At 41.7% G+C, this 70,842-nt stretch overlaps 4 protein-coding genes across 19 annotated transcripts; 2 read left to right on the top strand and 2 right to left on the bottom strand.

The window, feature by feature from the left end:
• Positions 1-4,196: 4,196 nt before the first annotated feature.
• Positions 4,197-13,150, top strand: LOC309587635 (cytochrome P450 2K1-like; the record flags this gene model as incomplete). The annotated part of the gene is made up of 9 exons (XM_082305948.1): positions 4,197-4,382; positions 6,210-6,372; positions 7,500-7,649; positions 7,942-8,102; positions 9,005-9,178; positions 9,788-9,929; positions 10,638-10,822; positions 11,025-11,166; positions 12,963-13,150. 9 exons carry the CDS (start codon positions 4,197-4,199, stop codon positions 13,148-13,150), a joined length of 1,491 nt encoding a protein of 496 aa, XP_082162074.1.
• A 10,721-nt stretch (positions 13,151-23,871) lies between these two features.
• Positions 23,872-31,294, bottom strand: GLYATL3 (glycine-N-acyltransferase like 3; the record flags this gene model as incomplete). The annotated part of the gene is made up of 6 exons (XM_082305997.1): positions 23,872-24,298; positions 25,195-25,321; positions 27,170-27,311; positions 28,552-28,659; positions 29,085-29,170; positions 31,276-31,294. 6 exons carry the CDS (start codon positions 31,292-31,294, stop codon positions 23,872-23,874), a joined length of 909 nt encoding a protein of 302 aa, XP_082162123.1.
• A 1,677-nt stretch (positions 31,295-32,971) lies between these two features.
• Positions 32,972-45,930, bottom strand: CENPQ (centromere protein Q). Of its 15 annotated transcripts, none has more exons than XM_082306432.1 (12): positions 45,461-45,643; positions 44,780-44,935; positions 43,993-44,050; positions 43,167-43,281; positions 42,834-42,902; positions 41,464-41,593; positions 41,071-41,190; positions 40,736-40,813; positions 38,254-40,275; positions 35,690-37,879; positions 34,369-34,414; positions 32,972-34,120 (listed from the first exon to the last, which is right to left on the bottom strand). In XM_082306432.1, the coding sequence occupies exons 1-9, from the start codon at positions 45,512-45,514 to the stop codon at positions 40,147-40,149; spliced, it is 909 nt and encodes a 302-aa protein (XP_082162558.1). In that variant the 5' UTR covers positions 45,515-45,643; the 3' UTR covers positions 32,972-34,120; positions 34,369-34,414; positions 35,690-37,879; positions 38,254-40,146. The 15 variants fall into 15 exon arrangements, with proteins under 15 accessions (XP_082162558.1, XP_082162561.1, XP_082162562.1 ...); XM_082306435.1 differs by having other exon boundaries at positions 32,972-34,076; XM_082306436.1 differs by having other exon boundaries at positions 37,380-37,879.
• An 85-nt stretch (positions 45,931-46,015) lies between these two features.
• On the top strand, positions 46,016-70,290 carry MMUT (methylmalonyl-CoA mutase). 2 transcript variants are annotated; one of them, XM_082307600.1, is made up of 13 exons: positions 46,016-46,072; positions 47,414-47,822; positions 49,971-50,338; positions 51,111-51,268; positions 52,671-52,842; positions 55,643-55,891; positions 57,201-57,312; positions 58,645-58,760; positions 59,430-59,545; positions 65,707-65,838; positions 68,124-68,271; positions 68,386-68,553; positions 69,863-70,290. In XM_082307600.1, the coding sequence occupies exons 2-13, from the start codon at positions 47,447-47,449 to the stop codon at positions 69,989-69,991; spliced, it is 2,244 nt and encodes a 747-aa protein (XP_082163726.1). In that variant the 5' UTR covers positions 46,016-46,072; positions 47,414-47,446; the 3' UTR covers positions 69,992-70,290. The 2 variants fall into 2 exon arrangements, with proteins under 2 accessions (XP_082163726.1, XP_082163727.1); XM_082307601.1 differs by lacking the exon at positions 46,016-46,072 and adding an exon at positions 46,127-46,324.
• The last annotated feature ends 552 nt before the right edge of the window (positions 70,291-70,842 follow it).

The raw sequence follows: 70,842 nt of genomic DNA, 5'->3' as shown, positions 1-70,842 counted from the left end.
CTGATGTTAGGTTCACCATCTGCGCAAATCTCATCATCACCTTTGCCACTACGTTGCCATCCAGGTCCAAGTCATCTGCATTAGTTGCTATCGCCACCAATAGGAGCAACAGAATGGTCTATCCCTCCATTGTCTTGTAAGAGAGTACAAAAAAAATGGGCCTCAGTCCCTTGGGACAGGGCTTTTGGGTTAGAAGTCCGGGACTATCCACTGGGCGCTGATATGATGGGTTTTTCTGTTTTCATCTAGGGCCTCCCAAGCGTACAGACCTCTAGGTTTTGCTAGGGTCATGGGCACAATGCCAGTGGAAGGTAGTTTCACCATGACAGCCTGGCCTATGTGTGTTCTTAGTGGAAACTGGTCCTTTCTATTACCTGGTAGAGGGTCATTGCCCGTTGGCAGAATGCCCTGATTTTAGGGCTTCCATAACTCCCCCAATGATTATTGATGACTGCTTGTGTTAGCAGTGTGTCCCCACTGGGTCACAAGACATCAACATGTTTTTTTAATCAGACCATTGGTCCACTCAACGATCCCATTGGCCTGGGGATAATATGGCATATGGAACACCCACTTTATGCCTTCCCCTATAGCCCAATCTTGAACCACTGCGGCTGTAAAGCATGATCCGTTATCACTTTGAATGCTCTCAGGGGTGGGTGAAACACTGAACCACTCATGCAATACTTGCACCATTTTGTCCCTGGTGGCATCGCCAACAGCTGTAGCCACCAACAGTCCCAAAACCACTTCTACTCCTACCAGGATGAACTTCTTTCCATGGGACAGTTTCAATGGCCCGACATAGTCAACCTGTCAAGTGCACCAAAGGGCTTTGCCCTGTCTGATGTGCTGGGCCAGGGCTTGCTTCAGGTGGTCAGCTTTAAGTCTTATTCAGCGTTATGGGCAGGCTGTGAGGACTGCTTCACATGTTGCCATAGACACTGGCCACCCCCAAGACCGGCACTCGTAATACAGATCGCTTTCCGAGAGTGGCCTCACTTGATGTGTAGCCACTCAGCTAGCCATTCCTCCTCTTCCTGTACACCATTAACCACTCTGATTCGGGATAACTGGTCAACCTGTTGGTTCCACTTTTAGCAGCTGGTGTTCCACCTTTTGCATGCCCTTTCACCCAGCCCACCCTCAAGGGCTGTGACCTGCACATTTCCAACAGCCTCTGCCAATCTTCAGCCCTCCAGACTCATGCAACCCACCTCCCATCGGTTGGATTCCCATTGGCATATCATCTTGGTGGCACCCTTGTAAGCTGCAAAAGAATTGGTGTAAACTGTGGAGATATTCAAAACCTGTCTGGACATAGTCTAGGGCAACTAGCTCTAGCTCTTTAGTCACAAGAACAAGTTGTCTCAGTCACAAGAAGTCTTCTTAGACTTCATCATAGAACCATAGAATCATAGAATGGTTTGGGTTGGAAGGGACCTTAAAGATCATCTGGTTCCAACCCCCCTTCCATGGGCAGGGACATCTTCCACTAGACCAGGTTGCTCAAAGGCTTCTTTTCTCCAGGCTGAACAACCCCAACTCTCTCAGCCTGTCCTTATAGGAATCATAGAATCATGGAATCATAGAATCATAAAATCACAGAATTGTTAAGGTTGGAAAGGACCTCTGAGATCATCACGTCCAACTTGTTAACCTCACTGTCTGGTCCACCTCTAAACCATGTCCCTAAGCACCACATCCACACATTCTTTGAATACTTCCAGGGACTGTGATTACACCACTTCCCTGGGCAGTCTGTTCCAATGCCTAACCATTCTCTCCATGAAGAAATTTTTCCTAATATCTAATCTAAATCTCCCCTGGCACAACTTGAGCCCATTTCCTCTTCTCCCATGACTTGTTACTTGGGAGAAGAGACTGACCCCCACCTGGCTACAACCTCCTTTCAGGTAGTTGTAGAGAGCAATAAGGTCTCCCCCTCAGTCTCCTCTTCTCCAAACTAAACTACTCCAGCTCCCTCAGCCGCTCCTCGTAAAACTTGTGCTCCAGACCCTTCACCAGCTTCGTTGCCCTTCAAGGAGAAGAAGAGGTGCTCCAGCCCTCTGATCATCTTTGTGGCCCTCCTCTGGACTCACTCCAACAGGTCCATGTCCTTCTTATGTTGGGGGCCCCAGAGCTGAATGCAGTACTCCAGGTAGGGTCTCACAAGACCAGAGTAGAGGGGAAGAATCACCTCCCTTGACCTGCCGGCCATGTTTATTTTGATGCAGCCCAGGGTACAATTGGCCTTCTGGGCTGCAAGCACACATTGCTGGGTCACATTGAGCTTCTCATCAACCAACACCCCCAAATCCTTCTCCTCAGGGCTAGTTTCAATCCATTCTCCACTCAGCCTGTGTTTGTGCTTGGGATTGCCCTGACCCATGTGCAGGACCTTGCACTTGGCCTTGTTGAACTTCATGAGGTTTGCATGGGCCTACCTCTCAAGCCTGTCAAGGTCCCTCTGGATGGCATCCCTACCCACCAGCATGTCAACTGCACCACACAGCTTGGTGTCATCAGCAAACTTTCTGAGGGTGCACTCAATCTCACTTCAGTAATGCTTTTGACAGTATCTACCATAAGATCCTCATAGACAAGATGTTGATGAGCAGACTGTGAGGTGGGTTGGAAATTTGCTGAAAAGCCAGGCCCAGAGGCTAGTGATCAGTGGTGTGAAGTCCAGTTGGAGGCCAGTAACTAGCAGGGTATCCCTGGGATCAATATTGGGTCCAGTCCTGTTTAATGTCTTCATTAATGAACGAGATGATGGGACAGAGCGTACCCTCAGCAAGTTTGCTGATGACACCAGACTGGGAGGGGTGGCTGATACACCAGAGGATTGTGCCACCACCTAGTCGCACCTCAATAGGCTGGAGAAATGGACTGACAGGAACCTCATGAGGTTCAACAAGGAGAAGTGCAAAGTCCTGCACCTGGGGAGGAACAACCTCAAGCACCAGTACCTGCTGGGGGCCACCCATCCGGAAAGCAGCTTGATGGAAAAAGACCTGGGAGTCCTGGCAGACACCAAGTTGAACATGTGGCAACAATGTGCTATTGCAACAAGGAAGGCTGTTGGTATCCTGGACTGCATTAGGAGGAGTGTTGCCAGCAGGTCGAGGGAAGTGATCTTTCCCCTCAATTCAGCACTCGTGAGGCCACACCTGGAGTGCTGTGTCCAGTTCTGGGATCCCCAGTACAAGAGATATGGATATACTGGAGAGAGTTCAGCAAAGGGCCATAAAAATGCTAAGGGACTGGAGCATCACTTATATGAGGAAACACTGAAAGAGCTGGGACTGTTTAGCCTAGAGGAGAGAAGGCTCAGGGGCATCTTATCAGTATGTACAAACACCTGGAGGAAGGGTACAAAGACGACAGAACCAGGCTCTTTTCAGCAGTGTCCAGTGACAGGTCAAGAGGCAACAGGCACAAACTGAAACACAGAAGGTTCCCTCTCAACATCAGGAAACACTTTCTTACTGTGAGAGTGACCGCGCACTGGCCCAGATTGCCCAGGGAGGTTGTGGAGTCTCCCTCCTTGGAGATATTCAAAAGTTGTCTGGACTTAGTCTAGGGCAACTGGCTCTCGGTGGCCCTGATTGAGCAGGGTGGTTGGACCAGATGACCTCCAGATGTCCTTTCCAACCTCAACCATTCTGTGATTTGAAATTCCCAGCGAATTCAATGGAAGCAAAGTTATACCAATTCCCAAGCCCTTTAAAAAAAAAAAAAAATCTCTGTGCACTAATCACTTGGGCATTGGCATTCTGATTTCAGTTCTCAGGGTACCAAGGCTGTGCCTGTACTGACGAAAATACAACTAATCAGTAACCTGAAGAGCATGCAGACTTTACTACTTTTATACCAAACACCAGGTCGATGACCTATGGTTCTCCATGTTCTTGGACTTTCATACGTGGACAGTGAGCTACATGCTCACCCAGTCACACATGCTTGACTAGCAAACAACTACCTGCCTCTGTACCATACTGAGGATTCATTAGCAAGCACGGAGGAAGAAAACACAACCAGTAACCAATCACAAGAAAAGCATACCCTTCACTGGGAAAGAGATTTATAGGCTAGTACAAGCATCTCTCACGGGAAATTTTTGCAGGAGGACAGAGATCCAGAGTCCACATTTTCTCTTTTCTCTTCTGTAGCAAATACTTGGCTGAACAGAGATGGACTGGAACAGCTGCACTTCAATTGGCTTAGTGTTCATCCTGACTTTTCTATCCATTTTGAAAATGAGAGGTATCTGGAATAACCACCAGAGAAAGAATTTCCCCCCAGGACCAAGAGCATTACCTATCATTGGAAATCTGCATTTGTTTGATTTGAAGAGACCCTACAGGACTTACCTACAGGTAATCATTATCTTTTCTATTGGTCCCATAATTGCACATGTCACCAAGCCCCATAGTCCAAGATGTCAGAGAGTTTCTCCTATTGCACCCAACATGTTGCATCCACAAATGACCCTCAGCAGGGGACAGGAGACTGTTATTTGAGCAGAAAACTTTGAATGCAGTGAGATTTGTTCCTTACTGTCATACTTTCTCCATACAACTGCATGCATCTAGGTTTCAGCCTTAAACAACTCTCAAATTAATAACAAGTGCTCACCTTATTTTTGTGGTAACTTTGAGAAAAAGGTAACTGAATAAGGAGTGAATTTGATATGTGGTCTAACTCCTTCCACCTTCCAATGATTGATGTGTCTGGGGTTGCAATTGCAGCTTCCTGCCTTCACTGATTCAGCAACCCTTCTCATCTCCCTTTCCTCCTTTCTTGCCCAAAAGCTGAAGACAACTATATACTTTTAATATCCAGGGCCAACAGTTGCCAGAATATACAGCAAAGATCTAAGCAAATCAAAGTAATAAATCTTTCGGTTTTCTTCTAGTGCTTTCTTTACCTAGTTTATTGTAGGACTTCACTGATTTGGAGTCAGAAGACTTCTATGAACCTGTTCCTTTCTTAGAGTTTTTCTAGTTAGACATTGAAATTACACATCCTGCTTGCTGATGATTTTAAAAGGGGTGTTTGCACCTGCATATCTGTGTGTGTGCTACATCCACAAATCAAAAACCTGCTCAGATGCAGTATCTATCTAGAAAATCACTGTAGCTATCCAATTGCAGCCTAATTGTGTTGGCAAAAGCAAGTTCCATCTCTTTTCAGGCCAACAGAAACAACGTGCTTCTGCTGTAATCCAGTGAATCCATTCTAATAGAGGAGGTTGGTTCTCTGACTTGAGCTTAGCTCAAGGTTTAATATTCACACATACTTAGTGTGTAAATGCAACTGGAGACTATATGCTCATCCTGAGCATCACCATTGCAAGCATTGGGAAGTCCTTACTGGAGAACACCCCTTGAAAAGATAATATTCTGCCACAGCTACAGCAGTCTGGGATAACAGTATCACCATCAAAGAAGCTACTCTTAATTCAGACACATGTCGCTGCTGCTATGTTATTTCATATAGTTGGCTGGAGTTGCTTACTAGTTGCCGAACATTTCGCATGTTGATACTAAATAGTTGCCTTCTGCTTCTCTGTGCAAACACAGCAGAAAATAAGGGCAGTCGGGAGAACTCCCTCCTATTGTCAGGAGAATCAGGAACACTGAGTTATTTGAAAATAAATCTGCCTGTAGAAGCTAAAAAGGTACCAGCTTAGGCCAAACATTGTCTCTGAGATAGATTCATGGTGGAGGTGGTCATATATACAAAGTGAGAATTTACCTAATGCTAGATCCTGGACCAGAAACACACTGAGATTTTTATACAATAATGGTAGCAAAGGTTTGAACAAGTTTAGCCTGTAAACAAAAGAAACACAGTAACATAGAGATCAGTGTGAAAACATGAGTCAAAAATTGAATTTACAGGGGTTCCTGAGGGAAGACAGAGCTGTCAGCACAATCCTTGACTGCCTTGGGGTTTCAGCTGTTAATGCTTCTGCTCAATTTAGCACAATGGGACTCCACTCCTGACTGTGCCTTTTAGTCATTAGCCATCATAATGTCTGGCACATTCACATTATTTAAATCAATTCTCTTTCTCTGTACTTTAACATTTAACATTTTAGTACCTTAGAGGCAGGACAGGAAAATAAGCAGCACTGAAAGGGTGGTGAATTTCTTTGTAAGCTGTAAAAGCTGTAAATCACTGTCATCTTTTTCTGACAGCTGTCAAAGGTATATGGTCCGGTCTTCAGCGTTCAGATGGGCCAAAGGAAAATAGTAGTGATTTCTGGGTATGAGACAGTGAAGGAAGCTCTCATAAATCAGGCAGATGCATTTGCAGGGAGACCTAAAATCCCAGTCTTTGAAGATTTGACCAAAGGAAATGGTAAGTTGGTTTTATTTTTTCTTATCAGCTTGACTTATTCAAAAAGTTTTTTCCTACAGATGAAGCAGAAGCTGGCACATCACTTTGGATCAGAGACCATATCAGGCATTGGAAATAGGGAGCAATTTCATTGACCTCAGTGCATTTATTCAAATTTGAAACTACTGACAGTAACAACAAAACAACCATAAACTCTAACAATAACCACAGCAACAGATAATGGATAGTGTCACATTTTCAGGATCTAGAACAGGGGCATGCATGCCAGGGAAGGCATTTCTAGGTCTCATGATATGGTTCTGGACTTCTGCTGTTTTGGGCTTACCACAGAACCTCCTTTTCCTGAAATGAGTATTATACTGCTGCTTCTCATTTCAAGTGGTGAATAGTGCTTTTAAAATCTGAATGTAACAATAGAATGGAGCACATATAGATTGGGAATTTATTTTAATAAGGGAAATACTGTACACTGAGCTGGGTTTCCAAATGAGAATTTCACACCCAAACTTCATTATAATTTCGCATGAGAGTTTCATATTTACATCTCCAAAGACCCTTGGACAAATTCAGGAATAATTCTGCGAACATTTTAACAGTTGCATCTTTTGATCACATTATTGCACGTAAGCTTTCTTTACACCTTATTTTTTTCCTTGAAAAAAATATAACTAAATTCATTAGTTACATGGAGTAACAATTTCAGTGAAAAAAACGATTGAGGAGGTTTTAAGACGCTACCTAAATTTTAAAGACATTTGTGCCTAATAAGGTTTCTCCTGCCATCACCAGAGACATGAGATCTCAGTTCAATTCCACTTCCAAAGTATGATGATCAGCAGTTTGAACTTGAATTTTCAATGCCCTGTCTTTCAGTGATGTCTCTCAGAGATATATATTTTTCTTAAGATTTGATTTAATACATCTTAAATAGTTTATCTATCTGCCTTTTTTCGTGCAATAAACCTATTGTTGAGTCCTGAAAATACTTAAGGGAAAGTTGTTTTTTTCCTCAGCCAGATGTAATTTAACTTGTTTTAAAAGTGACTGCTACTAAATATCTACATTATTTGTCTACAAATTTGTTATTTAAAATCTTCTGCCACCTTGAAATATTCTCTTTGTGTCAGGGATTGTTTTTGCTCACGGTGAAAACTGGAAGGTGATGCGAAGGTTCACTCTCACAACCTTACGAGACTTTGGAATGGGAAAAAGGGCCATTGAGGACCGCATCGTGGAGGAGTATGGGTATCTGGCAGACACCATTGAGTCGCAAGAAGGTGGGTAGATGATTCATTTTTCAAACCTCTAAGGTCTTGTTCAAGTATCCAGAGGCTTGTCAGTAACCTTCTCAGGTTCAGACCTTTTTAAGAAATGTACTTCAGGCTGAATCAATTTGATGAATTTGGCTCCTCTGTCATTTTTGTGTCTTGGCATAATATTCTAACATTGAATAATAACCAATAATAGCAATCAATCATAACAAATAAATAGCAATAATTAGTATTAAATTTACCTTTACAAATTACATCTCTTGCCACATTGTAATATATTCTTTTGTTCATTGTATAGGAAAACCCTTTGATGCTAGTAAAATAATCAATGCAGCAGTTGCTAACATAATTGTGTCAATATTACTTGGAAAACGATTTGACTACAAGGACTCCAGATTTGTGAGACTTCTACATTTGACCAATGAAAGCATGAGGCTTGCTGGGAAACCTTTGGTTACGGTAATGATAAACATTTTTATGCTGCTGTTCCAGTGGATGCCATAGGAACACAGTAATAATTGTAGTCAGTTGTTTCTATTAAACAGAAAAATCTGAGAGTCTGAGAGATAATAGGCTTACAAGCACTTTCTGGGGCAAAACAAAGCTTGAGAGACAGTCTGAGAATCTTGAAGCCAACAACCAAGCCCCCAATCTCTCAAAAACATACTTAAACTACAGTTTGAAGGGTGCTAAATCTGGACTGAAAAAATCAGACCATGTAGTGCATGAACAGAAAGCTCAGCATTCCCTAAAAATACGGTTCACACATACAAAGTGACCAGGCAAAACAGTACACTCTCAGAACACGGGGCAGGGAGAAGCTATAGAGTACGTGGTCTATGTGTACAAGGAGCCCTGATACAAACTCTGTTTTCCCATGCTTCTAGTACACTGAAATCTCTCAATGGGTAATAAATACTCTCTGATACTTGCATGTAATGCTGCCGCACACCAGATTCACTTCTGTTCCTTTAGGCTTTGAAACAGAAAAAAAAAAGTTAGTGGAAGAGCTAAAACAATAAAAAATAAATAAAACAATAAAAAATAAAACAATAAAAAAAGTTGCTGGCCAATATTTCGTTCTCCCTGGAGTCAAGTTCCAGGCGTTTTGAGACTGACATCTACGCTACTCCTGCAAAATAGTAATTTGGGGATGAGAGTTTTCCATGTATTCAGTGCTCCTTGATGGATTTTCTACCATTAATTCATGCAGTCACTTTTTCATGTTCTAAAGAACAAAATATAAATGTTAAGTCTTTGTCTTTGTATCTGCAAAACAGGCACAATATTATTAATCTGTTTCTGTAGTGTTTTCAGACCTCTGGCTGGTAAATTCTGTCTAACTTCTTTCACTCTTGTAGATGTACAACATCTTCCCATACCTTGGATTCCTCCTAAGGGCTAACAAGACTCTTCTGCAAAACAGAGATGAATTCCATGGTTATATACAAGTTACTTTTGTAGAACATCTCAAAACCCTGGACAAAAATGATCTAAGAAGTTTTATTGATGCTTTCCTCATTAAACAGCAGGAGGTAACTGAATCTTTTCTCATTTATTCCAACCTTTATGGTTATATGAAGACATTTACAATTTCCTTTCGGTCCTTATAATTATAGCCATATTTCTTTAGGGAATCTGTCTTTGACAAAACACATATAACAAACTGGTAGAGTTGAACAGATAATTCACCCTGTTGTAGTTCCAACCCCTTTTAATCATCAAACTTTTACCCTTATTTATGTTTTTCTTCAGACTGTATCAATATATCTACAGAGGCTGCATCTTTTTGTCTGCTCTCTCTGTTGTCCTAGTCCTTCTGGCTCTTTCAAAAACATGATGCATTACAGAACAAAAGCTCTACCTGGGCTTTACTGGGATCTTTATTGGGGGTCTCTGATATATCTGGGTTACCTTCTTCATAGAGAAACCCGCTCTCTTTGCAGCTGGCCACAGTAAATATAGAGAAAACATAAAACCTATGTCAACACTCTTCTCCAGGTACAAGCCCAAGGCTCTTCTTTCTCTTTCACACTTTTTTAAAATATAGGATTTATTTCTTAGGAAATGTTTGGCTACATAAACTGCATTTTCACATGGAAAGATTTAAGTTTTCATCCTTTTATCTCAACCACTTCTTTCAGGAGAAATCCACTACCAATGGGTATTTCCATAATGGCAATTTGCTAAGCTTGGTGAGCAATTTGTTTACTGCTGGTGTTGAGACAATAACCACCACACTAAACTGGAGCTTTCTGCTGATGCTAAAGTACCCTGAAATTCAGAGTAAGTGGTTTTACGACAGATCTGTTACCCTCAGTGCATTAGGAACTGAACGGGAACCTGGAGGGTCAACATATCTGTTAATACACTAAGTTACAAAAAGCCAAGACTTCCAGCTAATTATTGTCTAGGTATTGCTGTGCCCTGTGGTTCAGACACAGCGAGGGGCACACTAAGCCTACCAGTAGATTATAAGCAGAGCTCATATGGGCCAGGTCCTTTGCTCAGTAAAATCTCATTAATTAAGAAGAGAGCTGTCCTGTGTTAGCCCATGAAATTGTTCCAGGTTTTGCTCAGAAACAGGCTGTTGATAAGCCAAAGGCCTGTGCAGATGTTAAATGGACTGTACCGAGGCTTTAAATACCTGAGCAGATTCAGGGAATTGCTCTTTGTCTGACATCGCCATTCCAGTTTATGGTGCAGGGTTGTTAGGAGTCAAGTGGGGGTTTTGAGACACCTCTTGGTCACAGCAAGAAACTTTAGGCAGAAGAGAGGGCAGAAAAAATACAAGTCTTTAGATTTCTTATTGGTAAAGAAATAATCAGACACTGTAGTTCTGTCCACGTCCCATTATTTCTGAAAGGATAAAAAGATTTTGGGAGAATTTATGGTTTTCACTCAAGGTCTTTCATACTTTACATCAGTAAAGCACAGTATGTCTCAGGGATGAATGAATCCTTGTCTCTTTCTTATAGTTGATTCTTTCCTCAGGAAAGGTCCAAGAAGAGATAGAGCAAGTGATAGGGTCAAACCCCCCCCGGATTGAGCATCGAACTCAGATGCCATATACGGATGCTGTCATCCATGAAATTCAGAGGTTCGCTAATATCCTGCCATTGGATTTGCCTCATGAGACTGTTGCAGATGTCACTCTCAAAGGCTATTTCATTCCCAAGGTGAGATCCCTACAGGATTGTTTCTTTTAGCATTTCTTCTTTCTCAAACCTGGTTAATGTGATAAACATGAACTCTCTAATGAAGTCACATAATAGCAGTCAGAATAATCTCTTTTTCCAGGCTGGCAATCTTGAAGTCTTATTGCCATTACTGCCACCACAATATTTGTCCACAGATTAATTCCACTGTCTTATTTTGCAGGGAACCTACATCATCCCCTTACTGACCTCTGTCTTGAAAGACAAATCGCAGTGGGAGAAACCGGACATGTTCTATCCTGAGCACTTTCTTGACGCCAATGGAAAATTTGTGAAGAAAGATGCTTTCATGCCTTTTTCAGCAGGTGCCTTCTCTTTCCCACTTACTGCTGTTGCAAGTACAGACCTTAGACAAGAGCTACTTGTACCAGTGTTTTTTTGTTACTGAAGCCTGGCCTCCACACTGTCTTTTTCATGGGACCATTTCACAACCCATATTTCACAGATTTCTCAGGACACACATCTGATAAGAGAGAGTACTCTCAAATGTCTGCTAATTCCTTCAGCCTCTGGATGTTATTGGTTTCTCAGCATTCAATGATTACAAATGAGAATTTGTAGTGCCTTCTTAAATATGAGGGAGGTCTTCAGCAAATTCCATGATGGTTTAGATAACACATTTCTGCATTATAATCTGTAGCTCACAACTGCTCTATGGCCTGGGCTTCTTTGTCTCTGACTCTTACCATGCCCAGCTGCATTGTCTACAACCACACACAAAGCACAAAGGAAAGGTGGCTTCTGTGTCTTTCCTGAGGAACCATGTTTCATTTTTGCACGTCCCTCTTAAAAAGTTGCAAATAATATTGACTGGGATCAAGACTTCATATACTGTGCCAACAAAGAGGAGTTGCCTTATACAAAAACCCAAATTCTGTGTAAAATCAAAGGACAGAAAGGGGTTGCCTTTTGAGGCTTCCACAGAGCATGATGTCCACCTAAGCTTACACACCTGCACCGTTTGCCAAAGCACTGGAGATTCCGACCCCCATGATGACTGCTCCTTCTCTGGCATTTCTCCTTCTTTGCAGGCTCTGTCATTGCTCAATTAAGTTACTATACATCAGTCTCTGGCTAACTTGTCTATCATATCCACAACACTCTGCTTTTTTTATAGACCCTATTTGTGTATTTTTAGTTCTGTATGATATTTGAATATGTTTTTTTCCTGTCATACTCACCATCCAACATCATAATTTTTTTTTTCATAAAAGGCCTTATGATGCTTTCAATTCACAGGCCTTCTGTTTCAGATTTAAGTCTAGATGTCCTAGCTGAAAGCACATCCAGGGAGTGTCAGGTCTGGGCATTCCCTGGAGGAATTATTTCATAGCACAGCCATGGAATAGCTCTTCATTTTCCACTTTCTGGAAGTTAAACTCCACTTTCAAGGGAGTTAAAATCAAATCTTAATTCAGGTCTTTGGTAGTTCTGGCCTTGAATCACCATGCTCTGATTAAGGCAGTTTACAAGCTGCTGAATTTGGCCAGGATGAAGAAAAATTTATATTCACAGCACTTTTGAAGAAAGGCTTTATATTAGGGGCACCATAGAACATCTCCACCACCTTCCTCCTCAGTCCCATTCTAGCCAGTATTTGTGAGTCTCCAAGGTCTTTTCTGACAAAATTTAATATAAAAAATTGCCTGTGACTAGACTAATAGAGCCCAAGTCTAGACTAAACCATCCAAAGTTGGTCCAGGATCCAAAAATTGAACCAAGTAGAGGAAAAATCTGAAAATGAAGAAAAATACAAATTTTATTGAAAACTGGAATTAAGGAATTCAGACTGCATTTCCATACATTTCCCCCTGAATGCAAGCATTTAGGCAAAGGAAAAGAAAAAAAAAAAATCTCCAGGTGACTTTGTTATCATATCTCTGAAGACCAAGTATCCTCTCTCACAGATGATTCTTGTACTCAATAATGTTTTAAGAGCTACTGTGTTCTTTATTGATAGCTAGGATATGACATTTGAAGTGTTCTGCATTCCCACTGATCTTCCTCAGTATAAGAGCTGCTCAGAGGTTTTTATTTATTCCAACTATTGAAGAAGCAGCTCCCACTGACTCTCTTATGGCCGTTCTGCATTTCGTTCCAGGGCGGAGGATCTGCGCCGGTGAGACTCTTGCCAAAATGGAGCTCTTCCTCTTCTTCACCAGTCTCCTGCAGAGGTTCACCTTCCACCCTCCCCCTGGAGTTTCCATCTCAGACCTGGACCTCAGCCCTGCTATTTCATTTAACATCATCCCCAAACCCTATAAAATGTGTGCTGTAACACGTTCCTAGAGCTCTAATCAGCATCAATTTGTTTCAAAAATGTTTAAATTACTTTTTCATGATACTTGCCTTCTTAGTTTTTTGGCCAAGATAATTCACAACATTAGATCTTAATGAAGGTTTTCAGTACTTCTAAAACAAAGTAGTGTTATTTTTTACTTATTGGGGGAGGGCAGAAGTGGACCAGAAGTGTGGACTAATTCATGACTCATGGATTAACCTATTAGATCACCTAATCTAGGGTAAATAATACAGACCCTCAGCTTTCACATTTTTACTTCAATTTTCACTTGGTAATGTGTGTTTGTTGAAAGCATATCCCCCAGAAATGCTCCCAAGTCCAGGTTCCTCCAGAGAGACATACGGACCATGAAGCTGTGCCTAGCTTGTACTGTCCTGCTTAAAGATAAGCACTGCAGAGCCTCTGTGGTGAATGTGGGATATTCAGAGCTCCAGGCCTTCAGAACAGAAGGGTTGTTTGGTCTTGGTAGGCAGATGGGTTTGAAGCTGGGTTGGCTATACCAATGTTCCCCAATACCTCGTTGCGGCTTCTCGCCTTGGCTCTTCTCCCTGATCCTTCACCTCTTTATAGAATCATAGAATCACAGAATCATTTAGGTTGGAAAAGACCTTTAAGATCATTGAGTCCAAACGTTAACCTAGCACTGCCGAGTCCACCACTAAACCATTCAGGAGCATTCAGTCCCTACTTCTGCCTGGGCAGTAATTAGTGCTGACCCGCTGTGGTATGCCTTAAATCTCAGCTTTTCTTAGGTTGGCTGTTTCACTTGGCACTAGAAGGACAAAATTCCCTGTTCTGCCATTTCTCCTGAGAGTAGGTGTTGAAGCAAGACCCTCGTTCCTTCTCCTCGAAGGAGACACACCTCTGAACATTCCCTTTCATTTGATCTCATTCCCTTGGTTTGAGGGGTTTCATATCAACACTTCTCCATTTGCCTTTGTCTCCTTACCCAAACAAGATTCCAATCATTAGGCTGTAAATGATTAAAAAATTATGAGGAGATTCAATCCACCTTAAAGTTGATACACAGAGCACAATTCAATTGCTTTAACCCCAAGCCTCTAGCACCATTTAAGATACCCTCAGATCTTTTGCTTGGCCTTCAGCTGCCAGGCTGGGGGGACAGGTCCTGTGCCATATAAACCCCATGCGCATGTTTCAGATAATGTAGATATACTTCAAACATCTATGAGTGTTCAAATGTAGACTGCTAGATAGAGACTAACGGTTAAAGACTCAAAAGTGAAAATAATACGAGAATCAAAAAATTACATAAGTGGTTGCATCATTTTTATTTTTAGGAGCAAATTTGCTCGCCTCTTGAATTTTTCTAATGTAATAATTTCCTTTTAATTTTAAGGAAAATTTTTACAAAAGAGTAGCAAATTTCTCATTTAGGTCTGTTTATTTTAGTTTCTGGATTCACAAAGGTGTTACATAGAAAGGAAATTTAGCCTGAAGTTTTTATTTGTTTCCAAATTTCAGGAGGCAAAGAATTTTAAAACTCGTGTCTCTCCTACTTTCCAATCCAGGCTGCAGAGCAGGTGCAGGTGACAGCCTTGGCAACATGGAGCTCTTCCTGTTCTTTACAAGACTCCTGCAAAGTTCATGTTTTTTCCTACCCCCGGAGCATCCATTTCAGGTCTGAACATAGTAAGGTGCACTGGCCTTTCAGTAGACGTTTTAGGATCTGGCCTGTGATTTGATAGTCTTTCTTTTGCTAATACATAAATCCACATGCTCCTGTTGTTAAGGGAGCATTCACACACCGTCCAGGGAGTCACACACACACGACCCGAGACTTTAACTGCTCGGACCGGAGTCCCTTCGCAGCGGGCAGCACCATTGTGCTGATGGGCGACCCTTTTTGACTCCTCGCTCACACACACACTCACCCTCGGGCTTTCCTCTCCCCTCAGGCTCGACCCTAGGTTTCCCCAAAGCAGAGTCTCCAACACGACGTACACCAGGCAAATATATTGAGTGGTACAGTGGTGAAGAGCAGCTCCAGCTGGGTGCCTCTGGGGAGGGACCCCGAACAAAGAAATCCCTGGGCAATTATACCCTTACAGTCTAAGTTCCCCTCCCCTCATGAGACGGTTCGGTCCAATAGTAATATTTGGGTCTGGGGTCTTCTTGTTCCTTATTGGATCCTTTCCCTGTCTCCAGGCAGGACATTCCTTTTCTTATCTTGAATAGCTGCAGCTTCTGTTGATGGTTTTGGCTCCCTTATCTTCCTGGTTTGCACTGGTTTCAGGGCCTTCCTTCATCTAGCTAGGTAAGAGTTCAGCACACGGTCAGCATGTCTAGGTGAAAGTTCACAGCTTGCAGTCTAAGGCTTCAACAGGTCTTTGGCTCCTTATTTGAGCTAAAAAGTGGCTCCTACAACACTGTGACCACAGAGGATTGTACAGGTGTAATGGCAGCAGGAGTCTATTTTTTTCCACTTTTTGTGAACATTTATAGATGTCTCCAAATCCTTCAGCCTGCCCATTTTAAGCAATACACAGTTGTCTCCACTTCCAGTAGAGGACAGACCAGAAAAGCAATGCAGAAGAATGGTCAAACTTACTAGATACAATAGGAGAATACTCCTTCATATCTTCATGGTGCTTATTGAGCTGTGTATCCTCATGCTGCTATCCCCTCTGAACCGCCAACTGTGCTAACCATACACCCTCATTATTGGGTACCATTTTGCATCTCAGGGGAAACAACTTCAAAAAATCAGAGCTGCTGCACTGGAAGTTGTAGTTCCCCAGATTCTCACAGCCTCTGTTGCTATTTAGACCAGGGCTCCTGTGAGAAAAACTAATGTAACTTACAGCACATTTCCAATGCAATCTTATGTGTGTCTTCTGAACTATGTTTGCACTTGGAGAAGGTGATGTTTTTCATCAGTTAGCTATATATGTGAAAATTACAATTTAATTAGCTTTGCCAGGAATAAAAATATTTTTGTCATTCTCCGCCCCTGAATTTTAGATGTTAAAAACATTTACGAAAATATGGAGGGGTTCCACTGAAGGCAAGGTTTGAAAAAGGGAATCACTGTAGAAAAGGTATTAGAAGTTGGTGATCACATTTCATTTTCTGAAGCTGTTCTTTCTCATATCATCAAAGTACTCAAAATAAATCAGATGTTTGCATTTCTTGCTCCTATTAACCTTTAAACAAAACACATTTATCTCAGTAACATACGAAACCTAGTGTAACAAGAGGTCTTTCATTTATCTTATAAATAGATTCTGAAGCCATAGAAAGAATGTGATAACGGAAAGTGTGATTGCAGTGCATGAATTGCACTGTTTTCCTGAGAGAGTGTTTCTGTACGTACAAATCATCTAATCTTATCTAACCATCTTTGTACACGTTGATTCACATGACCTTCATTAACCTCCTATCTGAGGCTTCTCCACGTACTTACCTTCAAAGACAGAACCAGATCAAAATGGATTTTTTAGCCTTTTTCCAGCTCTAACATTTCAGAAAAAAACCACTCAGTTTAAACACTGTTTTTTCACTTGGGGGGGTGGAGACAAAATGATGAAAATAAATCATTTTTTCATGAGTAAAACAGGCCCCTATTCTTTACACTGCTTCTTGCCAGGAGTTGCCATCAGCCCTGGAAATGCTAAACCACCATTTCTAGGTCTTTACTAATTCAGAAGAAGGTGGATGGCATCTGAAAGATGGCAATGCCAGATTGTTCATGAGTTATGGCACAGTGGATTGATGTTTGCAAGATCACCAGGATGAACAGAGTCATGGAGGCTGTAACTCCTCCAGGCGAGACCCACAGGCTGCAGAAGAAGGCAGAACCCAGTTGTACTAGAAACAGAACATTCATTCAAATCCAATGTTCACGAAAAAAGGCCCACAGTTATAATCACAAGAGTGCTTAGTCTGTTGGTCTGCCCAATAGCCTTGGACACTTTGGGCACACTACCGTCAGACACACCAACTGACTGACTGCTTCTCACCTTGAGAAGAAACAGAAACTCTCTCTCCACCATGTGACGCTTGCATCTGTATAGTGGCAATTTCCTCTTTAATCATTATTTCTCTCTCATTTCCCTGCTATTTTTTGTTGGCCTTCTTACAATGATGAAAGGCCAACAATGCTACAAGTAAGTCAAACAGCCCTGAAAATTTATTTCACAAATACAGATGCATCTGACACTGCCTACCACATGAAAAGAAATAACAGCTGTGTACTTGTTATAGCATAGAATCATAGAATCATAGAATCGTAGAATCATAGAATCAGAGAATCATAGAATCACAGAATCATAGAATGGTTTGGGTTGGATGGGACCTTTAAAGATCATCTGGTTCCAACCCCCCTGCCATGGGCAGGGACACCTTCCACTAGACCAGGTTGCTCAAAGCCCCATCCAACCTGGCCTTCAACACTTCCAGGGATGGGGCATCCACAGCTTCTCTGGGTAACCTGTTCCTGGGCCTCACCACCCTCACAGTGAAGAATTTCTTCCTTCTATCTAATCTAAATCTACCGTCTTTCAGTTCAAAGCCATTACCCCTTGTCCTATCACTACGGCCCCTTGTAAAAAGTCTCTCTCCAGCTTTTTTGTAGGCCCCTTTCAGGTACTAGAAGGCTGCTATAAGGTCTCCCCGCAGCCTTCTCTTCTCAAGGCTGAACAACCCCAACTCTCTCAGCCTGTCCTCATAGGAGAGGAAACCCATTCACATGGGGTGAATCACCCTGATCATCTTTCTGGCCCTCTTCTGGACTCACTCCAACAGGTCCATGTCCTTCTTATGCTGGTGGTCCCAGAGCTGAATGCAGTAATCACTTCTCAGGAAAAACCTTAAGCCAAGTTGGCCTGAGTCCAGAGGGTCATTAAGATTTTTCCTGACTACTCTGTAAATGGATAACCTCAGTAAATAAAGCATGCACCCATGGCAAATAGCTGGTTCTTTTGTAATGAACCTTCTGACTTGCTGTTAAACATTGCATAAACACTGTCTGCAAATTCCAGCTGTCAGAGGGCTCCCGCCTCCTGGCAACAGTAAAAGGACATTAAAATTGAGAGCCAAAATAGCCCTAGGTTGATACTGCTTCAGGCCTCCACGTCTGCTCTCTCCCTGTAGGCAGCATGGGAGTTGAGTGGTACTCTTGGTTCAGGCCTAGCATCCTCAGGGTGCCACCCAGACACATCAGGGCTCATCAGCCAAGTGCTGGCGCAAAGAACGTGTTTACTGAACGATCACTATGGGGTATGTAAGGGACCTTTCTCTCACCAAGCATGACGATGCTTACCTCTTCCTGCGTGCTTATTGCTTGTCCTGACTCTTCTATTGACAATGAAAAATAGAAAGTTTCTGGAATAGACATCACGGAGAGAATTTCCCCCAAACCAAAGTCTTTACACAACATTGGAAACCTGCTCATCACAGATCAGAAGGGGCCCTCCCAGATATTGCTTGTGTAAACTTTATTTTTCTTCCTACTGTCCCACCATGCAGTCACTGAGCATTTGTGGTGATGCTCTCTGTCTAAACTTCAACCCAGGTGCAGAATGACATGTATTAAACCAAACTGCACCCAAGAGTGCAATAGGAGGAAAACTTCAAATATTATATAATTCATTCTCTTTACTGTAGATGTCCTATTATCACATCACCATATAATTTCTGATTTCTCTCAAAAATATTTTTGGCAATTAAAAGGGATCACTCCGGTTATGAAGAATTCTTATCGTTCAGGAACTAATATACAAAGCATGACAAGAAAAGAAGAGGTTATGGAGAGGTACAAGATCATGTATGCCTCTGTGAGAATCCATTGCAAGGACGTCAAAATATCTAAACTGTGACCACAGCCTGCTCCAGTACCGAGTCTGTAGACCCCAGTATGTTACTTTTTCTTTCAAGAAGGAAGGGCTATCTTCTCTTCACATAGCAGATGGCTCCTCACGTTCTTCCATTAACTGGCAATACTTCTAGGATTAGATGGAGAAGATAAATGTTCTTCCATAAGAATTTCAAGTTCTTCCCATCAACACCTTTCTGAAGGCAAGAAGACAGAAGCAGCAAAGCTCATATGAGTGCTTCAGTGAGCTCCCCACACGGCCTATACATTGAGGGTTTTCAACCAGAAAGTCGACAGTCTTGTCCGCACTGACCCAGCTCTTTCCTACAGGACCTTTATTTGCTTAGGCAGTTTGAAATTCTGCCTTTCATATGGCAGGATCCTATGTTGCATGACCACCTCATGCTGTTTGCTGAGGTATCTTATCCAATAGTTATTTTCTGTCTTCAAACCAAACAACCACTGGATGTAGTTACCTGGAAATTATTCTCCCTCTCGATAAATGTAGGATCTCCACAGGTTCTGTAAAAATGGTCTAAATGGGCTGAATGAGACAGAATCTAGAGCTAGACATCTGGTCCTATCAAAGGCAATGGCAGAATTGACCCGGACTTGAGAAAGATAAGGATTATAATCTTGATGTATTCAGTTATCCTAAAATACTAGACTGCCTTAAACCCAGACTGGCCTTTGAATCAGGAGTGTATACATCTGTGCACCTGCTCACACATTAACAAAGCATTGTTATTTCCTGCAATTCTTATTTTTCTATGGTCTTGTAGAAATTCTCTGTTGTATGCCAACAGCTCCCTCCTGCCAGGAATGCCTGCTTTGCTCAGAAAATATATTCAGTTTTTAAAAATTGATGAAGTAGAATTGTAGCTTGGTTTTCCGAAACCAGATCTGCCAGGCCTATATGAGTGACTCAGGTACACATACTGTCTTTCAAATGGCACTGCACATACAAGTGACATTCTTATATTTAATGTAGTATGAAACTCAGAAAGCTAAAATAATAATGGAATATTTGAATATTAGTGAAATTAAATGTCTCAATCCACCTTTTTGCCCTCCTTTTAGAAAATTTTGTAATTTTTAGTCCAGGACCTGCTGATAATTCAAAATCCTTTGTGCCCTAAAAGGACATGTGCCTCTGCTGTGCTCCAGGCATATATTTAGCAATGGGATGTGCCTTCCATTAATATCACCCTGTCACATACACACTACAAGTCAAGTTACCCTGGAATTAGCCCATGAATGTGTCAGCATCACCTCCTCAAAGACCTGCAGGCATCCACTCACCTGCGTTGTTGTTAGTTAACCCATTAGATTGCACTGTTAGTGATGCCAAAGGATGCAGGGAAGAAAACCAGCAAGCCAAGCAGTTGGGTACTGTGTGAAGTTTTGAAACTAGGTGAAGCCAGAGCTCATATTATTGGAATTTTTAGCAGATTGACAGCTGCTGTTCAGAGGCTCCCTGGCAGCTGTTCGACCAGCAATATGCCACTGCTATGCTTCTAGTCCACATTGTCTGAATCAAAGGAGATCTGAGTGACAGTGTTGACATAAGTCAAGCCAGCAGCTTAGAGGACAGGCAAACCTTGGAGGAAGAAACAGTCTCTTGGGTATTAACCAATCTACTTTTTTACTTGAATCTGTGTAGAATGCATTTTTTCCTCTCTTTCTTTCTATAATACACCTCCTGGGCATACGTACTTTGCATTAAACCTTCACAGTAATGCAGCCAATGACTTAGCTTTTATATAGGACTAAGGACACCCTTGCTGTCAGTATCAGAAGAAATAGGCAGGAAACATAATGAACAGGCCCATGGTTCCTCCCCAGTCCCTTCAGAGTCTTTCTGTAGGCTTGGTTCTCTAAGGTCCTTTCCCTCAAGTTCATGGCTCATTCTCTCAAGTAGAGAGACCGACCTAACCTTGTTTCTCCAACAGGCTCTGTTGGATTTCAGATTCCTGAAATCTTCTTTCCCTTCCCACCCATGGCTTGTGTCTCCCTTTCCCTCTGTTGCTCTGTTTCCCAGACAAATTCAGGAACGGATCTGCACAGATTTACAGGGTCCCCTTCCACCACTTGGACTCTTTGTTCTGCCTTTGTCTGTCCTCCTCCTTTCTGCTCTCCTTCCTTTGCCAGACAGGACTGCCCAAACTGGTTCTCACTCAGGCTTTAGCTAATCTCCTTTTCAAAAGGAAATAGGACTCCTTTTATTCTGGACCTGACTCCTGTGATGTGCTGCAATCACAGCCCCTTCCAGTTCAGTAGATAAACACAATCTTAAGGCTAAATCTTAATATTCCCCATTAAATATTTAATTCAGGTCTTGTGAGGAACATTACCAGTAGTGCTAGGTACATGTTTGCACAGAGATATCCACAAAACACTAGAAATACATAGCAAATTCACCAGAAAGCAGCACCTGTAGGCACACATCCCCTTGACAGTCACATCCCGCTTCCAGTCACACCCATTCAAATCCGAAAGGCAAAATTGTGGTGCAAAACAGGAATGCCAATAGATTCACAGGCCCACAGGCCTGCAGGATAATTCGGGCTGGAAGGGACTGCAGGAAGTCAAAGCAGAGTCAGTTGTGAGGTCAGACCAGACTGCACAGGGCTTTATCCAACCTGATTTTGAATCCAGGTGGTTCTAAATACAGTTTCGGACACACATAGGTGTAACAGAAAGTACAATACCTCTCCAGGTCAAAGTTAAATGCCAAGATGGTTTAATAAGCCACCCATTGTTTAATTTTCCAGTGGAGATCTGATGTTGGCACACTTCTCAGGCTGAAGTTCAGGCTCTTTAGTGAGCTTGCATAACATGATGCTTATTGCTCTGTTTTGTGATGAGCAGAAGGCACTGGTGTGTTGTTGTGGAAGTAGTCTCCACGACAGTGACAAGTTGCTCACAAGGCAAATTATCACTAGAAGACCGCCACTGCATTACCATTTTGCTTTTCTCTGGGAATATATTGGTAAGTAAACATGCTGTAACATGGAATGCTAAGAAATACTGAATAAATAAGAAAGTCTTAAAATGTAAAAGAGAATCAGTGTGCTGGACCAGGTGCCCTGCGAAACAAGAGCCCTCCCATTTTAAACTATCTTCTGCAAGGTGCTGGAAGACGTGTTCCAGACTAGTAATTCATACAATACTAGAAACCAACAGAAATACTAAAAGTTATGAATGTCCTCTGGAATCAACTGCCTTGATTAGCAAAGGATGGTGACCTCCAGCAAGAAAAATTTTCAGAGCTACTCTTCCCATGCTACTGTGTTGGTAGTACCTCAAGACACATGCTGTTGGTTAAAAGCCCATGCAATTGGCAGGATTCAGCTACAAATTCAGACACGTAAATTTAGGTGTCTGACTATAAGTGTCTATATGTGTCCTTGTGACTTAATGCAGTTGTCTAGATCTTGAGCACTGTTTGAGATGCTTTATGACAGCTGATGTCCAGTGAGTAGCCCAGAAGAGTGTTGGTATCCCTTTGGGCCTCTGAACATCAGGAAGGTGACTCAAATATTCTGAGCTGCCTGAAGTTGGACTAGATGCCCATGCCTAGGCAAGTAAGCAGCAGCTTAGCCTACATTGTCATTATTCAGTGGAGATCTGAATACAGTCAGTGGAGCCTAGGCAGTGATTTGACTTAACCTAAACAGACATGTTTGTTCAGCAGTAATTGAACTCTGCCTTTAGTGTCATTTCAGATGCCAAGCAGCATTGGAGATATCTGCACAGGGTTAACAAATGTGATATATGGGAGATTTGTTGGCTTCTGGATCGGCAGCTGCAGATTAGGAAGGGTACCATAGGGCACTGCTTGCCTTCAGCCAACTGAATAGAGCCCCCAATGTATTTTATATCATAGGCAGCCTGTCTTTAACAGTTGTGCTGCTCAAGGAACAACCTCTTAGTCATGTCATTATCCTCCTAGTAGGCTCCTGTGCAAAGGCTTTATCAGCTTTGGCATACACAAGACTTCCATGTGTCCTCCCGTGGCCTTCAGTGATAGCATCCTCATTGTTGCTCCCAATATACACCTATACTTGGACACTCTTGACTGAGAGACAATGTAGGTATCTCACAGTTTCTGTCTGCCAAATTTTAAGTGAGTTTTGGATTGATGTGAAAACAGTGAGAGTTACTTTCCCTCCCAGAAGGAGCATTTGCAAAGCATTTGGAGTTATTTACTGATAGAATTGATGGAAATGACTTCTAGCAAGCCCTCCTGACTTGTGATAAAACACTTATGTGTTGAAGTTAAAATCTGCAAGACTTTTTATCCAGCCTTTGCATGTTTAGCTCCACCATGAGTAGAAGATAGGTAGACAGATTTATCTTGAGCAAAAGGAGACACACAGTAGAAAGGAAACAGAGATGTTTCTGTATTAGACATTAAAAGACTTCTTTATAAGGTTGTTCTTTAATTCAGACTGCTGCTTGCAGGTTTCTCTGCTTCTGAATTTCATATACTAATCTCTTTGAGGCCATGTTAGGGAAAGGAGAGGCTTCAGGACTTACACCAAGACAGACAGACGGGATTAGAAACGTCCAAGGATTCTGCTGTAGGTATCTCAGAAAATGGCTATGGAGAAGAAATAATTCTTCAGTGAGAAGCAGTACAATTACAGTTGAATTACAGCAAAACTATTAAACTTACAACGATTCCCAAGTCTTTTGGATTTGCCATGAGCAGTTTTCCCTAAGCAGAAAAACCATGAGGAGTTAATATCTTCAGTTTTAGGCTTATGCAGGAAACTCTCTCTCATCTCACCTGAGTTATTAAATTCCACCAAAGTGCTCTTGCAGTGCAGAAAAGTTGATCCTAATGTAGAGGTTTGTGAGGTTCGGCTATAAGTGAGATTTGTCTAAAAAATGAAAAGGTGTATGAATCACTCTGAAAAATGAGCAGGGAAGAAACTGGGCATTCATGCTTTTCAGCAATGTTATTGATGGTATATTCGTCTCCAGGACATTACCCTGTGCTGGAAAGCCACAGCTATGTAATTTCTTAGATAAAGTGGTAGCCACAAGCCTGCCATAACCCTTCCTCCGATGCTCTGGAATAGTATAACCATGAATCATGGTGGCAAACTGGTCTGCCAGGCTCCAGGAGAGGGGATGCCCATTGCCATCCAAGACACAGACACTGGGGAAGCAGCAAATGAGGTTAGCAAGGTACTTCTGGCACCTTGAGTTGCCTCCCCGCGACCAGGTTTTGCTGAGTAGGCTGGCATGGGAGATGTCCAGGGAAGCCAACGTTAATTTAGGGTCCATCCTAAGAGACAGTACAGAAAATGTATTAGGCAGAAAGCTGTGCCTCATATTCTCCAAGCAACTGCACTAGATTTAAAGCTGTCTTCTCCAGCCAAACAGATTTCCAGTTCTATATCAGAAAGAGGAATCAAAGTGAGCTGAGTTCATTAGGCTGGAGGTTTGGGAATAATTATAGAGGGCAGCACCTTTCCATTTTAGGCTTTTGTTTATCTAAGCTCCCGAGTCCACACAACACACTCCAGAGGTGCCTTATTCCTTACAGGAAGAATGGAGAATATGTTAAGGAAGGCAAGGAGCCTCAGCGACATATTAGGTGGCACAGGGGAGTGGAAAGGATTTGATTTCTAGTTTCTCATCCTCCAAGTCTGATTGATAGATTCTCTCTGGATTTCAAATCCACTGCTGAGAAATTTATTCCAGGAAAAATGGAGCCTCTGGTTTCCCTACTCTTCTGCTCTGATGTCAGATCCATATCTCACCAGCAGAGGGATGTTAGAAAACTTAGAAGGCTTCACGCAGTTGTGTAAAGCCCCCTTATGAAAAACAAACTTTGCGGGAGACCCAGATCCATCTGTCAAATCTAAGGAGCTTTGACACAAGATAGTCAAAGGAGGCAGAAAGCAAACCTGTGGATCCCATGTATACTTGATGAGAGGAGGGGATGGGGCCTATTCTGGAATATAAAAATGCAAAAGTGATGGACTGATTAAAGAAAAATCTTGCTAAGTATTTAAGGTAATAGTTCCTTCCTTACCAAGTAATTCTTCAGTCAGGTTTTTGACCCAGTCACAGAGAAAGCCTAGCAGTCTTCCTGATATTTTTGCTGTTAATGCACTTTCAGGAAATATATTGCTACAGTAATGACATCAACAAATGACATGGAGTGCTTGGACATACTGAAGTCTGACATCTGGCAGCGTGTCCGGGTCTGAATGGATAACCATCTGGAAAGAAGATGTTTTCACATCTACCTGCTTAGATAAAGCCACAGTTCTGGATATTTCACATATTCCATCCTGGAGCCCTGTGTATACAAAGATAAATACTAAGGTACTTCAAAAAGAAAGCTTTTTTTTTTTTTTAAATAAGGTCCAATAATACACTTTTCATGGAACTAGCCAGGTATTTGAAATCTCCAAAATTATTAACTAGGTTCCCTCCACACTCTGGCTATAGTTTCACATACATGAAGGTCAGAAGGCACCGCATTTTTCATCTGATCCAACTGCATTGGGTTTGCGTGGCAAGGTTTTGGTAGCTGGGGGTGCTACAGGGGTGGCTTCTATGAGAAGGTGCTAGAAGCTTCCCCTGTGTCCAACAGAGGCAATGCCAGCCGGCTCCAAGGCGGACCCACTGCTGGCCAAGGCTGAGCCCATCGTTGACAGTGGCAGCACCTCTATGACAACATATTTAAGAACAAAAAAGAAAAACCGCACAACACCAGCAGCAGTCAGAAGAGAGGATTGAGAATATGTGAGAGGAACAACTCTGCAGACACCGAGGTCGGTGAAGAACGAAGGTAGGAGGTGCTCCAGGCACCAGAGCAAAGATTCCCCTGCAGCCCCTGGGGAAGCCCATGGTGAGGCAGGCTGTCCCCCTGCAGCCCATGGAGATTAACGGTGGAGCAGAGATCCACCTGCAGCCCCTGGAGGACCCCACGCCGGAGCAGGGGCATGCCTGAAGGAGGCTGGGACCCCGTGGGAAGCCCAGGCTGGAGCAGGTTTGCTGGCAGGACCTTTGGCCCTGCAGGGGATCCACGCTGGAGCAGTCTGTTCCTGAAGGACTGCACCCCATGGAAGGGACCCACGCTGGAGCAGTTCGTGAAGAACTGCAGCCCATGGGAAGGACTCATATTGGAGAAGTTTGTGGAGCACTGTCTGCTGTGGGAGGGACCCCACGCTGGAGCAGGGGAAGAGTGTGAGGAGTCCTCCCCTGAGAAGGAAGGAGTGGCAGAGACAGCGTGTGATGAACTGACCACAACCCCATTCCCTGTGCCCCTGTGCCGCGGCGGGGAGGATGTAGTGAACTCCGGAATAAAGTTAAGGCCGGGAAGAAGGGAGGTGTGGGGGGAAGGCGTTTTTAAGATTTGGTTTTATTTCTCATTATCCTACTCTGATTTGATTGGTAATAAATTAAATTAATTTCGTCGAGTCTGTTTTCCACATGACAGTAACTGGTGAATGATCTCTCCCTGTCCTTATCTCGACCCAGGAGCCTTTCGTTATATTTCCCCTCCCCTGTCCAGCTGAGGAGGGAAGCGATAGAGCATCTTTGGTGGGCACCTGGTGCCCAGCCAGGGTCAACCCACCACACCAATCACCAGAAGAATGAGAACACAGACCTTCTCCAAGTGACCTCCCCATCTAACTCATACCCTCAGTTTTAGCCACAGTAAATTATCCAGTCCTAATACAAGGATTTCAATCATGGAGGAATCACCTATTCCATAAGCAAGTTCTTCTACTAATTGGTAACCTTTACAATTAAAATTGTGTATACTCTTTCCCATTTAGGCCTCGACTGGGTTCAGCTTTCAAACACTGGCTCTCACTAAACCTCTAATTATTGCATTAACTACTGCTCAGCTCAGTCTGTATGTTGTCTACAGAATCCTATGGCCAGTAACAAAATTAAACATAAATAAACATGCCTTCCTGGCAGGGAAATAGCTTCATCTAATTGAAAGTAGAATTTGAAATCGTAACAATGAATATGATACGGATGAAATTCAAAAGTTAGAAAAGCCATATCCAAGATCTTGTGTTTTACTCAAGTACAAAAAACCTTTCTACAGAGCACAATGGCAGGATCTACACTCCATGAAGACTTTATCTATTCTGTTTCCTCTAAACCAAGTAAGGCTGGACTGTACCTTGTATCTGAAAAATTTCTCCCCAGTTGATGGCATTTGTGTTTTCCAATAGCTCCTGGTAAGCCTGTAGCTCCTTGTAGAAAACTGCATGAGCATTGGTATAATGGTCAAGGTCATCCGTCTCATTCTCGGGAGAAAAAATGTGGAAGAATTAAAAATTCTCCCCCTTCCCACACACACACCTTTCACATTGGAATCAAAACTCCCTGAAAGCCAACCCCAGAGATCTAAAAAATGTTTTGAGCTTCAGGTTGACTTCTTTTAGGACATTTTCAGTAGCAACTCTCAAGCAAGACACTAGAAATACCTGTTGCTCTCCACAGTGTCGTATTAGCAGAAATCAGCAATGGGAGAAAGTCCTCCGGCACCCAAGGCACAGTAACCCAAACCTGGTGGCAGTTTCTTGAAACTCTTGCCTAATTCATTGTTCAAAACTCACCTCTACTACCGGTTGTCCCAAAAAACATGCTGTGTTATTTTGTTGCCAAGGTCAACGTGTTTATACCACATCTCTTCTGGTAAACAAAATAGCACCAATAGTACCAATGTTTGTTCTCTGGCCCTGAGATGAAATAGCACAGCCTGGCCTTGTCAATACTATTAAACTCTTTCAGTCTCCAAAACAGGTTGGAAACATCCAAACTGCCAGTTGGGGATTGTCCATGTCCTATGCTGACTTCTGCATTGCTGGCCTAGGAGAGCTGGTCGTCCCAGAGACCACGCCAAGGATTTAATTGTACCCTATATAAGCCTACACCACCAAAGGCTTAACTCCTAGCCTGGAGTTGGGGAATCACCCACAAACTCATGCAACTCAAAGATTGCTTTATCACAGTGGATGAAGGGGGTTAAGGCAATGCCCCCTCCCAGGTTCTCTTTAGCACTGCCTGTTATAGACCAAAAGACCGCAGAAGGACCCTTCTTTCACCTTGTAGCTACATCTGCCCCATCACAAGCTCACTAAGGCTCTTTTTTTCTGTCTGTCTGTACAAGGGCTAGAAAAACCAAAGAATCCTTGGAAAGTTTAGTTAAGTAGCATAAGTGCAGGTAAAATGTGTCTCTGCATAAGCTATGCAAGTTAATCTTCACTCGGTGCAATCAGGATAATTACAATCAGTTAGCACATGTACTTCATAGATAGGTGTGGTTATGCTATAATCACTAGGCAGAACGTTTCAGGAAAGAGCAGCACTCCCTATGGTGGGCTTTGTGCCGGCACCCACTGGGATGTCCTATTGCACTTTACGGTTCCCACCTCCACCTGTTACACACTTCCAGATAAAGCTAGCCCCATCCGCAAAGCTCTCAGAAAGCTGAGAGGAAGGCCCCAGTGACGTTGGATCCACCTCTCAGAAACAAAGATAAAATCCACATCAATCAACCTCCCTCTGTCGCCGGGTGATAATAGCTTTGAAGTCTGGCCATGAATCTACCACCACTTCCTTCCTGAAGGGGTTCCCTCGGTTGATGTTCATCACAGCTCCATAAACCTGCAGGATGAAGAGCCAAAAGAAGACAGACAGTTTGAGACATGCTAATGTGGCACCTGTGTTACAAACCAGAGACTGAACCAGCGACGCAGAGCTGAAAGCACACATTTAGATTTTCATGCACACACACACACCACATAGGTTGATACCTACACACTCATCAGTAAGTCATATTACCATAAACTATTGTCTAATTATGCCAACCCTAATGACTTTGGAGAGGAGGTGGATGGGTTTGCTTCTTTCTTTTCTTAAGCATGTGGATTTGGGTTAGTAAGCAGGGCCAAACAGATATCTCTGATGTAGTCATCTAAACAGCAAGTATCAGTCAGTCCAGAAGAAGCACAACCCTCTCCCCGCAGCTTTGATTCCCTGACAAATGTCCTGATTTACTGATGGAAATACCACAGAAAACAACAGGTTACCTTGAGGGACTCAGGGAAACTCCACCTTAGCATTTTCTCCAGCATCTGCAGCTTCATGGAGCAGCTGAGCACCAGCATCTTCCTTGCTGGGAACACACACAAGGTATAGAAAGTCACTCAGAAAAGCAATAATGTGGAAGAACTGAGTGGAATAACTGCTGATTTCATAAAATACAATAGCTCCCACAAGTGCCCTCTTTCAGCATTTTCCTGTGGAAAGTATTTTGGGAATATTTTTTTTTTTTAATAGATGGATGTGCAGAGAACAGCAAGATGGGATGGTGTTTGGCAGACCAAGTTGGAGTCCGAAAGTCTGGGGCTTAATTTGTCATTCTACACCAGGTTTCTTGTGCAGCGTCAGGCAGGTAACTTACAGATAGGTTCAGAAAGAGGGCTTTTTCATACCTGCCCCCAAAATCACGTTAACTTTTGCTGGAAAAACTGTAGAAATAAATTCTTACCACCAAATTCTTTAAGCCTAGATATGACTGACCTCTCTTACTGGTTACTAACAAGCAATTTGTACTATGTTAATTCAGCCTTTAACTTTTTAGGCTGTGATTTGAGACAATTCACCCCCCAGGGTAACTTCTTCAGCAGAGGAGTTACTGCAGGAATGACAGCCACAAATCTTATTTATGAAACAGCTGCCTTGTCTTGGTAATTTTTTTCTTTCCACCTTTTCTGTAAATCCAAAGCCCATCCAAAACAACATAGTTACAGTCTGTCAGAAAAAAACCCCAACAAAACAAAAAAAAAAACCAAAACAAAACAAAAAACCCAAGCAGCAATAAAAATATATCTATCTTCACTTAAAAAATCAAAGGAAAGAATTCAAATCTTAAGGTTTCTCAGAAGTATCACATCCTTCATCCTCTCTTTTACCTCTTCACTGTGTACCAATTAATCTTAAAAGCATTTCCCTTTGCTGCAGTTCATTATAAATCTTAACATATGTTACAAATTATTGCAACCATCAAGTATCCACCTTACTACTAACGAACATCTTATACGCAGCCACCTCTCAGGATCAAAGATGGAGCAATAAATCCTGCAGCAGGGGGCTGGGTGGTCATCTGTCCTCAGCCCCGTGTTCACTGATTAGAAACTATGTGGCTCCTACAAAGGTACTGATCCACCAGACAGATCACAAGTAAGAAAACAATCAGGTGTTACTCAATTTGATTTTCCTATGTTTTTAAAGGAAATAAAAAGCAGCCACATACTACAAATGTTGAAGGGTCTTAGCATTGATGACTTATCTTGTCAGCACTATATATTAACCTTAGGGTTGATCTACCGCAAGTTAGTCAAAGAGTCTTTCTGAGATCACTGCTATGACTGATCTGTTACCCATAGAAAAGGGCTTCTGTTCCCTTATTCTTAATACAATGCACCAATCTGGGCATTTTCTTATTTTGTTCAATTCTACAGATTGCACAGCATGTACTTTTTTCTAACAAACAGCTTTTGCATCTCATAACTTGAATCTTCCTTCCAGGTTATGTTTAGGTTTCAAACATTTAGTCCAGTTTCCATGTGACAAGGCTTTGTTTAACAGAGAAACAACACAACTGTCAGCACTAATTGCCTCTCGTTGCTGTCCTCAGCAGACAGATTAAGGGTTGAATCAACCACAGCATTAAGCAACACAATTAATTACATGGCCAATCTGCTCCCCAGGTCAGGGCAGAGATACATGAACAGAGCAACATTGTGAAACTCAGGCTGCCCCCCTAAGACACCTGTGCCTTAGGTAAGAAAATATCCTCCAGCATCCATGTTACCCCCCATCAGCCTCAAGCCCTCCCCTTTTTCCTTGTCTTGCTTCACCAAACATAAAAATAAAAATAAAAAAATTAGCACTTTCTATGATCACATGTGCACATTTACCTTTCTTGAAGTTTATACTCCATTTTCTCACCATGTTCAAGGGGAAAATTGCCTCTGTGTCACAGCACATCAGTATGCATGTAACGGTATCTAAAGGCAGCGTTGATATGTGTTTGAATACACAGCTACTTTTACTTAAGGACAGTTCTTATATCTCTATGCCTGGAAGTACTTTCAGACTGAAAACAAATATCGCACCGATAGACCACCGGATCGCTTACCTGCTTTCAGTCTTGTAGCTCGTCCTTCCACAGTGCAATGATAAACTTGAAGTTAGGAGACAATAAAATGCATCCACTTTGTGGCTGCTTCTGCATGGGGAACGATGAGAGTCCTTCTTCCGAATCTTAAAACTATAATTTTATTGATCCAAATTGTTCTAAACTGGTAGACTGTTCCTAAAAGCTTTATTCTTTCTTCCTTTTGGGGAGCATGGAAATAAAAGCCAGAGCCAGCCACAGCTTCAGAGGAGGAGGGACTCTCTAAGCATAGCTAATAAAGTGTCAAAAGGCCTGTTCAAGAGTATAGGCTCCAGCAAGAACCTTTAATTTGTTCATTAAGACATTTAATCTCTTTGCATTCATACCAGTGAAGGATCTGCTTGGCACATACTTATAATTATCCTTTTTCCTCTCAGTGGTAGTGAAATCAGTCAATTCTCATTCTCAGTGCCAAGCTTCATACCATGAGGGAATTAAGAGCCTGAGGTAAACTGAGACACGTTCTGCCAAAGAGAAAACCAACCCAGCTAAGCAGCCCCAAGCATCATTTTGAGGTGGCAGCCCTGTTCACCCTTCGCCTGATTTTCCCTTTCTCCTAGACAGTCCCGTTTGATGATGCTAACCCATATAGCCCTTTTGATTTGGACTTGATAACCTGTAGCAGAAGAGTCAAAAGAGAAGGAACATTGTAGTGTTATAGGAGAGCACATGCAGAAAGATGCTTTATTTGAGCATGAGGAAGAGTTGATATGGGATATGGATTGATATTCCTGCTAAATCTTAAGGAATCTGTAGCTTGGAACTTACCTGCTTGAAGCCAAGGTTTGTGAAATTGAGGAGTTTCAGATTCTCCCAAGTCAAATCACACAAGTTCACAGCTCCGTGCACACTGATCAACAGCGAACCTTCTCCTAGAAACTCCTCTGATCTCATCAGAAACCAAAATCTGACCATTCTGCAACTCTGCCCAAGGGTATCCACCATCACATAAGTTGAGCTAAGACCACCTCCTAAGAGTCTGGTTTTATGTTCCTGTTTCATGTTGTCCTGTTCATGTGTGCATGATAACCCCAAAGTAACGACATCCACAGCCAGTGAGCCTGTCATAAATCACCCAATGTCAGGAAAAAAAAAATAACTATGGCTTGCTTCTGTAATATCTAGCCCTGTAACACAGTACCTCCATTGCTGGTGACAGCTTTGCACTGCATGTACAAGGCCTCAGGATTGAGGCTCGTCAGGTGCTCTTTGAATGTTTTACTTAGCTGTGTAATTTAGCATTTCCTCTAACTGACCAGGTGTCTAGGAATAAATATTCTATTTTCATTATCTTTGTATGGTACCACCACAGTTTTATACAGAGAGCAGTAACAAGCAGTTATTCTATGTCAAATGAGGTAGTTATGACTAATATAATGATGCAGTATAGAGAAATACAGGCTGAGAATGATAGCAGAGGCCTTGGGAAATGGAGATCTGGGCTGCAGTGCAGAGAAGTACCGGTATGGGGTGATAAGCGATGGGACACGGGAGAGCGATGAGGATGGTAAGAGATGAGGCTTGGCACAGGAGACCCCTCAGCTACAGAAAACTCACCAACAACCAGCTCAGGAAATACAGACCTGGAGCTGGATAAAACTGGTTTTAGGAGTAACAAAGAAATAGCACCTAACATACATAAAAGGTATTATATGCTGTTGTGGATGGAACAAGAGAAGCAAAAATAAAATTTATTGATATAAAACAGTGAGTTAACAAGGTTCAATGGTAAATGCGACAGTGGTTTAACAAGATTCGATGGCAAAGGACTGTTTACTGCATAGGGAACAGGGTCAGACAAAAACTGTCAGGGAGACCCTCCCGTTGAGTCATGAGGTTCAGAGAGGACCCCCTCACTTTCTAAACTCCTTCTCAGAGAGGAGTCTAGGTGCGGCTGGATCCAGACTTAGCCTCAGACTCGGTCAACGCTTTATGTCTAAAGGATTATATATGCGCAATCAAGCTGTTCTATTGCTTAGCTACAATTTCTAAGTTTAGCATGCTGTTGGTCACTTACCGAGGATCTGTTGCAGCAAGGAATCTCTCAACCTCGAGGAGTAACCCCGAGAGGCGTCCCTGCTCGAGGAGAGATCCTGGCGTGCAGCCGGCTGCCGTGCAGGAGAGCTCAAAGGGCTCTTGGGCTGCTCACTATTTATGGGGGTAAGATGATTGACCCATAGTCATATTTGCATACCAGCAAGACATTCGGGTCCCTGCTCCAGACAGCCCTTATCCATCCCCAAAGTCCAGCACAAACTGGATGCAGCCGTCACGATCCCCGCTGGTGATTACCGCCTGAGCAGGGTTATGGGGAAAGGTCAGGTTGGGGCGGGGAGCACACCGCCACACTCCACCCAGTGACTGTTGGCAATTCATCTTACCTTCACAGAGCGGTGGTACGGTCACCTCTTGCCTCTGTGCCATAAATAGCGTATTGATAGTTTGTGCAGTTACAGATCCATGGTAAGTAGACAGTGAAGCACTGCTATTTGTTATGCATTAATTTGTACGGTTTGGGTTGTTGAAGTTGCGTTGTTTTATGTACCAAACCTTTATATACAATATAATTATAAGCAATAGACACATTAATGTTAGTTATTAAAATCACAACTGAGTGAAGCATGAGATTAAAACTCCCGTTGCTGTCGGTGACCATCCAAGAAGAGTTTCCCACGAATGGTGTTCTCCATCCTTCTTCACTCTTTGCAAGACACGGTGTCTCTCTTCTGTATCATGATGACCGGTGATTAGGAGTTTTTGTCTATTGCTTTGGATGAGTTCTAGCAGTAGACACAGGTCATCGTGTTGCAGTAGTTTCTTCCCCAATGTAAGATTCATTCTGATGGGGGTAGGCAGTAAATCTCGACTCAATGTATAATTAGACTGTAACAATTGATAAGACATAACAGAGGCTGAATAATTAAAGTCACATCCCATAATTTTAGTAAAGTTACAAACACAAATATTTCAGTGATTACTTGTATCTACAGTAATGGTATCTATGAATATAAAATCACAAAGGGCTCTCATACAAACACATCCTTTTCCAATATATACAAGTACAGTTTCACAGGTTTCATTGGGATGTATTTCAAAATGGCAAACATTTTGTTCAGTGTCAAGACAAATACCTCGGGCTTTGATGGTGTTACTCTTACAATGCCATCCTGTGGGCTGCTGCAAGAGAAAATAGAGACTTGTTTCAGTGGGGAGAGCCCGAACAGGTTTCCTAGTTAAAAAGAAGGAAAAATCCATCGTGCACTAATTCTGTGCCTTGCACCACTGCTATCGGTAGCTTCCCAGGCAAGTGGGCCATGAGGTTTAGTTAAACTCATAGGCACAGCACTGATGGGTGGTAGATCGCCCACCACAGGCTGCCCTGGCTGTAATGTTGTCAGATATTCTCCTTTCCTAGAAGACGAAGCGCTAAGCTCAGTTTTTACAAAGAATGCCCAGCTTACGGGGCTTCCAGTAGGCCTGTATCGATTATTTAAATGATGGAGTACTTTGGGAAGTCTCGTATCCCATTGAGCCTCGTGTGGTTTGAGATTCTCTTTCAATAAGCCATCAGCTCTTTCTACCATCCCATTTGACTGGGGGTAGCATGGGGTGTGGAATACCCATTTAATTCCCTCTTGTTTTGCCCAATCTTGCACTTCCTTACATGAAAAACGTGAGCCATTATCACTTTGGATAACATCAGGAGTAGGCAGATTGGAGAACCAAAATGATATTTCGCCCATCAGCTTTCTGTCATTTAGTCGCCATAAGGCGGAGACTCCTACTTCCACTCCTGTGAGATGTATTGATATCCCGTGGAGGATTTGATTGAGCCGATAGAATCAATTTGCCATGTAGACCATAAAGTTTTCCCTTCATTAATATACAAAGGTGGTGCTTTAGCAGGATGATCTGCTTATCATTTCCATCTACACTGGGGACATTCTGTAAGAACAGTTTTACAGGTTTTTCTGTTTATAGGCCAGCCTTTACGCTATGAAGCAAAAAGTTCTTTACCTGTGTGGCCTAGGTTTGGATGTAACCATTCTCACAATCGATACCACTCAGGAGTTAAGGTGATTTTCCTAATTTTAGTTAGCTCATCTACCTTTTGATTCCACTTTGTGGCTGGATTATCCTTAGAATGAGCTTTTACTCATCCCATCTTGAAAGGTGTTTTCCTGGCTATATCTAGTCATAATTGTCAATCTTTGTTTCTCCAAACTGGGGATCTATTTACTTCCCAATTCAAGGCTTCCCTTGACAGAGCCACTGTGTGGCACCAGCCCACACAACTTAAAAGTCTACATATATGATTTTTGCTTCATTCTGTGCTGCCAGAACAACTGCTCCTATTTCTCCTGCTTGTGCGCTGCCTTCACCTTCTTCTATTGCTTGTTTGCTGGTGGTAATATCTAATGCAACGGCCTTATATTGCCTTTTACCATTTACCCTTTTTGCTGAAGCATCCGTAAACCCAATGTCTTCTGCTGGTGTACCCTCAGTGAGGGGCGGTGCATCCAGAACGGCTGAAGGTTTACAACGTTGTTGTAATGCTAAAAGGGTCTGTGTTTATGGGCGTCTGCAATTTGGAAACCTTAGTGTGTCCTTCAGTGAATTGCATATTTTCTGCAACTCCTGTTAGGTAGGCATACCATTTTCTGATAGTGGGGTTTTGTGCAACCACTTCTGAGGGAGCAGTCCTGTTTAGGATTGCTTCTAGTAAATTAAATGGTCCTCTAGTTTGCACAGGTTATCCTTGATGTATTTTGTCAACTTAACTGCTAGGACTAAAGATACAAGTCCCTTTTCCCATTCAGAGTATCATTGTTCTGTTTCTTTAAATGCAGTTGAGCTAAACAATAAAGGCCTTTTTGGCCCATCGGGACCAGTTTGGAACAGGTTACAGTAAGTAGCGTGTTCGGCAAAACCCCATTCGGCTACAATAGGGTCATGGGGGTGTACTGGTCCCAGTGACTGATACGGCTTTAATTCTTCAGCTAGAGTTTTGACCACCTCTTTATGTTCTAATTTCCACTCCAAGGGTTTGCCTTTCCATAAGAGTGAGTATAATGGGTGGGAAATGATAAAAAATCCAGGCACATGCTTCCTCTAATATCCTAAAGTTCCCATTAAGTTGTAAGTCCTTCCTTGATTGGGGCATTTGCAGATCTTCCATTTTTCTTAAGGTGTCTGGAGGAATCACTGCACTGCCTGCTATCCACCAAGTACCTCAAAATTTTACTTCTTTACTTTGTCCCTGGCAAATTCCAGGTGGGATCTCGATTTCTCCTTTATTTAGTGCTTGCCATACTGCTGCTGCCGCTTCCCCCACCTTCTCAGGGGAAGTCCCCCCAATCAGGATATCATCTATAGACTGGGACAGTTTCACTTCTTGGGGGAGTGAGACCGTCTGTAATTCAGCCAGCGCACCATGAGCAATTGTTGGTGAACATTTACACCCCTGTGGGAATCTGTTAAAAGTATATTGTATTCCATCCCAAGTGAAAGCAAACTTCTCTTTATCCTCCTTCCTTAAGGGAACCATAAAGAACATAGCTTTTACATCCAGCACTGCCATCCGTGCGTGTGCAGCTGCTTGCAAAGTAGTTCTTAGGTCGGCAGTGCTTGGTACAGCAGCTGCCAGCAGGGCTCTACCAGCATTCAGATGCCGATAACCGACGCCACCTCCCGTCTGGTTTCCGAACTGGCCGGACAGGTGGGTTATATGGGAAGTAGTTTCTGGAAGTAATTTGTCGTTTCTCCAAATCAGCTATGACTTCAGAAATTCCATTTTGTGCCACAGCAGAAATTGGATATTGCAGTACGTTACTGGTTTTTGAATCAGGGAGTGCCGGCGCTGTGCGAAGCACCCGCACCGGAACATCGATTTCTGCCAGGGTTGGGATTGATGTTTGGGCCAAAGGACCACACGCTGCCGTTCGGCAGGCACCAGGTTCCTCTGTCTTAAAACATCGAATCCTAAAATATTTCCATGATGATTATCTTTAATTGCAAAGCGAGTAGTGGACACACGCTTCTCGCCCAGGAGCCATAAATTGACCTTGGCGGTTTGACACTTAACACTCCCTCCGCTCACACAGGTAATCTTAACTCTTTGCCGCCCGGATTGCACACCCACCTCGTTGTGTTAGTATTGAACTTTGTGCTCCCGTATCTCTTAGAAACTTCACCAATTGTCCTTGAGGACCGACTGGAATTAAAACGTATGGGCCATCATCACTTACCTACTGACAAGCCTCCGCTTTCCAGACAGGCAGGCCCAACTGCCTTCCCGACACTACTCGGTTTTTGACTTCACATCCTGCAGGTCCTACCGACAGGGGAGGAAGGGGTTGTCTCCCTTTCTGAGGACTGCTGCTGGAGGAGTTCAAATATGCTCCTTCCTTTCACCACTATCTCGTTCTGGGAATGCTTCAATCAGACCCAAGATGATGCCAGCAGGCTGACCTTGAATGGCAGCTCAGGGAATGCCCAGGGCTAACGCATTCCTCATCTGCAGCTCCTCCACGGCTTCCCAATTATGCCAATTGTCACGAGTCAATTCTTCTGAAAAGTTGAGACTTGGATTCTCTCCATGCCTCCAAAAGTAATGGGTGATACTGCTTGCCATCCTGCCGACTACGCCAGTTTGTCACAGATGGAGTAAGAGAGAAGCAAAAATAAACTTTATTGATATAAAACGGTGAGTTAACAAGGTTCAATGGTAAATGCAACAGTGGTTTAACAAGATTCGATGGCAAAGGACTGTTTACTGCATAGGGAACAGGGTCAGACAAAAACTGTCAGGGAGACCCTCCCGTTGAGTCATGAGGTTCAGAGAGGACCCCCTCACTTTCTAAACTCCTTCTCAGAGAGGAGTCTAGGTGCAGCTGGATCCAGACTTAGCCTCAGACTTGGTCAACGCTTTATGTCTAAAGGATTATATATGCGCAATCAAGCTGTTCTATCACTTAGCTACAATTTCTAAGTTTAGCATGCTATTAGTCACTTACCGAGGATCTGTTGCAGCAAGGAATCTTTCAACCTCGAGGAGTAACCCCGAGAGGCGTCCCTGCTCGAGGAGAGATCCTGGCACGCAGCTGGCTGCCGTGCAGGAGAGCTCAACAGGCCCCGGGCGGCTCACTATTTATAAAGCAAGATGATTGACCCAGTCATATTTGCATACCTGCAGCACCTTTGGGTCCCTGCTCCAGACAGCCCTTGGCTACTGTGTTGTCGTCTGTCCCCAGAGTCCAAACCATTTAATTGTCTCTGATGGACACGGGCTTCATAGAGTTGTTGACTTCTTTTTCAGATCTTTTGTACACTTTGGCTTACCCAGAATCTTCTAGCACTGTTGCACAGAGTACCTTATTTTAGAACTTGCTGTCTGGCCACCAAACTGGCTGTTCCCTCATTCCTACACTGTAAGAAGCAGTGAGTAACCAATTCCTACTCAATACTTTCATGAAATGCTTTACATTTTTACTACTTCCTTCCTCAGTTACCGCTATTTCAGCTTTCCTTATACGGAAGTTACATCATATCCCTGACCCTACTTACTGCCCTTCTCTACACTTTGCTCTTTTTTTTCTTAAAAAAAGCTATTTATGTGGTTCACGAAGTTCAAAACCCACATAGTAAATTGCTCGCAAGTAAGTCACCCTTCGTGAAAGCAAAGGAGTGTATCTTTACTGAGCAAAAATTAAGATAGCTGGCATGCAGGAAAATCATTAACCCATAAACTGGATTAAATTACTTTGGGGTAGCGGTTATGTCAGTAAGTGATCCCCTTGTTGAGTGATCAAAAATTTGAGAAATACTTCTAAATATTTATATACTTTTTCATGTGATTCAGTACAAAACAGGCAAGGACTTAGTCTGGTTTTCCTCATCCTAGATGAAGCAACTACAGAGAGGCTTTTAATCTCTCATAGGAGAATAGAGATAATTAGCTCATGTCTCATTAAGCGTACCAGCAGCTTGTAAACAAAAGAACAAGTGTTTGTGTGGTAAGTCAATGTAAAGAGCACTGCTGTCTTCTGGCAGATAATTTGACTGGAGAAAGCACTTTATAAACAACTGAATCTTTTAAGGGAGAAGCTCTATCATGGAAAAAATAGAGGAGAGATTAAAGTGCTTAGACTTTTGACTTAAGTTTCTTCCTCTGAAGCACAAGAATATCTGACAGTTAATGAAATAAGGTGAGTACACAACTCTGAGATTAGAGCTTTGCTCTATAATGTTCTTATCTGCTTTCCCCAACCATCTGGATAAACCAGGTGTGAATGTCCTTTTTTTTTTTTAAGCAGTGAATATGAAAATGTAAAAAAATCTTGTACATTTCAAAAAAATTATTGAATTTCCTGCCATGGAGATTTTTTTATTAAAAAATGGTAAGAAAGTTGAACAGGGGATTTGCAACTGAGCATTACATAATCATATTTTTACTACGTGTTTCAGGTTTAAAGAGGATTTAACTCCAAAACAAAAGTTAGTTTGGTAAGGGATACTGCCTTCACCAATGTTTAGATGTGATATAAAAGTCCAAATATAATGGAATAGGTTGCCTTGTTCTATAAAACTGCCCAAATAAACCCAGGATCCACTTCTCTCCCGTCTCCTAAAACGGCATATATCATCATTAGAAGTTACCACAGGTCCAAAAACAAAAAAAGCCCCAAAACCTTGATTGATCACTTAAACCACTAGAGTCCCAGAATGCATCTGCAGATTTATATACCAATATTCAGAGAAAATGTTTTAACAGAAATTCAGCAGTCAGAACAGTAAAGCCATTAGGAAGAAAGCACTGTTGCCATGATCAGCACCCTACCGCTCTACGTTAACACAGAGGGCTGGCCTAGGTTATCTTCTTCAAAGGAGACTCCATACATTTCGGTTTCTCAAAGGAAGTCCACCTTCTCATAAGTCTTTTCAATGAGGGTTAACAGGTTCTTCAAGTCAGCTGACTGCTGAATAGTGTTCATATCCTTTAAAAGACCTTTTTGATTTTTTATCTTCAAAATTTCTTCCTAAAGAAGGAAGGAAAAAATAATAGAAAACAAATAAAAAACAGCTTTCACCAAGTCCAACAGAAATTTCACTTTCATGAAGCCTAGCTGTACCTAAATACTGCTAAAATAAAAAAAGATTCAAAGACACGGAATGAGACAGTCTCCCTTCCATCAGTTACAGAGAGATATATTTCAGAAATGATTACAGGTTCCCTAGGACCATAGGGCTCCAAGGAAAAGACACGTGATCTTTTAAAGGCAGGTTTTCTAGGGTTTTGTTATGTTTTTAAAATGCAAGCATATAATTCTCAATGAAAAGAAAAAAAAAAAAAAAAAAGAAAAAGAAAAAAGCTATAACTTTCAGATATTTCAGAATTTTCTGAATTGCCCCCTCTGGCACAGGTTAAGTGATAAGAGCACATTCTGTTGTCTTTCTTTTCATAGCCAAGGTGTCTCTGAAAATATATTCCATGCTCACCTGCAGAGTGGGTGCCTGTAAACTGCGCTTGGGGAGTTCTGGAAGGTGGAGTGCTCCACTGCCATTTTCCTGGAATACCTAGAAGAGGAAAAAAGAGGGAAAAAATACAAAACCAAACATCAGGCACAAAGTAGGAAAATAAGCTGGCTGTCATTATCCAACTTCTGAAAATTAAACTTCTTAATTTTGCAACTCAAGTTGGAGAGATTGAAAAGATACATTCCCAGAGGCAAATAAGGCCTCCCTCACATGACACTCTGCAGAAACAGCTTGGGCGCGATAGCTCTGGAAACACATTCTCCTTAGAGGAATGCAGCAACATCCATTGGAAATACCTTCCTGGCCTTTTTTTCATCTTCCTCTAACTGGTTCTTGAGCACCTGGATTTTGTACCGCAGTTGTTGTATAGTTTCTTCAATGCATTCTGCTGATCGCTCAGCTTCATTTATTTCTTCCTAAGACAAAATAGACATAAAACCAGAACAAAATTTACTTTAGAGATGGTGAGCGTTTTGTGTATAAGATACTGATAATCAGCATCAGCTGAGTCACTGAAAAAACATCCAAAAAGATACACTGCTTTGTAGCAAAGGTGGGAGGTGATGAACAGTGGACAACTCTTCCACAACAGCACAGGCATAGCCAGCAGTCCATCTACTAAAAACTTACAACACACCAAGCAGCAGCAGACAGGGAATATATTTTCTTCCCTTCCTTGCCTTTCATACCTGCAATTGTACCAAAGACTCTTCATTTGTCTCAAGCATTTGCTTCTCTGCCATTTGAAGGCTCAGGACATTCTTCAGGTTGCCCAGCTTCCCTGGAGGCACTTTTAAAGTCTTGAAAACTCTCAGCATCCTTTATTAGAGAAAAAGGAAAGCATGACTTGTTTGGAGTTCTTTGCAAAACAAAAAGAAAACTGACTAATGACTTCTCTGGGGAAAAACTAAACTCAGTTTAGCCCAATTGCTGCCAGTGAAGTAAAAGGATCCAGACAGGAAGAAAAACCGTCTTGAATTGTTTTCCAAATTCACGTGGAATCGATGTCTAAGGAAGGAACCAGGAACAAGAAATCCCACCATTCTAACCTTTGCTATTACACTGATGTTGTGTGGTTTCTATCCCATTGGCCTGTACACTCCTCACTGTAAATTGACATTAACTAATATTTTCCAGTTCTGACCTTTCTGCTTTTCAAAGTAAAACTAAGTTCTAAAAGCAGCATTTTTAACTGCTACCAAACAAAGAACATTTTAGTAAAATCTGTAAATGCTTTTGTGAAACACAATATATAGTTTTATGCCAGAGGAAGAGGTTTAGCTTGCTCTTAAAGGTCCTTCTGATTCTGAGGAAGACTTCAGTTCTTCCAAGTTGGATCTGCCTGTTAGATAACTGCCAACGATGACCAAACTGCCACCATTTCCATGCATCTCAGATGAGATTCCAGAAATTTAACGTGTCACAAATTAAAAATAAAAAAACAAAAAAACCCCAACATTTATGAAAACCTAGCTCCTCATGCTTGAATCTTGAGGTACTGTAAGAACAAAGAAAGCAACATATAGGCTCGGGCTCTATGTTGGTGAGAGCCTGGTATACCGACACACATGCACACAAAAATTGTCAGACACTCAAGCATATGTAATTACTCCCACAAAGGCATAAGAAGGCTACAAGTTATGCCTCAGCACAACATTTCAATTCTCTTTGAAGTGACTTCAACAGTCAGAAAATGAATTATCATTTAAGAAAATTTAGCTATACCTGCTCCCGCCACTATCATAAAATGGTAATAAATAGCTGCCCACAAATTTAAACCCTGTATAGAGTACAAAGCTGATTCACGGAGCTCTTAAGAATACCTCCTAGGTTCTGTTACTCATATAGAAGTAGTTGAACCGGGTCTTTCAACAACTCTCGCTTGTCCACTTCAACATACCATCGAGATATTTCCCTCCTTGATTTTGCACCTAGTCTCCCTCCCAAGATTTCCTAAATGTGATTGCTCCCAGGGGCAATTCTGTAAGTATGGCACAAAACAACAGGGTAAACTAAATCCCTTCTCTCCCACTTTTTTTTTTAAATCATAATTTATTACCTTTCTTTCAGTAAATTGAGGTGCTTCTGAACATCACTTTTTCTCTCACTTTGTTGGCACAAAACAGATCTGGAAAGAAAACAAAGGCAGAATTTTCATCGCAAAGTCTGCAAGGACAGAGAACACATCAAGTGAAGTGAACATAGTCAGAACTTCCCTAGCTAAAAATTTCCAACTTCAGATAGAAAGTGTTATATTATACCGGACAAAATATACACAGCCAGCCATATTGCCCAAAAAGGCTCCAAAGCTTTTCCAGTTCAAGCAATGTTATGATTTTTACTTTATTTCTTGTGGAAACAAAGAACCACCACCAGGGTATTTGGCACTTACAGTATTACTGAATCCATTACAGCTTCCAAAAACTGCCTACTGGTCTCTGAGAGGGTCTGCCAAGATCCTACTTTAGCACTGGTTAGCTTCACCTTTTTTGAAGAACCTTTTTCTCCTGTTAACACAAAGTAAAAAGGAAAAGATATGATTTGTCAAACCTGGATAGACAGCTTTGTGACTCAGTTCAGTCAGATCGTAGTCAAAAGGGTAGCAGTTAAGATTTTTCCATGTCACAAAACTATCAGGTCAAATCTACCCACATTAGGTGGTACTTATTATTTGCAAGTCACAAGTTGTTTAAAAAGCACAAAATAGAAAAGGTTCTTTCTTACAGCAGTTTCATTCTAAACAGATCCTTTCCCAAAATCATTGGCGATACAAGTGAGAAAACCCAGAATGAAATAAAAGAGTGGGAATATACATAAGCAAGAAACTCAACGCAGCAGGGGCCTCATCTCATTTGTGTGTTCAATACAACACATGCCAGTCTTAAGACAGAAGGTTAACAGAGATGACAATGACCTGTAAAGAGAAAGTTAAAATGTTCTGGGTGCTTGTGGTGGAATTTTACAAGAGAAGAACACTACTTGCAAACAAAAGCATATGATTAATACGTGCATATACAACACATATAACGTGAATGCATGCTGGCTAAGACTGTACTGCAAATACTCGCTGTTACTGTTCAGAAAGAAAACTTTGAAGCTTATTTCAGTGACATCTCAGACATCTATGATTTCAACATAGCAGTTACTACTTTTACTTTCACTGTTTTTTCAAAGCACTGAACTTGCACGAGGCAAATAAGGAAAGAATACAATCCTACCTGCAGGGGAATAGTCCTCGTCTTCCTTAGCTTTCCTTTTGACTGTCTGAGTGACCTGCTGAAAAGAAAAATTTAGAGCAATTATGGTAATTTTGAAACATAATCTGCTGTGCAACCATTCATTTACTACTAGCAACCTGCTATAAAAAGCCTGTGAAAGCGCTTCAGTGCTTGACAGAGGTCTGTTGCTATTGACCACTATTTGAACTGTGAAACAGTAATTCATCTCAAGCCAGTTAAGGAAAGCAATTCGCTCTTATTAGTTTCTCCCCTTCCAAGAATGAGGTCATGAAATAAGAAATGCACAAGATGTTTCGCTATCCAGCCACATCTCGAGATCATGCTGTTCATAAGTTCTGTGGTTAAGCAAGCTCTCTTCAACAGAAAGCTGCCCAGGCCGATCCTGAGATATGCAGAGAATATTTTCCAGAACTGAATAAACACCACCTGAGCTGCACGAACTCTGATTTGATCACTCTGTTCAAATAGATGCTATGCAGCTCTTCAAAACTGCACAGCCAGCTTGCCTTTTTATTAATCATCAGGCAGTGCCTCCCTCTACTTGTCACAGGCATGGTAGCACGCAACTAGAAATTCTGGAAACCAGGGAGCAGCTAAGGCAGTGGGTCTCAAAAAAGCTGTTCACACTGGAGAGTTCCTCAAGAGGACTATGTTTACTTAATGAAATATTCTCTAGAAGTTCCAGTAAAAAATTCGGCAAAAAATGCCTTTTTTTTTTTTTCCTTTGGTTACTTTTCTAATTTGATTGATCCAAAATAATGATTACCTTTCTTTTTTGAACTTGTTTTCTTCCTTCTCCATCTGTTCCCTTTTTTTTGCTGGAAGGCCCCTGTTGATTTTGTGATTTAAACGTTTTTTTTACTGATCCCCCACCAGCGGTCTCCCCCATTTTACTGGAAGATGCGTGGTTGCGTTTCATTATCTGTAAACCAAATGGAACAGGAGGAACCAAAACCAAAATTAAAATCCAGCAATTATAATCCATACAGTACAAACCACACATTAACAAGCAAACCAACAGAAATACCCAGTGCTAAATGAGCCCAAATGCTTGCATATTTGCTAACCCAAAGCCTAAATCTTGCATATTTATCTACTTGCAGGACCACTAAAAAAGCATCCCCATTTGCTTTTTAGACAAGTCTTTGTGTGTTCCACATCTCCTTCTAAACTTAAAAGCCAACATGTGTGTATGCCAAGGAGCAGCAATGGTAATGCAACAGTAACTGCACTGAGAAGAGTCTTATTTGTTCTTAAAGGCCTCCAGTAACGGAAATTCTTTATCTTTCGAATGTAGTTCAGTGCAGTCACCCTATTACGAGAACTTTTCACCCCAGCACCCAACCATAATGTTCCTTGCTGCAGTTTAAACCTATAGTTTCTTTTCTTACTCGCTATAGAGATGGAGGAAAAAGAAATCACACAGAAGAGAGTAATCACACCCCACCAGCCTTCGCTTTTCTAAGCAGAACGACTCAGATGTATTCAGTTTTTCTTCCATCCCCTCAGGCCACTTCTTCTCTCACCCAGAGGCCCCGTCACGGCTCGCCAGGCGACAGTCGCGACTGACACCAGGTAAATAAGCCCTGCCTCTCCCCCCCGCTCCAGTACTGGTCTGGTCGGACGGCGTTTGCAGCGTACCTCACAGGGCGAGGCGCGGACTACAACTCCCGGCACGCAGCGCTGCCCGCCACAGCGGTGCCACTAGCCCACCGAGCGCAACGCATGCTGGGAGTTGTAGTCTTCACCACTCCTGCCCCCCCCGTACCCCCAAACTCCTGCTCCCCGTTGACTACCGGATAACACCGTGGGCACCTCCACAAAGCCTCCCACCAGCTCACCCCGCCCCGGGACTCACCGCCCCGCCGCCTCCTCAGCGCTCCCGCCGCTCCCGCCTCCGGCCGCCGAGCCGTTACCGAACCGTTTTCCCCGCCGCGCACCCGGGCGCATGCGCACGGCCCCAGCCCCGCCCCCCGGGAGGCGGGAGGCGCGCCGTCGGCCCTCTGCGCATGCGCAGTGCCGGGCGGGCGGTGGGTGCCGGCGGAGGGGCAGACCGCAGGTAGCGGGGGGCGGCAGGGGCCGGGGCCTGTCCTCAGCCCGCAGTCCGCCCGTACCTCGGTCCCTCGGGAGGAGCAGGGCCGCGACCCCCCCGGGGCAGCCCCCATACCGTCCCCTCGTCCCTATTGGCGGCTGAGAGGGCGTGTTGGGGGCGGGCTGTGGCGGCGGGAGGTGCTGGGCGCTGCGGCCGGGCGGGCCTGTCAGGGCGGTGTGGGGGCTGCCAGGCCGGGCCGGCGAACGGTGCTTTCTGGTTGTGGGTGCTGTGGTGTGAGGGGCGGAGGGAGAGGGGCGGAGGAGGGTGACGGGGCAGCTCTGTGGTTCTTTCGGGGTGCGGGGCTGGGGGGGTGGCGTTGGGATGCGAGGCAGAGGTTGCCTTCCGTCCTGGCTGCAGGATCGCGTCTCTGCAGGGAACCGAGCGCTCCTGTGGTGCTCCTTGGTGCTCACCAGATTATCTGTATACCACACGTACCATATATATTATCAAAGCACTTGTGTGGAGCGTGTTGCTGCAGCAGCATAACAGTGACAGAGATGCTTCCCAGTTTTATGCAGACTTTCTCATAAAGGTGCCAGGGAAGTGAGTGTTTCCAGGGAGTTGTGAAGGAGATGAGGCGGAGAGGAGGGGATTTCCCCTTGGAGCCAAGCTGTAAAGGTTTTGGCCTGGGGAGGAAGTGCAGGGGTAGGGTACAGAGAGCAGAAGCGGAGGAACTTACAGCTTTCAGGAGTTACTGAACTTGTCCACCATCTCAGTCTCATGCATGGTGAGACAAGCTCTGCAACTTGTATTATCCAGGTGTTATTGCATTTTTTCCCTCCTCTCTTTCTTTGTATAGCTCTGATTTTCATCCAGCCCAAGCCACCTTTTCCAAAGTGTATGACATGTCAGCAATTTTCTGACAGTCCACTTCCTTCAGAGTGTCTCTTTGATGCTGAACGTCCCTCTTTGACATAAACGAATTCATAGATGAGAGGCGGGAAAGTGAGAAGGTAGCTAGGCATGCCATCTTCGTTTATAACACTGACTTTTCAGTGACAGATAAATGATGGTGCCTCTTAGGGACTGAAATAAGTTACACGTTTCATACAGGGATATAGATGAGTTGTAGGAATGTTTTCCTTAGCAAGAGGAAAATGTAGGATTTTTCCTGAACTCTGTTTTATGCATTGTCTGGTTGAAAGGCAAGGGGAGGGTGCGTCTGTCAAATGAGGAAGTGAATAAATATATTTAATTTTTTCCTAAGTAATTGTTTTGGCTTTAGCAAACTGCTTGAGCTCTCCATGCTCACTTCTCCCGTGTCAGATTTATATGATAATGCAAAATATGTGTTTTTATTTTCTACAGCTTACCCCGTACTCGCCACCCAGTGGGGCAGCCATGCTAAGAGCCAAGGATGTTCTGCGCCTGTGGCCCCGCCGCTGCACATGCCTGGCACAACTTCCAGCCTGCAGGCTCGTGTGGCGTTCGCTGCACAGGCAGCCACTGCACCCCGAGTGGGCTGCCCTTGCTGAAAAGCAGCTGAAGGGCAAGAATCCAAAGGATTTAATTTGGCACACCCCAGAGGGGATCGACATCAAGCCCTTGTATTCCAAAAGGGACACGAAAGACCTCCCTGAGGAGCTGCCAGGGGTGAAACCTTTCACTCGAGGACCCTACCCAACCATGTACACATACAGGCCGTGGACTATCCGCCAATATGCTGGCTTCAGTACAGTGGAGGAGAGCAACAAGTTCTATAAGGACAACATTAAAGGTAAGACAGCTGATGTGGGAAACAGCATTGCCTTGCACAGCAATGGGGAACAGTCGTATGGTGAATCACATGGCAAATGTGATTACTCCGCCTTGTGAGTTTTGATTTCTGATAGGCTTTTCCCAGTGGCGCTGTATTTCTTTAGGACTGGGAAACTGGATCATTTCTGAAACTGTCTTTGCTTCATTTTGTTATTGAGGTGGAAAAAAGAATGCATTAAATGCTATTTTTAGTCATTTTGCCTTGACGCTGACAGAGACAAAATTTGATTGCATCCCAGGGTCCAACCAGCAGAGATGATGGAGCACTTTACACTCATTTTGTGACCATGAGAGAAGATTATAGTGGAAAAATCTGTTGAACTTTGTCACTTAGCACTTCTAGTGTTAGTGCATTCTGACGTTTTGCGTTTCCATCTCATGTTGTAAATTTTGAGTGAACTCATATAAATACGTATGAATAGTGTCATTCATGGTGTACTAGTAAAGCCAGTTTCCTAAAAGTACTGGTATTTTCCTTACTTGAGAGCGGTTTTCCCAATATTTCTGCAGAGTATTGTGCTTTGCAGCGATTTGATTAGCTAATAGCCCGAGTGGCATCATAATATATTACTGAGTTAGGCATTGTAAAACCACTAATAAAAAGTTGTTCTTGATAGACTGAAGCATTAGTTTTACACCAGCCATACATCTTAGCAATTGTTTGAAGCTAATTATAACCTTACCAGCCAAAACAACAGACCACTGAAATTTGCCTTCTGAGTAATACATCTGTGATGCTTTTATTTCCTACTTTAAAGGGCTTCCTACTCAAAACATCACTGTTGAGGGCAGGGAAGAAGAGTTGTTTGGGGATTTTTACCTCTTGCCATAGCATGATTAGCTAATATGAAGCAATGTTAGCTGCTGCAGTATTCTTGCAAGTATTCTTAATTCTTTCCATTTATAAAACTCTCAGTAAATTAAGAAATTATAAATACAGGGTATTAGAGGTTTGCAAACAAACATTACAATAGAAAGATTGTTCTGAATATGCTCTGTCTTACTGCTGAACATTGCTGCTGAAGCAGAAGTGCTAACACTTGGGTTAACTGGTAGCACAGCTCAGTGACTCAAGAATGTTCACTGCCAGGAATTTTTCATCTTTATTCAAGTTTCGACATTGTGATATTGTAATTTTATCTCTGTTGTTGTGTTAATGGTTGTATTAATATTGAATTATTTAGCATAGCTTCTGAATCTGTCCTATTTGTAAAGCATTTTTAATAATTAAAATCTCTGTAATTAGAGGAATGCTGAAAAATAATTATCAGTTCTCGTAATTGCTGAAATTTCTATTGCTTGAAACTAGGTAGAAATTTAAATTTTTGTCGTTGTGCTTCAGAGCTAACACCCAGCTTTTTAGATCAAAGACAATATAGGCTGGTATCTGACAATTAAGAGCTCTGCTGATGTTGAGAAGCAGGCTTAGAAAGGCAGTAGATATAGTTACTTCAGGAACAGCAGTGCTGGTCAGAGGGTGAATGCTTGGGGTTAGCAGAGTTTCAGGTACTGCTTTCAGGTGGGAGCAGCAAGTCTCTCAAGAGCTCTAACTGTCCTGTTCCCTGCTTTATCTGAGTAATTTTCTCTTACTGCAAATTTAGTAATGCATCACTTCACTTTAGGAATAAACAACATATGTCAGTAGAGCCAGGTGAACAGTCAGTGTGTGTGTGTTTAATTTGTGATAAAGAGAAGGTAATGTGACATAGTTTGTCACGCTTGTTTCCAGCTAAGCTAAGTAGAGTTTCTATATATAAGCCCTGATACTGTCTGTCTATGCACATTTGTAACTTACGGCTAAATTGTTATGCAGTAATTTGTTAAGCATGGTAAGCTGATTGTGTGGTTGAACTAGAACTGCAATATTTTTTTCTCAATTAAAAGCTTTTTCATTTAAAGTTTAAGAATAGAAGACCTTGGATAAGTTTGGGGAGGGAACAGCATTTAACATCACAAATTGGTTTGCTGTCCAAGCCTGGATGACTGGATGATGTAAAATAATACATTTTACTAATGCAAATCTGTTCAACCCTTCTGAATCTCTCTCTCTGTTGTTTTTTGTCGTTTGTTGGTTTTGTTTTTTTTTTTCTTTTCCTTTTTCACTTAGCTGGCCAGCAGGGATTATCTGTTGCTTTTGATTTAGCCACCCATCGTGGTTATGATTCAGACAATCCACGAGTTCGAGGAGATGTCGGAATGGCTGGAGTTGCCATTGATACAGTGGAAGACACCAAAATCCTTTTTGATGGCATTCCTTTAGAGAAAATGTCAGTTTCTATGACAATGAACGGGGCAGTCATTCCCGTGTTGGCAACATTCATTGTAACTGGAGAAGAACAGGGAGTGCCTCAGGCCAAGCTGACAGGGACAATCCAAAATGACATCTTGAAGGAGTTCATGGTCCGAAATACATACATTTTCCCCCCAGAACCATCCATGCGGATTATTGCTGACATCTTCCAGTACACCTCTAAGGTATTAATTGCTTAAATGTATTTACTTCTGTTGTTATGTCTAGTTAACTATTTATGAGGCACTTTGGAGAACAAAGCAGAAGACGGGAAGACCTGTCGTAGTGAAGAACGATGTGGTTGTGGAAAGGACTGGGAGGAGAAGTTAAGATCCCAAATCACTTATGGCATAAATGTTACAATTTTTAAGTCAATCCAAATCAAAGTCAGATTAAGATGAGCCTAAGCCTGAAAGGACGGCAGGAAGCTTGGAGATGAGGAACAGACAGACTGTTCTTTGCATAGAAAGTAAGAAGCCACATAGTTAAGAAGCCTTATACAGCTGTAAGCAGGAGTGAAGAGGTAAGAAATTTTGAAGGACTTCTGCTGTGAAATTGAGCATGAGAAGCAGGTAGTGAAAGGAGCAAAGTCCTGAACTGGTGGGTGGAAGTTCAGTACTACCAGTTGTTTTCTTAGCTGTGTTTTCATTGGAGAGGTGGAACACAGCCTGTAATTGAGAGACTTATCATGGTGGGTGATCGTTTAAGCACAATTAATAGTGCAAAAAGGTAAAAGCATGTAAAGTATGCATCTGCGAACACCATTTAATAGAGATGGGTTGTATTCGCAATCTACAAAGGATGGAATGTTTGTAAATGTGGGCAGAACAGTGATCTGATCCTCCCCTCTTCTGCTGTCATACAACCATAGAATGGTTTGGGTTGGAAGGGACCATTAAATATCATCTGGTCCAACCCCCCTGCAATGTTGTACCATGTTGTCATTTATTTTTGCAGTATATGCCAAAATTTAATTCCATTTCAATCAGCGGATACCATATGCAAGAGGCAGGAGCTGATACCATTCTGGAATTAGCTTATACTATAGCAGATGGCTTGGAGTACTGCAGAACTGGACTTAAAGCTGGCCTTACCATTGATGAATTTGCACCAAGGTGAGCTAAAGAAATTTGCAAGTATAGAACTCACTTTTGGTAAAACCTCTAGAGTTTAATAGCAAATTCAGTATTTTTACACATAGAAGCAATATTGGCAGTGCTCACATTGCAGATACGTTTTGTTTTGGTTTTGTTCCACAGTTTCAGCGGTTGGAAAATATCTGGTCCAACAGACACTGAGGCTACATCTACGCTAATAAACTGAATAAAGCTCATGTACAAGCCCAAGCATTGTCAAGGTCTGTTGTGACAGTTGGTCTCTGGGTCAGAAAGAAGATCCCTGAGCTGTTATATTTAATACAGTCGTAGCTTTAGGACTGCAGAATGCAGCAAGAGCTCTTGCAGTTGTTTTATACTGTAGTATTATTGAATTTTTTTTTCATTAATATTATTTTGAAATATTTGGGGAAAAATAGTTAACAAGAGGAAGTTCAGGTAGTTCAATTTACAGTTGCAAATTTCCTAAAAATAAAATTTAAATTTAAGCAGAATATTGCATTTTTGTATAGTTACTGCCAAACTAAGTGGAATCACAGTTTCAGTGGTCTAGTTGATTTACAGTTTCCCTAACTATACGGTGAGTCTAAAAAACAAAAGGTGTGGTTCACATAGCCTGTTGCACATTCAAACTATAGGAGTCAGCTGAATTAACCTGTTTCCAAGATCTGTGGCAAAATCAAAGTGGATAATGTAGAAAAAGGTACAGCCTTATTTTCAGACTTTCTAGGGATGGAGGATCTGTAAGAGCCTTTAGCAAATTGTTTCAGTTGCTAATTCACTGTTTAAAAAGTGCATCTTTAGTATAATGGGTTTTACTGGCTTTAACTAGGCATGTTTACACTTAGAAATCATAGAAGCTGTAAGTAGGAAAAGGTAGATCAATCAGTCTGTTCCCTGATACGCTATCCCATATTGAACTGATGTTTGATTTGGATTTTGATTAAAATCATCAGGAAAAGGATGAAAGCATGCTTATAATATGTAATGTCTTCTCATTATAAGTAGTTTGTGAGCATAACTACGCTAGTAGATTGTGCCCAGGAGCGTTCCCTGGCACTAGAGTATCACTTGTCTGTATTAGTGACTTGCTGGAACACTGCTTGTCCTAGGGCTCCCCCAAAACAGTCCCTGGGGGCAGTTCAGCAGTTCCAAGGACCACTGTCGCTGGCAGTTTGCCTGCAGTCACCTTGTTTGGAGGCTAAGACAGTTTATTGGCATGAATGTATATCGTTCGGTAGCAATTGGCATCGGTGTCCAGGAGCATTCCCATCATCTTATGTCTGGGTTATATCTGTAAACGTAAATTAATTGGAGAGCTTGCTGTAGGACTTCTCCTTTACTGAAACAGAGTTATTAGAATGGTTTAATGTTTTATCCTGTTCATGTGCTCTTATTACAGGCTCTCCTTCTTCTGGGGAATTGGCATGAACTTCTATATGGAAATAGCTAAGCTGAGAGCTGGGAGGCGGCTGTGGGCTCACTTGGTAGAGAAAATGTTTAAGCCCAAGGATCCCAAATCTCTTCTGCTGAGAGCTCATTGTCAGACTTCGGGCTGGTCACTCACTGAGCAGGTTAGAAATTGGATTCTCATCAGCTTCCTCATTTAAATATGTTCTCATGGTGTATATCTTAAAGGGGGCTGCTGGTTTTACTCATAAAGGTGCAGCTTTCTGAAGGAGACAAACTGTTACTCTCAGTCTGACAAATGCACACACTAGCATTGGATACATCTTTTTGCATACGTAACACAAAATGTCTTGTTGAGTGCCAGCAGCATTGCTTCCCAAAATGATGGTTTACAAAATACCTCAGTATTCTGGACTGCCCTGTAGCACGTGGGTAAAAGGGCAGAAACTAAAGGCTTGAGACTGTATTCGCAAAAGGATTCCAGTATGGTGACAGGCAGAGTCTCAGTGCCTAACTTTTCATTGTCTGGCTTCATTTTCTTTCTGGAATTATTGTCTTAAGCATGTGTTCTCTCAGTCTAGTGGATACTGAATTGAGAATAGGATCCAAACCTACTGAGCAGAGAGAATTGCAGAGAGGTGCTTATATTAATTCAGGACTCAGAGGATGAAGCTTTCTTTTGGATTTGTTCTGTAAGTTATCCGTTCAGAATGCAGCTGAATAAGGAAGTAGAGGCTCCTTTTTCTCAGGATCACTGAGAATTTATTTGAGCATCCAAGGAAGTCATTCACCCCTGTGTCTCACTGCTGAAGAGTGACATAATGGTTACAGCTCGTCTGCTCTTGAAACTGGGTGCACTTTCTGCTTTTCCTGTTGAGTTACATCACTTCACAACAAGAAAATAAATCATGGGACTGCATATATAGTTTGCCAAGTGAGGTCAGAGCTGGGTTCTAGCTCTTATTCCAAGGCCTGCTCTCAATCAGTTTCATGCAATATGAGTAACTTTTAAGTTGTGATTGCAACCATTGTTATTTGACTTCTGTGCCTTGGTTTTATTCTTTTTTTCACGGCAAATGTAATGTTTACTTGCATTACAGGAATGCAGTAAAACTAAAACAATGGAATTTTTTGAACAGTTGCCTTTGTGGGTCTTCCAATTAAAAGTATTGTATGAGTGCAAAATATTAATATTACCAAGAATATGTTCAACTGTCTTCCAGTGTCTAGTGTAAATATATTTCTGGCTGGATCATAACCCTTTTTTCCTGTCTAAACATTCTTTATATTAATAAAGCTCCTCAGTCGCCAGTGTTTGCTCCTTATAGGTTTCAGAGGGCAACTGTATTTTCCTTTGGCCTGCCTTTAGATAGGTATCCACTCATAAATTAGGTTTTACATTCATACTCATCTAAATCACATTTTTCTGTAGTTCTTTAAATGGAATACTTGTGCTAGAAATAGACTTCAGTGTGGAGAGAATTACCATGTCCTTGTAAAATAATGATATTAATTCCATTTCTTTATGGAAAATAATTTAATTCACAGATCTCATGATTCCTTTTGCATTCTTGAAGGTCATATCACATCAGTAGCTCTTAATTATTTTCGATACATTTCATCCCAACTAAGCATGTCAAGAATTAGGTATGGAATCTGAGCTACTGTTAAGTTACCTCAATAATCAAGTGAAATAAGATGAGCAAATGCAGTGGGTGAATTTTCACTCCATCTCAAAACACCAGTCAACCCCTGGAGATCATGATAACTCTTCTTTGATTGTAAAGGCACATATATGCAACTGAACTATCTAGATGTATGAAAAGAACAGATAAAAATTTTGAGCTAAAGGCTGAGATTATATTCTGTAATACTGAGTCTGTTTCTATACCTTGTACTCCAGATTATCCATTTGTTTTGGTTAATATCCCAGTTCTCCCATAGATTTCAATTTTATGGCACCAGCAAATTTCAACAGTAATTCCTACCTTTGTGTAATGCTGTCATTAATGAAAATATTAAGCACATTGAGTTCCAAAATGCTTCTTGACTAGTAACCTGTCTGCCAGATGTGCTGTTGTGGTTTAACCCCAGTCGGCAGGGGGAAAATCGAGGGAAAAAAAAGTAAAACCTGTCGGCTGAGATTGAGGTAGAGACAGTTTAATAGGACAGCAGAGGAAGAGGAAATAATAATAGTAGTAGTAGTAGCAGTAATAATAATAATAAAATAATATACAGAACAAGTGATGCACAATGCAATTGCTCACCACCTGTTGACAGATGCCCAGCCCGTCCCCAAGCAGCGATCGCTGCCCCCCGGCCAGCTCCCCCCAGTTTATATACTGGGCATGACATCATACGGTATGGAGTAGCCCTTTGGCCAGTCTGCGTCAGCTGTCCTGGCTGTGCCCCCTCCCAGCTTCTTGTGCACCAGGCAGAGCATGGGAAGCTGAAAAGTCCTTGACTAGTATAAACACTGCTTAGCAACAACTAAAACATCCGTGTGTTATCAACATTATTCTCATACTAAATCCAAAACGCAGCACTGTATCAGCTACTAGGAAGAAAATTAACTCTATCCCAGCCGAAAACAGGACAGCTATTCACTGCTCCGAGACTTCTGGAATCCCAGGATGGAGGACATCAGGACTACCTGTTTCATCCTCTCAACTTCGATTCATTAAGTTCTTTGAAACACTACTAAATATAAGTCAGGCTTTGCTTTGTTACTCATACATTGATATTTTTGGCTTTCTTTATGGATTAATCATTTTGTCTGAGATTTGATAAGTAATATATCAGTTTGATTGGATGTTTATTATTGACTGTTTTTCAGCTTTTGTTATGATTAGTGTTTCTGTTGGGAATCTTGCATTCATTTCATTTCAGTAGTATATGTGTGACTAATTTCCCTCAACCCTGTGGCAGAACCATTGAGATTCAGAGCTCTCCTTTGCCTTCCAGGATCCCTTTAACAATGTTATCCGTACTACAATTGAAGCAATGGCTGCCGTGTTTGGAGGTACACAGTCTTTGCATACAAATTCATTTGATGAAGCCTTGGGTTTGCCTACAGTGAAGAGTGCTCGCATTGCTCGGAACACGCAGATCATAATTCAAGAGGAGTCAGGTATTCCTAAAGTGGCGGACCCCTGGGGGGGATCTTACCTCATGGAGTGCCTCACCAACGATGTCTATGAAGCTGCTTTAAAGGTCAGGTTCCTTAACCTTTTATGTTTTGTGGGAAAATTTTAGGTATAGTTTTGAGAAATGTCTTTTAAGGGACTATTTGATATGTTGGTAACTTCTAAAGGGGGAATTATTTTACACTTATGCTTCAGTGATTTCTTTGTAAATTAACTTTACAAAAATATAGTGTAGACTACATTCAAAAGGGAAATATCCCAGTGTGGAACAAATAATCAAGCCCTGCAAAGTCCGTTGCACACTGAAGACTCCCGGTTTGCTGGGATCTCTGTTTTATGTGTAAGAAAAAAGAGGGTTCAACAGAAGAAAGAGTCAGACCAGCCTACTTAGTTACATGCCTACTCATGCTTGTGGTGATCTGCTTGAGACTTTAAAACTAGGCGTTATTGAAAGGAAAAATTTTATAGCCAAGCATGTAGGCCAACAATTCTCTGGCCATACTTGAGCATTTTGCAGAATTTAGGAAAAAATTTTTTGTTGGATCATAATTTTTTTTAATAATGTTTTTTGCTGCCAGTCATTACTTGCATGTGAAAAGTACTGTGCAGGAGTAGTCTTACTGGTGGCAGTCATGCATAAAGATAGATGCCTACATGTCTAGCGTACAGCTAAACCCAGTGATTCTCCTTTTGAGCACATTATTGGTCTTATGCAAAGTCCCAAATTAATAAGCTAATACAGGCCCAAACACTAGCCTGGGACTGTACAGAGTGTGCTGTTAGCACATTGTCTGACGTGTTTTTTAGGTCCTTGTCAACTAGGATGCTTCTGGACAGTGCCAGGCATGGTCTGATGGCCATTTTCAGTAGGCAGTTTGAATGTGATCACTATGTTTTGGAGCTGAATAGGCTTCTGCTGTGTGAAAGCTGAACAATGCCATGCCAGTTGTCTTCAGGATCAGAGAACTGACCCTGGCTTTTTTCAATGTATTTGTATTTGTATATGTGTAACCATAACGGTTTGATTGGCAAGCAGAAGTCAGTGCAGAGTCAAGGTCTCAAATTTTAAGCCTTTTCATCCATGGGTGTTACTGATTGAACAATATGCCATGCACTGTTATTGAATTCGTGGAGTTTTGATACTAAAAATGCTCTTTTGTTTGAGATGTTTCTTAACTTATACCAAAAGCTGTAGTCGGAGACACGGAGATAGGAAACATGCTTTTAGAGTACAGGATTGTATATTTAGGTATAATAAAAATTTGGTGCAGGATCGTATATTTAGGTATAATAAAAATTTGTGTGGTAATACAAGTGCAAAGCTTGTTTTGTGAACCTTGCTACTACTCACTTGTTCAATCCTCATCCTTTCTCAGCTTGTTGAGGAGATAGAAGAAATGGGTGGAATGGCCAAAGCTGTTGCTGAGGGGATTCCCAAACTTCGTATTGAAGAGTGTGCAGCTCGAAGACAAGCCAGGATTGACTCTGGTAGGGAGCACAGAAATGAAAGGAGGGAAAACTGCCAATAGAATACCTTTGTATAAAGGGTTTTTACACACATTTTCATTGTTTTTTTTCTTCTTCGTTTAGGAGTGGCATATTATGAGTGATAAAGTGGTAGTAGATTTATGTCAGTGAAAGCTTCTGGAAAGAGATAGCAGTATGTATGAAATACAGTAGCGGTATGAAAACAGTCTTGCTTTATATTTAAGACTAGATTAGACAAAGCATTAGAAAGACTATTTTAAAGGAGTGTTTTGGGCCTTCAATAATTAATCGCTTAATTTCTGATGGTATCTTTAAACTGTGATTCCTGAATTTAAAAGCACGATCACCAGCAGATGGCGATATTGAATGTATCTGGCCAAATTCCTGGTTTTGCTTGAGAACTGCCCATTTTTCCTGAAGACCAGAAAAAATGCCGTCATCTCAGATTACAGGATGATGCAGCTGTTTGTTTGTGGTATATATATGTATACGCATATGTGCACCTATAGTAAGTATATGTGGAGGTGTGTATACACGTGTCCGTGCAGCTCTAGTCTGCTTTTTGTAGTCTGCATTCCAGTAGCAGTCCAGTAACAGAAACTAGGGATAACTCTAACGTGAAAGAAATTATATGAACTTTTTTATTTGGAGGAGAAATTTGAAGCTTTAATTAAGACGTCTTTAATTAATTCGTCTTTAATTAAGACGAATAAAGAATAATCAATAAAGTTTGGTGTTTTGTCTCCCAAGGTAAATTACTTCATGTTGCTTTGAAAACTGTAGTAATGTTATCAGGCGCTGCAAATAAAAATGGTTGTGAAGTCCATACTGGCTGAAAGCTAAAATGCAGTTTTCCAACATGATAAATTAATTTTTATTCACAGGGAGTAGTTTTAGGTAGGAACTTCACTTTCTTACTTATCTGGTAAATCAGAAAAACAAATGCAGAGCAGTGCAGGACACCAGCACTTCTGCTTAATTCTGTAAGATTCAGTTATGTAAACTTAAAAAGAGAAAAATAGCTAATGTATATTAGTGACTTATTACTAAATCAGTTTGTAAGATATACGTTGTTCTATTTCAAATCTTTTTTCTGGCGCAGTATTCACTGAGTTGAATGTTCATGCATCTAATCACTCTCATCATAAAATATGGAAAATACAGACTTAAGTCCTTCCTGTAAGAACAAATTATAAGTATTTTAAATGTATATAGTTATAAAACAAAGCACGGCATTATAATGCTCAAAATTGTCTTGTCCTATTAATATTGTGTCTTTTCACAGTAGTTTGCAAATGTATTCTGAGTTTCTGGTGTTTCCACTGGAAATAGGGTCTGAAGTAATTGTTGGAGTAAACAAGCATCAGCTAGAAAAAGAGGAGACAGTCGAAGTTCTGGCTATTGATAATACTTCAGTCCGTAGCAAGCAGATCGAGAAGATTAATAAGGTGGGGACTACCTTCTTAAAAACGGAAGTTTTTGTAATTGCAGATAGAACTTGAGTAAAGGTGGCTTGCCAGAAACTTGACCCTCAAATTTCTGAGAATCCGCTCTAGTCTTTAGCGGAGGAGCTAGATTTGTGTTCACCTTCAGTGGAGGCTGATGGAAAATCCCAAGAAACACAGTACTGGAATCCAAACAAAAATGTTTTTGTTACGCTCATTTGGTTTTAATCATTGTATTTCAGATAGTCTCATGAATATATGCCTAACCTTTCAAAATTGAGAACTTCACATTTTTTTAAAATAAGATAGATAATAGCTATGCAACGTTTTGCTCTAAAAGTATGTAACATTACTTAATCACTCAGACTATTTGGTGCAGCTTGTCAAGTGCAATTTGGGATAGGGTTATGGAACCAGAAATCAACATCCACTTTCATAATTAGTAAAAATGTAGATAAAATGGTTTTAGAGTTATTTTATGGACTTGTACACGTGTTTTAAGATCTGAGATGCCATTTTACTTCTAGTTGTGTTGAAATATATAGAATATATTGACAATTGACAATTCCATGCCTCCAGAATTAATATTTGAAGTCAGAAAGTCTTACACACTCAACTTCCCAGTTCACTTTCTAGTTTGTTTTAACTTAATATTTTTCTCCTCTGCTTTAGGTGAAGGCTAGTAGAGACCAAGCAGCAGCCCAGCAATGTCTCGCTGCTCTAACACAGTGTGCTGCTACCGGGGAAGGCAACTTACTTGCGCTTGCAGTGGAAGCAGCACGTTCAAGGTATTGGGGGTGGGGGTGAATATCCAACCACTGTTTAAAAATAGATGGCTCATTTTCACCTTTTAACTGTTCTTGGGAATGGTGTCAGTGAGGTTGGTGTCTTGAGATGTTTTGGGTTTTTCTTCAGAGGTGGAAGTAAAAGATGGCTGCAGCTTGACATTAGAAGATAGACTATTGTATTTTACAGTCCCTTAAGGCTATGCTTTAATTTCTCACAAAGAACAATATGGATACAAAGAAGCTCATATGAAATGATGTTGTTCATACACATTGTGTTGTTTACAACTCAGACTCTTACCAGTTTCAGGACGTAACTAGGTTTCTCTGTCACCCTGCTGTTTCATAGGTCAGGGAGCTTAAGAAGTGTCTGAGATGTGAAAATGGATCTTCACAGTCTTATCATGGTCTGTTGCTTCATCCTTCCTTGCACCACAGATTGGTGTGAAAACATTTTTTGACTGAAGGAGAAATAAGTTTGCTTAGTCAGGCAAAAATGTAAAAGATGCTCCTGAGCAGAGCAGTGAGGCATCCTTTAGAGTCCAGTGGAACATTTACTTTTTTCAGCTAAGGTGCTTTTAAGACTGTTTTCATTCCTGCTTGAAAGTAAGCGTCAGTCTCTAGAATAGATCCTATTTGTCTATTCCTTAATTAACTAAGTGCCCCAAAAATGAGCAAACCAAATTCACTCCTTATCGGGGTGCTGTCCTGTTTTTACTGCAGTGTCTCAAATTCCTTCTTTCCCTTTCCTTGAACACTTAACAGCCGTATTTGAATACATTTTCTCCCACAGAGAGCTTGTCCCAATTCTCCAGCAGCATGTTTACACCTGTCTTTGAACTGTAAACATCACAGGAGGGTAGTGTTGGATTTACCAGAGATTCATATCTTCTGTACCAAAACTGAGCAGTTAACTGCTAGTTTCTCTCCGTGGTGACCTTGTTTTTATTATTTCTAAAAGCATTAATGGACTGCAGATCCACTTTGTAAGTTGCAAACACAAAACTTACCTCTGCCTCAAAACTATATATGGGACATGACCACAGAGAGAAGTTGTCATGGCATCTGATGAAGAGTGTTTGAAGGAGGATTGTGAGCTCTGTGGACATTTACGGGGAGCCATTCTGTTAGCGGCAACATGGGAAAAGCTTTTCAAGTGATCACGTTCATCCTTTACAAGTAATAGACAAGTAGGCCAGTATGACCAGCATGTTAGTGAGAGATGCCTGTCTCCTACTGAATGGAAAATGATGGGGTTTGATCATGAAGACAAGTAATGTAATACAATTGAAATAAAAGGAGTAGCACAGAATTTTCAGCGTTGAACTGTGGAAAAGACTCCATGGACTAATACGGAGATTTCAGTGCTGACAAGCACAAGCAGAAAAGTAATTTTATTATTGTAACCAAAGTAATAAGGCAGGCCAAAGGTGATAGGGAATGGGAGCAGTATTGCCTCCCTTTTGTGCCTCATTTCTCATGAGAAGCCTCGTTACAGAAAAATGGTTGTAGTCAGGTAGGGCTATGAGGCAGATAATGGTAAGTTCTTTCTCATCTCCTTCATCTGTGGTGCTGCTTTTCTGTCCCTCTCCAGACTTGCATTTCCTGCTGTGCCAGCTATCGGTGATGGAAAAGGCAGGCGTGAAGTGCAATATAGCGTGTAGCGCTGCTTCTTTGTCTGTATCCTCACGGTACTTTGTCACCTGATTACACAGTGCTACCTCTCATTGCTGGTGAAACGCCGAGAGGCAGCGGCAGTAGGGTGAGACTGAACAAGCAGAAGGCGACAGTCCTAACAGGCACATTATGGTCATTGATTTTCTTTCTTCAAATTCATATTTGTGCAGCATAGCCTCTACAGCTGGTTGTGAACCACTGAGAGTCATAGCACAAATTGCTAAAGGAGATAGATCCTGTGCCTAATAGGACACACTGAACTGAACGATATCCTCTCTGGCCATCACAGGTGTGGTTGTATTTCCTCCCATTGACCTTGTTGAATTGCCCAAAAGCTTAGTGAAGAGCCAAGCTCCTCTTATTTGGAAATTCCCTGCTTTTGAGGAGGCTCAGGGAATCTCTGAATAAGTTGAGGGCTCTGATATAGCACAGTTGGTCAAAAGTAATTCTGAGTAGTACAGTTCATAAGATGCAGGCTACAGTTTATGTACAAACATGCTGTCCTTGCCACAAGACACACTGTGGCTATGGGCTAATAAAACACAAAATGGAGAATATAGCTATCTTTTGGTCTCCACTTCAAAATCTTAAGTTTACTTAAAACCACGGATTAGGTTATGAATTACCTGCTATGCCAAAACAAAGGCTGCTACTAAAACATGCAATTCCACACACGGCAAATGTGAATGACAGTCATATGAAGGAGACAAAAATTTATACAATAAAGGGAAAGTGACTTCTGTTCTGTCAATTTTGCATAATTTTCTAGTAGATTTTTATCAGCATGCATTGAAAAAAACTGTAAAGTAATAATAAGAATTGTTGCTTATGCTACTTAAGTTTTATAATAGCAAGATGAAAGTGGTTGTCTCCAGAACAAAATTTTGCTGTAAAGATAAATAGAAATGGGAGGGTTTTTATGCATCCAGATTGTAAAGAACTTGGCCAATGTTATGACTCGTTGATTAAAGAAAAGTGTATTCATCATTAAAAATACGCTTTTCCTCTCCTGTATTCCTGACTCCAGACAGAGCTATTCCCCTGTGGATGCGTAGATGGCACCCACCAATGCAGCAGGACTAAGAACTAAGTAGAGATTTTTTTTTTTTAATGTTTATTGGCAAACAGTAGGAAAACATTCATGAGCAGTTTAAAAGCCAAACTCCTATTATTACTGAGGAACGTGAGATTTAAAGTGTTGTAGAGACCTGGGGCAGAATTTTCAAAATACTCAAAAGGGTTTTCAGAAGCAGTATTTACAGAAGAAAGAAATGTATTTCATTTTTTGTGCAGTATACAGAAAAACTTCATCCCAGCCACCAGATTATACTTCAATAAAATTGGTAGTCCAAACCATTAATTTTTCCTGTTACGTGAAACTTTCATTCACACTTTTACATAATAAGAACAGAAAAGCACACCACAACTATATCTACATATGCTGCACTTTGATTTAATAATGAAGTTATACTCAGATGCTGCTTCTGCAAAAAAGGAGAAAGATTTATCTAAACTTACAGTTTTCTCTAGAAGAAAAGACGCGTGTTACGCCACTGTAAGCCTTCAGCAAACAGCCAGTGTTTACACAGGCATAAGTTGTCAGTGTTTATGCATGGGTGTATCTATATCAGGCTGCAATCTGTGATGTCTAGCACTCTGAGAGGCAGTCAGTATTTATAGATACTATTTTTAGGTCTGCTGCAAACTTGCTTTTTAACCTTGGGGAAGTCACTTAATCTAGCACTTACGCAGTTTACTTTTCAATTTTTTGTTAGTAATATCAGAGAACAGTAATATTAATAAGATTATTTAGATGTCCTGAAAAACAAAAAAATTATTATGTACTGAGTAAGGTCTGAGAACCATTGCAACTCAGGTAGTGCTTGCTAAGCTTTCTGAGATCTTATAGGTGCTGTAGAAATTAAGAGTATTACATAGTGATGTCAGTGGTTTCTGATGCAATCGTGGACTGTTTGCTTTATAACTAATGCTTGCTAAATCATTAATAATAAATAAATTCAAAGAAAGTATCAGACTAAGTCCCATTCACACATAGCCATACAGATACAAGGAGGACATGGAGGTGCTGGAGCGTGTCCAGAGAAGGACAACGAAGCTGGTGAAGGGTCTGGAGCACAAGTCTGGTGAGGAGCGGCTGAGGGAGCTGGGGTTGTTCAGCCTGGAGAAGAGGAGGCTGAGGGGAGACCTTATTGCTCTCTACAACTGCCTGAAAGGAGGCTGTAGCGAGGTGGGGGTCGGTCTCTTCTCCCAAGTAACAAGAGATAGGACAAGAGGAAACGGCCTCAAGCTGCGCCAGGGGAGGTTTAAGTTGGATATTAGGAAAAACTTCTTCACCAAAAGGGCTGTCAGGCCCTGGCACAGGCTTCCCAGGGAAGTGGTTGAGTCCCCATCCCTGGAGGTATTTAAAAGACGGGTAGATGTGGTGCTGAGGGACATGGTTTAGTGGTGGGCTTGGCAGTGCTGGGTTAACGGTTGGACTCGATGATCTTAAGGGTCTTTTCCAACCTAAACGATTCTATGATTCTATGATACTATAAATTCGGTATTACTTTGCATTAGCTGCTTTTCTAGACTGTGATCCTCATAAATCTAGATATGAACTCCATATTGCACTGAAGAAGAAAATGGATAAAAGAGAACTTTAAAAATATAATTCCAGAAAGCCATAGGAGGGGAGATGAAAAAAGTGGCCAAGCCTGTGTCAGTAACGTGACACAGGCTCAAAAATGTGAGTTCCAGCGTGATGCTGTCTTCTAGACAAAGCAGGCCAACTGTGAAGAGTGATACCTAGAGATAAGAGGCCAGTTTCAGGCATATGCATTATACAGATCTTGCCTATATGCTCAGGATAGGATTTCTGCCATTTTACATTAGTGTAGTTACAGTTTATAACTACGGTTAAGTTTGCTGAGTATAAAAAATAGGAGCTAGCAAAAGAGCAAAATAGCTGGGGGGGTCACAGGAAGTAAAATCTCTCTCTGAAATTTACTGAAGGATTCAGTTGATGCAGCAGAAATCCATCTTCTGTTACATGGGATGCGTGGCAGATTGCATACGGTAGGAATCAGATAATAGCTACTGAAACTGCAAACAGCAGAAGGAAAACTGAGTACAATTCATTTGGCCATCCCCTTTTAAAAGTATGGGGACAAGAAGTTGCATCTTGTCCAAACATCCTTTAGGCATTTTATATAAAAGCTTTAGAGGATGCTTAACCTAATTTTGCCTCAGAGTAGCTTATAGTTAAATGCAATATGACAGGAGAAAATGTGAATTCCAGGGGTTTGAAATGTGCTTGGCAGTAGCTGAATGGATGGAGTTTGGTCTCTGTATTTATAAGTATACTTTCAAAGTGTTTTAGAAGAGTATTATTTTTCTTTCTTTCCTTTGACAAAGTTTGCAGCAAGTTGTATTCATTCCTTAGTATATACAAATTCTCTAGTCTTTTCCTATTAAAGTATAAACTAAAATATTTTCATCCAAATATTTTTGATGAAAGATTTCATCAAGAGCTCAGTAGCATACCTTCAACATTGTTACACAGTACCGAATCATACCAGAAGTAAGATGCTTGCTGTGATGGAGCTACTAGCTGAACTGCTCTTTCTCCACAGATGAGTTGTTTTTCCCTTCTAAGTAGGTTCCTTTCATCAAATATTTGGTTGTGGGCTCAACTCTAATTAGAGAACAGCATTGGGTTTTTTTGGTACAGTCTGCATTATAGATTTTACACAGAAAGGTGGAATCCATTAAGCATGAGATCTTTAGATGCTTTGGGACAGAGGCTGTTATTTCTGATGTTTGCACAAGAAGACAGCACAGCCTAGTTTGCTTCTAGCACTTGTGCTACAGCAGTAAAATGTGTATTAGTTCGAAGACGCAGAGTGTCTCCAGTAGCAAACAAAGCTTGTAACTTGCATGTAAATAGATTTGCCCGATTCTTCTGCACCTCAGTGGATAAAGGAGCTATGTCAGGAGCAGAGAAGAGGAATAAATACTAAAATATAAACATCAAGGGAAGGACAAACAAATTGCAGTTAAAAAGTTAGTCTTCAGTCTTTTCTGTGTGTTCTTCCTTTTTTTTTCTCTCTTGATTTATATTTTTAATTTTAGTATGAGTCCAAATGCAAGATCTTGCAGTCTGAGCCCCAAAAAATTCCCAGTTGAGATGATTTGATTTAATTGCCTGAAATATTTTGCCATGTAGTGGTCCCCGTTGCCTTGTCACTTGTAAAATCACTTCTCGCATCAGGAAGACAGTATTTTCTTAAAAATACTCTTGCACGTTCTATTAGTGGGTGACAGTGGAGTGAGTCAGATGTTCAGAGTTGTAGCACCAAAGGGGAAACCAGTGTAAATGAATTTGTCCTGCAGCAATGCAAATAGTTGGGCCGCTGCCAGTGATTTCTGTATTCCGTTTTCATAGAAGCCTCCTGATACATTAGTACTTTGTTTCTGTATCTTAGGTGCACTGTTGGAGAAATAACAGATGCAATGAAGAAGGTTTTTGGGGAGCATAAAGCCAGTGACCGAATGGTGAGCGGAGCTTATCGCCAGGAGTTTGGAGAGAGTGATGAAATTCTTCATGCCATCAATAGGTGAGAATAGCTTCCCAGGAAGTCGAACACAGTCTCACATTTAGTCCATTAGATACATGTGCTACTCGCTGTGCTCTAAAAAAGCATTCCCCAAACCTGAGTGACATCCCCAGAACAAAACAAAGACCCGCACAGTCATTCTCATGCCTGTAAGCAAGTAAGCAGAAGGAGAAGAAATAAGTGCAATAAGAGAATAGTCAAAACTTAATTGAACTTGTATTTGCTTGCAAACAAAATCCACTGAGGTGGTGTTATGATTTGAAGATTTTGTTCAAACAGACTAGGCAGTGGTAAGATAAAGAAGCTGAGAAACATTGCCTGAAATCCCCGTACATTGGATTGCTTCTTTTGAAGACTCTATAATAGTAATCTCTACAAATATTTCCAGCGATTCATATTTACAAAACCCGGTTTTGGTCTGCCCATAAAGTGTCCCTGCAACTTCACTCTTACTGTCCCTAAAATCATAAGGCTAGAATCTGTCTGGATATCCATATACAGCTTCCAGTCTACAGGTGTTACTTACTCATATCACGAGGGAGAAAACATCAGAAGATGGTAGTATGTGTGAAAACAGTGCCCATTTGTGCCTTTTGTCAGCTTCGGCCTTTGCTGCTGTCCTCTTGGGTGAAGAGACGGAATTGCTGTAGTGGGTGGTGATGTCATGTGAATCGATACTCATAAGTCCCTGCTGTGTTGGGGCTTATACATTAAAGAGTCACAGGATCTCTTAAAAGGGAATTACTTGATGGCTTCATGATGGTGATGCTTAGCCTGTCTTGAAAGTACGGCTGAGGGATGTCACCATCGTTTTTTATTTTAAATATGTATTTTAAGTATTTGTAATTACACATTTACATGAAACTGAACTGAGCTGATTCCTTGAGAATCAAGATGTAGCTCCCTTTTTTACACACCTGCCTTTATGTCCAAGATCATACGTACCAGTTAGTAAACACGGTAATGAAACTGGATTTACTACGTGCCACCTTTGCACAGGCCTTCAAAAGTGTGATGTCACACTTGCGCCACACTTAAACCAAGCCCTGAGTTGCAGTGACTCAGGTGGTCTTAGCCTGGCAGGCTTGGAGCACCTAGGGCTGGTCGTGTTGGGAGGGAGCCTGTGGGTGGGGGAGTAAGAAAACATGACTATGGAAACAGAAAACAATACAGAGAACAAGATTTTAAGATACCACAAATCAATTCAGATACCTACTTCACTGATATTCTCAGCAGTCCTTAGGAATAGAGAAGGCAGGCCCAACTCCTATACATGCTCAAACAGAAGTTCTGTCAGTCTGCTTCTTCAGGCTCTCTTGACGTTAATTCCTTTTTAAGCTGTCCGAGTTCTTATTTTTTCCATCTTACATGATACATTTTCCTGTCCTGGAATCATCTCCTGAGGCTGTTCAAATCTGTGCTGATAAATGGTTTATCTAGAGTCATTCTTTTCCCCAAACTAAGCCACTGGATTCCTACAGTGAACATCCCAGCCAGGTCAGCGTATGATTTCAAGGTGCACCAAATCCATACAACTCCTGTCACTAACAGAATGCTCAGAACAGCACAATATTAAAAAAAAAAAAAAAAAAAAAAAACCCAACAAACCAAACCAAACCAAAACCAAACCTTTTATTTCTGAGAAGTGGTAGTCTTAGTGTCCCACTCAAGGACAGGTACTGATGGATAATGAGAAGTAAGATGAAAGATTAATCTCTGAGGCTGTGGCTACACAGTCACTTTTACTCAACAGAAATCTGAACTGCCACTAACCAGAAAAAGGGAGGCACTGGAAGGAGTGCACAGAATGGGGGATGCGGTAATCCTTTTCTGCACAGACTTGTGCCCAGTGGAATGATGATGCACAGTGTGATATCTGGGACCCATCTCTATAGCCTGTGTGCCATGCGAGTACTTTTGAAATAATTGGTCATGATTATTCTTAAAATTTAAAAATTGTGTTTCAGTTAGTTGTACTCAGCTCATTAAACCCTTAGAGAATTCAGTATTTTGTCCATTACAAAGCAGAAAAGTAGTGGAGTGGTTTTCTTTAAAAAAGAATGTTTTATTGTTCAGGATAGTAATTACAAGAAATTGGTTAGGAATCATATAATGTGAATATTAACATAGTATGCTGACTACATAGACAAACCATGACTTAGAAGATCTTTTGATTTGATGTACAGAAATGATGCTGCAGTTGCGGCCAGTCCTTTTTATATTTGTGGAAATACTTCTAATGATTCTCAGTGACTTACAGTGATACAATATGTGTTTTCAATCAGAGTTAACAAGTTCATGGATCGTGAGGGGCGCAGGCCTCGTATACTTGTTGCAAAGATGGGTCAAGATGGCCATGACAGAGGAGCTAAAGTTATTGCTACAGGATTTGCAGACATTGGCTTTGATGTGGACATAGGTCCCCTCTTCCAGGTATGGCTGATTGAGCAGTGTCCAGTGTATTTCAAATGCAGCGATTTTCCCTCTAATGCTTGTTCAGCAACAGGCTGGGGCTGTTGCTTGTCACGTAATCCTCTTTCCATATAGACACCTCGAGAAGTGGCCCAGCAGGCGGTTGACGCAGATGTGCACTGTGTTGGTGTGAGCACGCTTGCAGCAGGTCATAAGACTCTTGTGCCTGAACTCATCAAAGAACTCAACGCCCTTGGCCGGCCAGACATTCTTGTCATATGTGGAGGTGTCATCCCACCTCAGGTACGGGTCAACGTCGTTTCCATCAAGACTAGGAGACTGCTTTATTTCTGTCTGTGCTGTTTTTGGCTATTTCCTATATTCTGTTAATGTCAGAGGGGATTTACAGCGCTGAAGGCTACTGTGTACAATCACCAGGGTCAGCACAGATCTGCAAGATGGTCGCAGAGTGCTGTCAGGTCTCATTGATCTGGTTTTCTGTACACCGTGTCCTGGTTTAACTTAGAGTCTTTGTTGGATGGAATATTAAGTTGTGTTGTGAGAAGATTAGCCTCAGGGCTATGTTCTTTATGCTCTGTTGTTTCCGATTACCAGTACCTTGCATATTACTGATAAGGGCTAGCTCCTGTCTTAAGAGACTTTATGACCTCCAGTAATAGTTGGGAAGAGCCACAGCTAGTGACTAAGACACCTGGCAGGTCCCAACACTTATAGGCTACACATCTCATTCACTGTTTAGCCTCTCCTCATGTTCCCCATCATCAGGCCTCAGTGTTGCCTCTCGTTCCCTCTGCTTTCTCCTAAACTGTTGAACAGTTTGTTGGACTCCCCTGCAGTCAGATATGTGCTTTTGTCTTAACATTTTCCTCAGCTCACTCGCAGCGTGCCTGCCTGTACCACCTTTAGGGTCATCTTCTGTCTAGAGAGATTCAAACTGATTTTGCATATAAATCTCCTGTTACTCCCTTTTCCCAGACTTCTTCCTTTTCTAGCCAGTTAGGTAAGTGTTCAGGAGTGACAGACTTTTAAATTGAACAAACAAAACTTGTAGTATTTTTCTAGGAGACAAATTGTGTTTTGTCCAGTCTCTCTCAATGGATTGCTACTAACCTGTGGTTGAAAAAGGTATAATATATCCTATATAGAAGTAAGAGAGCATACATAACTGCTTCCCAGGTCTTTTTTAAACTTCAGGACAATCGTAAAATTAGAGTAACTTAGATTGCAAGAGACCACTGGCAGTCGTCTGGTCCAAGCCTTTGTTTAAAGCAGTATTTTCAAAATTAGAAGTTAGATCAAATTTAGATTATTCAGGGTCACATCCAATTGACTTTTGAACATTCTCCAAGGATCTGACCTTAGTCTGCTTCTAAACAAATCTTTCCTGTGGGTGTTTTTTTAATATTTCTTTTTTACCCCCTAACTACTGTATTTTTCCCATTTCCCTTGATGCTGCGCTGCCTCTCTCTGGGACTTGTTGCATGTACTTTCTCAGACCCAGCATACAGGATAGAGCATACACCAATTATAAATCAATTACCAATTTTCTGTTGCCCTATTAACTATAGATCTTCAATTTCTTTCTGAACAGGATTACGACTTCCTGTATGAAGCCGGCGTTACCAATGTGTTTGGTCCGGGGACTCGTATTCCAAAAGCAGCTGTCCAAGTGTTGGATGATATTGAGAAGTGCCTGGAGAAGAGGCAGCAATCTATGTAATGCTGAACACAACACAACCAGCCTTATGCTAACCGCTTACAGAATGTAATCGTCAGCAAGGGATAGCCAGCCACCTACCTTTGGTTCCACTGCCCTGTGGCCTGGTGTTTTGTGCTTTCTAAGAAAGTTGTAAATTCTCCGCTTGTTCTATTTGAGGATTATTTATATATGTACCCACAAGAAAATTTTATCTCTAGAACTATGACTTCAGAGAATGAAGGGAATTCAGCAGGTGGGTTTGGGTTTTTTTCCAGATACACTGATAAATAAAATATCTGTTCCAGCTCTTTGGTTGATCTTTTTTGCATGCAGAGAACTTCTTTTGAATTTTTTGGCAGGCACTGTAGACCTAGAAGTCTTCAGGCAAAATCACTAAAGTTCAGCAGAGATGTGATTGAATCCAACAGCCCTTTGATGTTAACATTAATCTGACTTAACTCTCTTTAGAAACAGATAAGTAGATAAACCATAATTTTTCAAAGTTCATGGTTTGTTTAATAAAATACAAATCCCACACCTGGCAGTAACCCGTAGGAGTTACATAGGAGCAGCTGTGCACCTCCGCTGTCTGCATCACTGCCCTTCCCCGATACTTCACTGGTTCTCAAGTGAAGTTCATTTCAGTGCTCATTCTCCCTTACTTAGCTCTGGTTTTTTGTCCAGTATTGTTCTTGCTATCCCTGCTTATGTAGCAGTTGGACTTTCTTCAGGTAAATTGATCCTAAATTCTCACCATTTGTGTCTCCCCTCCAGAAGGAATTTGATTTATACATGTGAAAAGCCCTTTGTGGAATCCAGGGCAAATGGGGTGTGAGGGTCTTTTGGGGGACGGTACCTGGCATTATGGCCCT

Source organism: Platalea leucorodia, assembly GCF_965183815.1.
Source record: "Platalea leucorodia genome assembly, chromosome: 3".
NCBI lineage: Eukaryota > Metazoa > Chordata > Aves > Pelecaniformes > Threskiornithidae > Platalea > Platalea leucorodia.
This window is presented reverse-complemented; position numbering and strand designations above follow the sequence as displayed.

Excerpts from the sequence above, each read along its gene's own strand:
- CENPQ (XM_082306425.1), bottom strand. The coding sequence starts at position 45,514 with ATGGAAGAAAAACTGAATACATCTGAGTCGTTCTGCTTAGAAAAGCGA. Across the intron at positions 44,936-45,460 it reads GCTTAGAAAAGCGAAGGCTG|ATAATGAAACGCAACCACGC; the intron begins GTGGGGTGTGAT and ends TTTGGTTTACAG. Across the intron at positions 44,051-44,779 it reads AACAAGTTCAAAAAAGAAAG|CAGGTCACTCAGACAGTCAA; the intron begins GTAATCATTATT and ends TTTTCTTTTCAG.
- MMUT (XM_082307600.1), top strand. The coding sequence starts at position 47,447 with ATGCTAAGAGCCAAGGATGTTCTGCGCCTGTGGCCCCGCCGCTGCACA. Across the intron at positions 59,546-65,706 it reads GTGGAAGCAGCACGTTCAAG|GTGCACTGTTGGAGAAATAA; the intron begins GTATTGGGGGTG and ends TCTGTATCTTAG. Across the intron at positions 68,554-69,862 it reads GAGGTGTCATCCCACCTCAG|GATTACGACTTCCTGTATGA; the intron begins GTACGGGTCAAC and ends CTTTCTGAACAG.